Raw genomic sequence first — 60,948 nt, 5'->3', positions numbered from 1 at the left:
CACTGCATAGAAAACTGGAATTGAATAAAAATGTTGGGTTAAATCGAATTCTTTGGAAGTGGATATGTGTTTGTGGGTCTGAATAGCGAAAACAATACTCAAAGAAACGATAAAATATTTTGAGAAAGAACAATACAGAGAACGCTACAAAACCAGGTACGGAGGCCGACAAAAGAGAGTCGTTCTATTTGTGACAAGTGAGAAAGAACAAAACTAAAATTTCTATGTGAGGAAAAAAGAAAACACTCCAACCGGGTACGAATAGCGAAAACAATACTCAAAGAAACGATAAGATATTTTAAGAAAGAACAATACAGAGAACGCTACAAAACCAGGTACGGAAGCCGACAAAAGAGAGTCGTTCTATTTGTGACAAGTGAGAAAGAAAAAAAACTAAAATTTCCATGTGAGAAAAAAGAACACACTCCAACTGATTAGAATACAGAAATTACACAGTTTTGAATACTTAAAAGATTACACAGAAAAATAAACACTAAAAAAGAGACAAATGCTAAAAGAGAATAGACAAGCAAATGAAAAGAGAAGCATAGGAAGGGAAAATAACTATGTCGTTTTCAACATATATTGTGATATTGTGTTTAGATTCTTGTGTTATAAAAAAGGAATAATATAATGCAATATAATTTTTTTTTTTTATACATTATCTGTGTATAATACTGAAAATAGGATTAAATATCCAAATAGTTTAATCCTGCTTTGCATGCAACATTTACAGATTTATATTAACGCTTCATTCTTAAAACAGGAAAAAAAATAACATTGTGACACAATGTAATATTATATACTTAATCTCTAATCAAATGACAGAAAGGGCAATTCATAAAACTTGCAAATTAAAATAACTTATTTTTACAGCAAAGAGAAGAAAATAGGAAAAGAGGTTTTTTGTAAATAGTTCGACATTTTTTTTAAATCCAAAATGCTTTTTAGTAAATTTAACAATGATACATGTGTTATATGATTGATGATTTGATGATTGTTGGTTGCTAGGTGTCCAGTGGCAAATATTTCATGTAAGTTCAGGACGAGCAAATTAACAATTAATACAATAGGTCATGTTATAGGTGGTCAACCGGGATAAAGGGCGGGAAATTTGGGATGCCACTGACAAATGAGAGTATATTGGATAGGGAATGTGATTTAGCCTTGACACAAACAAATTACCGACCTCTTAATGAGTTGATGCAAGGGTTCTTAATGTGTAAAGAGCGCATCACTTTTTTATATAAGACATCAGATTCAACGTCCCCATTCTGACCGTACGTGGCTTCGAATTTAAACATCTCGCACAGCAAAACGGTAGGCTGGTTTTCGGCTAACTACTACACTCTGTTCATAGACGTTTGAGCGTAGCATAAATACAAGCGGATTCTAGTTTAAGAAAAACGGAGGCTCCAATTTTGCAAGCGTTTTTCTGCCAGTCAGAAAAAGACCTATTGATGACTATATTTCTATACACAAGTCAACCCTTGGGGTAGGCAATTATATATGTATAGGAAATATCTTTCTTTTATGTGATACGGTAAACAATATTGCATTTAAAGACGATCATACAATGTTTGCCAAAATACTGAAAAGCTGATAGGAATTAGTGGATACAAATGACCAAGAATTTCTAAATCATGTATTGCAATTAAAATGCAGAATAATTGCTGATGAAATATTAAGTGTGAATTTAACTGTGGTTGACACATTGTACCAAAGATATCAAAGGGACAATCTCATATTGTAAATCACACAAGCTCGGTCTTCACATAGAAAAATCCATTTATTCACATTAAATATACCGTGTACAGTAGAAGTGAAGTTTTCCTTTATGAGACGTATGATAGCTATAGGTCTGCCAAAAATTATTAAAAAAAAAATTAAAATTATATAAAAATTCCATCCACAAACTGCAGTGAGAAAGATATTAAATGTTTTATGGTTTTATACATATTTTTGCAGTTTGATAACAAACAAACTCTTGAAGTTCAAAAATAACATATATGTAGCTTTAACCGTACTTTGACGAATTGTGACTTGGATGGAGGGTTTTCTCATTGGCACTCATACCACATCTTCTTATATCTATTAACTTGTAACTAGTAAGTTGTAACCGAAGATATTGAACTTAATTTCGGTATGTTTTGTAAAAATCAGTTCCAAACAGTGTTTTAGGTTTAAAAGAAAATCTCCAGTAAAAGCGGTACTTACGCAAGTCAGATTTAAACCCAAAATTATTTTTTTAAGGGAGTACCCAACACTTTAACTAAAATAGATTTGGCTTGTTTAATAATCATAAAATTTTGAGAAAATATTTACTTTGACCTGTTGACAAATATATAAAAATTTCAAGAAATTTGAACAACAAAATTTACAGGAATAGTTTCATTGGATATATAGCAGTTTGAAAAACACTAATATTGATCATTGAGGAGCTTGATTTCTCTTTACTGATATTGTGTGATTAAAACGTTCATCTGATTTTTACATCGCGATGACCGTGAGGGCATTCCGATGTATTGCTATCCCCTAGATTTCCATTACGTTACTTTCGTTTTGGGCTTGTAACCGATCTATAAACATGATAAATACGCGGATATTAACGAGTGCAAAATAACATTCCTTATCGTTTGTTATAAATACATCTCTTCAATGAATACTGATAACAATATTTTTGTTTAGAACATAAATTGATAATGTGAAAATGTTTTGTCGTTAGATAAATATATATAAGTAAAAAATCATTGATATGGTAAAGCATGCGGAAGAATATCTCAAGAACATTTTGCGACAATCCCGGCAAGGACCGGTAACTCTGCATGGAAGATTGTTTTTGCGGGAAAATATGAATGCCTGCTCATATCCAATCTTTTAGAAAAATCGAATTTTTACAGAAGAATGTCCACTATGCACTTGCACTGCACTCTTATTAGAATAGTAGAATAGAATGATATACAAATGAATAAAAGTTATATATACATGTAACTGTTATATTAATATGATATATAACAACAAACCAGTGTAAACTGATTTGTATCACTACACTATAATAGTTATTACGGTGAGGTTGAATTTCCTGTCATTTATTCATCATCCACGCACGAACTTGTCTAAGAAAAAATCTGTACCTTAACCTCAGTTTCAGGTATAGAGATGTGATTTTTTTTTTCTGTTACAAGTGCTTTTGACAATCCACAAGAACTTGCGGTCTTCCGATGTTCAGTACTTCAGTACTTTGATTAAAGCAAGTAAACTAATATCTTGAATCTGATTCTTACACCATAGCCACAAGAAATTTGTTTTGCATGCACACGTATAAAATTGCGGTTTTTATCCAACGCAATCATAGGTTTGAACGTTGTGATTGCGTTGGATAAAAACCGCAATTTTTATACGTGTGCATGTAAAACAAATTTCTTGCTAGAGGGGTCTAAATACAGCACAAACAACATTTTCCAAAAGACCAAAAGAAGTGAAAAAGTATATTTCAACAAAACGCATTTGACTAACAGGTCGAACAACAAATGTTCTTAAACCCTGCTGACTGCCATTGGCGATTGCCAAATAAACGGATCACAAGGTGTAATAAATGGATCTTAACTATAAATTTAATACCAAATAGAAAACAACAAACTTGCGGCAAAGATGGTATACCGCAAACAAAGGTGCAAAGATTTTTTTGTACACCATATCCGGATTTCGACAATTAATGTCTCTTCAGTGATGTTAGGAATCGAAACGACTATTGGAAGGCCACATAATTTACCTCAATTTAGGATAGACTCTTGAGTTTTGAGGAGTCAAAATAGGATGAACGGATTATATAAACCCGAAGGCAAATATAATACTAGCCCAAACGAAAAAAATATAAACAAGTCTAAATTGAAAACAACGTTCAAACCTATGATTGCGTTGGATAAAAACCGCAATTTTTATACGTGTGCATGTAAAACAAATTTCTTGGTAGAGGGGTCTAAATACAGCACAAACAATTATGTGGTAAATTATGTGGCCTTCCAATAACCGTTTCGATTCCTAACATCACTGAAGAGACATTAATCGTCGAAATCCAGATATGGTGTACAAAAAATCTTTGCACCTTTGTTTGCGGTATACCATCTTTGCCGCAAGTTTGTTGTTTTCTGTTTGGTATTAAATTTATAGTTAAGATCCATTTATTACACCTTGTGATCCGTTTATTTGGCAATCGCCAATGGCAGTCAGCAGGGTTTAAGAACATTTGTTGTTCGACCTGTTAGTCAAATGCGTTTTGTTAAAATATACTTTTTCACTTCTTTTGGTCTTTTGGAAAATGTTGTTTGTGCTGTATTTAGACCCCTCTAACAAGAAATTTGTTTTACATGCACACGTATAAAAATTGCGGTTTTTATCCAACGCAATCATAGGTTTGAACGTTGTTTTCAATTTAGACTTGTTTATATTTTTTCGTTTGGGCTTGTATTATATTTGCCTTCGGGTTTATATGATCCGTTCATCCTATTTTGACTCCTCAAAACTCAAGAGTCTATCCCAAATTGAGGTAAATTATGTGGCCTTCCAAATACCGTTTAGATTCCTAACATCACTGAAGAGACATTAATTGTCGAAATCCGGATATGGTGTACAAAAAATCTTTGCACCTTTGTTTGCGGTATACCATCTTTGCCGCAAGTTTGTTGTTTTCTGTTTGGTATTAAATTTATAGTTAAGATCCATTTATTACACCTTGTGATCCGTTTATTTGGCAATCGCCAATGGCAGTCAGCAGGGTTTAAGAACATTTGTTGTTCGACCTGTTAGTCAAATGCGTTTTGTTAAAATATACTTTTTCACTTCTTTTTGGTCTTTTGGAAAATGTTGTTTGTGCTGTATTTAGACCCCTCTACCAAGAAATTTGTTTTACATGCACACGTATAAAAATTGCGGTTTTTATCCAACGCAATCATAGGTTTGAACGTTGTTTTCAATTTAGACTTGTTTATATTTTTTCGTTTGGGCTTGTATTATATTTGCCTTCGGGTTTATATGATCCGTTCATCCTATTTTGACTCCTCAAAACTCAAGAGTCTATCCTAAATTGAGGTAAATTATGTGGCCTTCCAATAACCGTTTCGATTCCTAACATCACTGAAGAGACATTAATTGTCGAAATCCGGATATGGTGTACAAAAAATCTTTGCACCTTTGTTTGCGGTATACCATCTTTGCCGCAAGTTTGTTGTTTTCTGTTTGGTATTAAATTTATAGTTAAGATCCATTTATTACACCTTGTGATCCGTTTATTTGGCAATCGCCAATGGCAGTCAGCAGGGTTTAAGAACATTTGTTGTTCGACCTGTTAGTCAAATGCGTTTTGTTAAAATATACTTTTTCACTTCTTTTGGTCTTTTGGAAAATGTTGTTTGTGCTGTGTATATATATATATATATAGGTTTGAACGTTGTTTTCAATTTAGACTTGTATATATATATATACAAGTCTAAATTGAAAACAATGTTCAAACCTATGATTGCGTTGAATAAAAACCGCAATTTTTATACGTGTGCATGCAAAACAAATTTCTTGGTAGAGGGGTCTAAATACAGCACAAACAACATTTTCCAAAAGACCAAATGAGTGAAAAAGTATATTTTAACAATACGCATTTGACTAGCAGGTCGAACAACTGATGTTCTTAAACCCTGCTGACTGCCATTGGCGATTGCCAAATAAACGGATCACAAGATGTAACAAAACAGATCTTATTATTAAATTATTACCAAACAGAAAACAATAAACATGCGGGAAAGATGGTATACCGCAAACATGAGGTGCAAAAATTTGTACACCATATCCGGATTTCGACAATTAATGTCTCTTCAGTGATGTTAGGAATCGAAACGGTATTTGGAAGGCCATATAATTTACCTCAATTTAGGATAGACTCTTGAATTTTGAAAGAGTCAAAATAGGATGAACGGATCATATAAACCCGAAGGCAAATATAATACAAGCCCAAATATATATATATATATATATATACAGAGAGAGAGAGAGAGGTTGTTGTCATGAAGTATGATAATTAAAAAAAAATAATATGTGATAAAGTAGAAGTACAATCTGGTTCCATTTTGAAAAAAAAAAAATCAAACAGAAGAATTTCAGAAATTTGAATCTTAAATGATTATCAACTTAATTCGTACTTTATTTGGCCTTTAATCTTTTTTTATTCGAGTGTCACTGGTTAGACATAAGTCTTTTGTAGACGAAACTAACGTATGAGGCGTACGTACTATACAATTATAAGAGAATTTGGGCTATTTTAATTCGCCTTTTCAAGATCGCAAAGAACTATTGATAATTTCATTGTTTGTAAATGAAACGAAAATAGCAATTACGCCTTTGGCCATATAACCATTTTAGGACACTGTGTTTTATCTTAATTTATATTATTCTTAGTTGACATTGTCCTACACGTTCATACAGATTTTATATTATTCTTAGTTGACATTGTCCTACACGTTCATACAGATTTTACGTCATTGAGTTTAATGAGCACGGTCACGGTAATGATACGAAATTTAAAAACAAAAATAACGATTTACTTTGCCTTTAGAAAATATTACGCATGTTTTCTCAAAATTTTACCGAATGACCGCCTACTTGCTTTATTTTTGGTAACACATCACTCTTTGGCTACGATCTAGTTTCGTGTAAAGAATAAAAATTTCGTAAAAATACAATTTCAGTTCTAAACATTCAGTCCTACTTTCCTCTATAATTATCGTGTTGAATACTGACAGCATAATTTGAAGTTCATGTCCAATTGAAAGATAATTTAATCTATTGTTTATGTAAAACAGAAATAAAAGCTTTGCTTCTGAAATTTTATAATGAGGATGGTTTTGTGATCAATGTATTGATTTTAAGAAATAAAATTGCAATTGGTTAATTTGATAGATTCATCGGCGAAAATGAAAATGACAATATTTATCTATTATAATACTACATATTATATGTATTAGTGTAATGAATTAGTGAAGATGCCGTCTTTGGCATTTACAAAATAAGTAAAACTCTACAAAGTTAAAGCTTAAGCAATGCTTGGGAGCAATTTATAGGACTATTATAAAATTGCACAAATTCAGAATCACAATAATATAGCATGAAAATAATGATGAAAAGCAACAATGAAAGATACACTGACTGAAAGTATATCGTAAATTGTAGAACTGTTAGATTAAACATTTGCAAAGATATTAAACACATCATCACAAATGTTGTCTAAGTTGCTACTCCTTTTACTGTGTTAAATTTCATTTGGTTAGTTTTTACAATACAACCCATGAAATTCATTTTTTTGGAAAAATGTGTGGTTGCCTCATTTTTTCCATGTACGTAATGTCATATTTAGGACGAAAGAAATGTTGAACTGTTGATAGACTAAGAAACCGTCTGTCCCAGATTTCTTCAGCTGAAATTACAGGGACGCATACAGTTAAAAGTTTAAACAGTTTAAGTACACTAAAGGTAAAATTCAACGTAAACACTTTCAATCATTTAGGTGTCATTTTGTTTCTGTCCTTTAAGATTAAAATTTTATATGACTCTGTTTATGTGTATTGTCTCCCTGTTTTTTTTTTTTTTTTTCCTTAGTAATTTAGCTCAGGAGATTATCGGGTTTTTATAGTCTTTTAACTAAAAATGAAATAAGTAGTTTTCTAATGTTAAAAACTCATAAATCGACTAAGACGCAATCAAACTTGAGGCAATAGCACGATCTCTAAAACAACACTACGGATACCAAATAATGAGGAGCAGAAACTGCTAAAACTTCCGAAACACCTGATTTCATCTTAAATTTTTGGACGGGTTCGTGTTGCTCAGTCCTTGATTTTCTATGTAATATTTTGTATTTGTTGTCTGTCATTTGGTCATTTTATTAATAATGCTGTCTGTTTTTATTGGACTAATAATTTTTGAATGCCCTGTTGGTATCTTCTCTTTCTTTTATTCAGCGCCATGTGGCATTGAGGTGTAAGGGCAACGTACTAGCATATAGTGTCCGGATGACTAGATGGCTGCGATCTATTACCTACCTTGCGGGTCCACCTTAGCATATAAAGGTAGTTCAATATTTACCGAATAGACCCGTCGTGTAATATCTGTAACAGTGAAACGCAATAAACATTGTGAGGGATACATCATCCCTATAATTTGATTTCTTCTCGTTTGTACAAATGTATTAGATTATTGAGTATATGTTTAGCAACACATTACACTTTGTTGCTGAGTGTATGATATTTTATGTGAATTCTGCCGAGGGTCGTAGGTTCTCTCCATCAATAAAAACTGCATGACAAGCCTACTGCATATGGCGTTTAACACCAACAATATATCAATAAATTGTATTTAAATAGGAACCTGTAATTTAGTGGTTGTCGTTGGTTACTGTCTGCCTTATTTGTTTTTCGTTTGTTTTTGGTTTTTTTTTTTGGTTTTTTTTATTTTTTTTTTTGGGGGGGGGGGGGATATTTCAGGTCATTAGTTTTCTTTTATAAATTGTTTATTATTTTTTTTGTCATGACAAGGCCTTTTATAACTTACTCTGCGGTTAGGCTTTTTCTTATTGTTAAAGGCCATATAGTGCCCTATAGGTGTTTACATCCATATCATTTAATCTCTCTGGTGGATAATTGTCTTATTAGCAATGATACCTTATATCCCTATTTTTTATAAACAGGATGGAAAAACACTGCACAAAAAGTTAAAGATTGCGAGACATGAACCTCACCAAAAATCTCGGGTGAGTTCAGGTTCCCTGGAAGGGTTCGCTTTTCCAACTCGACTAGTGACTATGCTTTTTGTATAAAAAATTGAAATCAAATACAGCTTCTTTAGCGTTACTTGCACAAAATGCATTTGTAAAGGTGTGACTTGAATTTTTACAGACTCGAGTTGTCTTCCTTTAAGCAGAATAAAATGCACCTAATAATTTGTGTAACGTTTGTTACGTAATGACATCGTGTCTAAATAAATGTCTCGTTTCTTAATTTTGATACTAAAACCAAATACTGGTCTTAGTGTTTACATTTAGAATCAAAAAGACAAATAAGGAAAGATATTTAAGATGAACAGAGAAGTAAAAAATAATGGTAATGCTCATCTAAAGTGTTCAAATAATGTTAGTAAGTTGGGTTTGAAATGGGTTTGTGAAATATAAATTCAACTAACAAGTACTGGTATTTTGGTTATTATGTAACAATAAGATGATCTTTGAAAGGTATACCATAATCTGACGAATGCAACTATAAAGTTCTGAAATAATAAAGATAATTTTGACCTCGACATGTATTTTGGTATTCCAAGTCGTTGGGAAACTGACAACTTGTCATGTTCCTTGAAACATCATTAATATATACTAGAAAACAACTGCCGTTTCACTAAGGTCTCAAAAACACAATAAACATGTGTTATCCAAGAGTGTCCAGTTAATGCCTTAATTAAAACATTAAAAGCTTTCCCTTCCAGAGCACCTAGTATCACAACCTAAAGTTATTGAATGTACTATTCTTCCTGATTTAGTGTTCATGTCACAGTTATCTACCTTCCGCATTCGTGTGTGTCGTTTTGATTTTTATTCTTATTCTCTGGATTTCAAACGGTTTTTCTTTGTAACAATCATGTTGGTGCTGGTACTCGTTAACCACTAATTTTACATCTTTGTTTTGTATTTGTTTTATTTTGCTTTGTTTTTGTTTTTTGTTTTTGTTTGTTTTTAGTTTTGTTTGTTTTTCTCTCTGTTATCAATCTGCACTGGTAATACATGTACATTTCAAAATTTTGCTGGTTTGGTCAGAATTTAATATATTATCAGCAATATTTCTCAAGTTATGTTAAGTTGAAATAGAAAAAAAAATATCATGAAACAACAGTTTAGTGCCTAGCTTCGAAGTAGTTCACTCTTAACGATAAAATTGTGGGTCACGAACGTGCATTTCCCGCGTTTCTCACTGTGTTAACACGAACATAAATTTCCCGCGTTATTCACAATTATTTATAACTTGACATTCTTCTATACAACCGCTCTAAATTATTACATTTGATAACAATAACAATGTTTTTTTGTTAAACAGTTCAAACCAAGATGCAATAGAGTGACATTTGAAATCATTTTGAAAACGGGAGTAAATTGTACCAGAATGCAGCTGTTGTAGGGTTAATCTAATTTGCCTCTAATTCATAATAACAAAGTTAAACATAATAAGCAAATTGTTACTCGTGTTGTTTATCCCGGATCACAATAGTGACTTAAGACCCGGGTGTTTGGTGTTTTGTTTTGGTTTGTATTTGACATAAGCAGAGCATTATCAATAAAACAATTTTAATGTCAAATAAATTAAATATTGAACAACAAATTTGGAAGTTATCGTCAATCTTATATAGACAAAACAATAGAAAAAACAATTAAAAACCACAAATATTTACTTTTTTAGAACTGGAACATTTGTAAAATTCATAGCCCTTTTGATGTAAATAGTTTTTTGTTGTAATTTTGCTAAAACAAAACAAAATCAATAAAAACTGTGTCTTTGTGAGATAAATTCGCCAGAAATATTACTTCATCACTTCCATTGTGACTTCAATCAATGTTTTTGAAATTAGCTTCATTTCAATTTTAATTCAAAATACATTCTAAAAGTGTATATAACAAAGGAAAATGTTTACAAAATACATAGTTTTTATGTGTTGTAATGGTCTATCTTGTTTCTGAGTTTCAACAAACATATTATCAATGTCTAATGACGGGGAAAATATAACAAAATTCCTGCTTGTGACGCAAACCGGTAAAATATCACAACTAGTTTACTTCCAATCACTCTAATTAAATCTTCGATAGTCTTGCTAAATGTTCAAATCATTTTGTAAAAATTATACGCCAAGTTAAAGCAGATATGATTTACACCAATGGTTCTCCAACTAAACATGACAACGTTCAGTTAAGATTCTCCGATTGGATTGTCGCCCTGGTAACCAAAGAAAGATTCATGGGGGTCCTCTTGTCTGCAAAAGAAAGATATGAAAAATATTAAAGTACACTTCATTAAAGCGTTTTATATATATCAGTATATGCAGAAGTAATATAACCAACAAAAAATTAAGAACACCTTATTTGTTTTTTTCCTCCACCACTATGGACAAAACTGCATAGTCTAGAGGCTTTAGTTGAATACTGTTTAATTGCAATACAGCTACTATTTTCGTTGATTACTACATATTTTGAAAATTTTATTTTTAAGGCTGAAAAATCAAATCTCTCTCCTACCCATTTCAATTTTTTTCAATGCATTTTTTAACCCTATTATTATTATTATCACTTAAGGATAATTTACTTGATTTTTATTGAAATATTTTAATAATTTTACAGCATCTATACTTAAATGTGTACAAAGGATAATACTCTTAAGTTTTCCTATTTACTAAATGGACAATGTAATAAATATCATCATTGTTTATTGCCAATTAAAAAGTAACAATATTTATTGCTAACCAATCAAATCACGGAATAAGCAACAAACGAATGATTCAAAAACCAGCTAGATCAGTTTGTCACTGATAATAAATACAGAACTCTTCATGGTTCATATAACAAACACGCGAATTTAGGTAAAATGTGTGTAGTACATTTTCTTAGGTGGAAAGTCCACTACATTTTGTCAAGTCGTTTTTTTTTTTTTTTTTTTTTTTTTTTTTTTTTTTTTTTTTTAATCATTTAACAAACACTTACATTTTGTAATTGAACGATAAAATTGAGAATGGAAATGGGGAATGTGTCAAAGAGACAACAACCCGACCATAGAGCAGACAACAGCCGAAGGCCACCAATGGGTCTTCAATGCAGCGAGAAACTCCCGCACCTGGAGGCGTCCTTCAGCTGGACCATGTATACATTTTTTAGTTGGTTCTGACAATTTAACATACAAACTTGTATGTAAGATTACATTTGTAGACAAAATCAGTTTAGAGTCATGCAAACCGAGTATTTCATGCTTGATGTTTTTTGATAGAACTAATTTTAAGGAATGATTAATGAGACGGTATCTTAAACCAGTACATCTAATGTCAAAATTTTCTTTCATCTTTTATCGAAAGTACATTATGAAATACACGTTACGAACACTTTTCATATTATTGGGACAAAATCTTCAATAATTAGATAATTAAATAATATCGAAAACTACTATACATCAGTGTGTTTTATCGCTCGATCTGTTTAAAAACTCGCCGGGGAAATTAAAACAAATAGTAATGTACACAACTGTCATTATGTGTAATGATGTTGGTTCTGATCCCAGCAATGTTATATCAACTCAAATTAATTCATTATTTAATTAGTTTGTAATTTGATACAGTATGAAGCACTGTTGAGACAAAAATACAAAACAAGATGAACAAAAAGGTGTTTTATTACTTTATGTAATAATCTCAATCTTATTTATATTTCAAATCCAACTTTATTAGATAATGAATTAATTATCTGTATGATACATGGCTGTACAGATGTCTTTTCTAAATGCGTAACTGATTGACAAATAAAATCTGCATGAGTTTATCACTATTGCAATGTCTTCGTGTACGAAAAGAAGGATTATGTAAGACTCTTACAATAAAAATTTGTGATGTCAATTCGCGGGACACGTGCTAGTGAAATAACCTTCATCATGTGTGCTTGATCCAGAAAGTTTGTTAAGCAAAACACATACAATTTTCAAGCCTTTAAAAACAAGAAGAGGTCTAAAGAAGACAACCATGTCATATTAGATAAACTTTGCCAGAGGGAGTTACAAACTATGTTTTAGCACAATTTGTTTGTGTTGTTGGGTTGTTGTCAAAATGAAGATACATGCATGCACGCAATGAGATGTATGGTATCACAAAAGACATACCAACCTATCAAAACAACAAAACCTTGAATAGACGAACAATCTGATGATTGCCACGAAAGTGTTTCGATAATATAATACAGTTTAAACGTGCATAAGTTTATACTCTTAGAAACCTCCAGGTATTGGTAGAAAATATTCAAATATTTTGATGCTACTAGTTAGTAACATGACAAGACCTTCACTCTATATAACAAATCTAATTATTGTCTCAGATGTTTGGAAGATAATATATTGTAGTTTATGCCCAGTTGATTTCTTATTCATTAAAGAGATCCGTATTTATTTCTTCCACTTACAAATAATCATATTGTGTATTTTCTTAGATATGTAAAACAATGTTCTATATGTATATAGAAAAATAACTTCGACTTTTATCGTTTAAGAAAAAATTCTGAAAAGTTTAATGACTCCTGCATTTACAATTTTTAAAATATGTTTTTTAAAACCTATTAAATTCCAATATAGTTACCCAATTTTCTTGGATTTATGGTTTGCAAGCTTTACAATCGATGGCGTTACTATTGCGCGCATTTTGGGTATTATCTTCATTTACGATTGCGCGGAATGATTTATTACACGTGCGGGTTTCATTTAGTTTTATCAATTCAGCTGTAAAATTAGAGACAGTGTTGTTCCAAGCATTAATCCTTTTTCCCGAATATTTTATCAGCTCAGTAGTCAGTACTTTGGAACTGACCTACTTGATAATAACATACCTTTCTTAAATTCTCCGTTGGTAAATTTATAAATTATTAAGAAATTAAGGTTCCAACTTCATCAGCCAAAGTTGACCTTGGGGGGATTTCAACAACAACAACAAAGGCAGAAGAGAACAGCCGACAAAGAAATTAAACAGCAACACAGAAGCAAAACATGCCTTAGTTTGAGAAATTTTAGATAACAGATCAAGTAACAACTTGACTGTCATTCTGACATTTTTTCTCTTCCAGTCAGCATCACTTCATACAAAAGGATAATGTCAGAAATGTCAAAATTGATGAAAAGTAGAACGTTTAAATACTCCAATTTAATGTATTGAAATCGTTAGGACCCTCACGAAATTAAAAGCGTGACATCAATTTGAAATTGACATGATGGAATTTGTACCTGACAATTTAAAACATGGAAATTAGTTATTTTCTTGAAATTATCGTATAATATTATTGATGTTGTAACTGATTCAATAATGTTGCGGTTTAACTTATAATTCCTTAATCAAATCATTACAATAATAACTTTAGGGTAACTACAGAACGATGAAGTGTATACAGTTGGGTGAAAATGGAATGGTTGGTCGTAAGCCTTTCTTAGGTATAATTCTGCAAATTTGAAGCAAAATGAAGATTGTAAGTGTTAGTGATCCAATTGAAAGTGTAGTTTTAGTACATGCACAGCAAAGAAAAAGAAAAATTCCAAATACAAATATATATATATATATGTGTGCTTATACCGGGTCGAGGCGCCGATGCAGTACTATATGATGCACCTTTTGGACCCTCAAAAATTGTGGCATTGTCAGTTTGTTTGCTACTTATGAGTTTGAATATCCCTTTGGTATCTTTAGCCTCTCTTTTAATGTAAACTTTCTAATATGTTCTTGTGGAAACAGCTATTCGAGTTTTAATTCAATTCTACATGGATAGTATAGATCCCCCGCTAAACAAATAAAACATAGTAGGTTTATCAAACAGTATTAAAAATAATAACTAGCAATGTCGATCGAAAGTGTTGTCTGATTAAAAAGGAATTTATACCTACGAGGTTGGACAAATAGTTATAGAATGTAAATCCAGTATATACTTATGTAATATTCAGTAGCAATGGTGAAGATAATTATGAAATGAATAAAGGAAAGAGTGATATAATGACGTTTGCTTTAATGTACGAGGCCTTCAAATCATGTCTGGGTCATTGAATACCATTTAATAGTGGCATTGGTTTTTAATATTATTATATTTCATGGTATCGGAATAAACGATAATACTTTAATATTGGTCAAAACTGAAGCGCTTGAAAATTATAATAAAATGATTGAAAAAATAGAATTCCTTTAGACAGGTAAAATTTTACAGGAGGGGTTCAATTTAAAAATAAGGAGGTGTATATTTAGGATTAAAAAATCTCCAACATACTATTGATCATCCTTGTTGTAATTAAATGAATATAATATTGACCAGTACACGAAGAAATTTGCATTTTTATCATTTCTTCATTGTTCACATCTTTTATGATTGCAACACATTTTTATGATTGTGAAACATTTTATTTTATTCAATGTGATCAAGCCAATTGCAATTGACAAGCCGCCTCAACATTGAGAATGAGCGTTAAACAATACATGTAGGGAAAAAACAACAATCTGTCAGGAATTGTTTAATATGACATATATGTACTGCTTTAATTGAATAAGATCAACAATAGGGGTCTCTTTGGCAATCATACCACATCTCCTTATTTTTATATGAATAAATGATTTGTTTTAACAACCCAATCATCTTAACACTGATCTCATGACTTTGTGTAGTTTCAAAGCTTTCGAGCAGTATTCGAATATCAAGGAATTTCATAGAGATTTTGAGAAAAAAAAAACAGGGCAAAATCTAAAAATCTCCCGCAACTAAACAAACTTAGTTAACTGCCATCACTGAATTCATATTTTCATAAATGGTGGTAAAATGTCATTATCAAAACTTTCATGTGGACTATTAAATGACTAAAATGTACAAATCCAGCATTATAATAACACACAGGTTATAAATTTGATTACTCAAAAAAGAAAAGTAAACGCTATGACAAAAAAAACCCACAAAATATAAACCATAAAACACAACATAGAACAAGTAAAGATTGAGTAAAACGAATTCCACAGAACAAGTCGGTGTGAATTCAGGTGCTCTGGATGGGTAAACAGTGTGTTTCTCTACTGTGTTTCTCCTGTATTAAACAACAAAACCCCCACCAAAAACTTGGAATGAACTTTTGTTTTGCTCCATTTTAAAAGGTGAACAGTTCTGACACTGATTAACGTCAACAATTTGTTGTGTTTTAGATTTTGATTTTGTCATTTGATAAAGGACTTTCCGTTTTGAATTTTCCTTGAAGTTCGGTATTTTTGCTATTTTACTTTTTAGTGTCAAGAGTTAACTATTTTACGTCCTGCACCTGCATTGAGCCAACTGTATGTTGGTCTATTTAAACTCACGTACATCAGGCGTACTTTGTGATAGAAACAAGGCTGTGATTGACTCGTGTTAAACTTCAAATGTTAATTTCAAATGCTATTTTTCATGTCAAATATAAAGAAATTAGTTGATGTTTGGCATAGGCCGTTTTTAAAACTATATATTCCCATCATCTCACTGTTTTTACCCAAAATCAAACGTGATTGGTCAACAGCAAACATTATAATTAATATTATTCCATCAATGAACAAATGATTCGACCCAACAACCGTATATCAAAATTAAATAACAATTTCTTCTACGCTGACTTTTTTCTAACGCAATAGAGCAGACGTCATTAGATAAAATGACGTAGTAATATATTACAAAGATTCACACTGATTAGAAACGCTTCAAGTTAAATAAATAATTCATGTGTTTCCGGAAGTTTAAATAGCAAAAATGGCTGCTGTTACAACACTTTAAACAAGTCAGCAAGGTATATTCATTACCCTTAATTAATTATAATTTTACTTCACGCGATGTTTGCTATTTTCATTGAAATCATTAAAGGAATTATTGTGATTTTTATTATGCCGGGAACATATTTGAAAGGTTCAAGCAGTGGTCTATCTACGTGCTGCACGCAAATACTACAGTGCAATGTTTTCGTTAAACACGATTTTTTATTTTTCGTATCTGGTTAAGAATTTCATCCTAACGTCAGGACGCGGGGCTGAAACAGATTATTCAACACTAGAAAATTCATAAAAAAACTATTATTTGGTTAGTTTCAAGAAAACAAAAATTTGATTAAAAATGTAGATTGACAACAAACAGAAATGTAACACGAAGCTATTGGTAGTTTGTTGAACTAATGACCAAAGATTAAATGAAATCACGTCTAAAGGGGGAAAAAAGCAATTCAACAACTTAAGAAGGTACAAAACACTTTGACTAATATAGATTTGATTCGTTTAATTTTCATAAAATTTTGACACAATATATAATTTTGACCTGTTGACAAAAAAAAAGCTCAAGAAATTTGAACCACACAATTTACAGGAATAATTTCTTTGGATATATAGCAGTTTGACCAACATTAATTTTGATCTTTGAGAAGCTTGATTTCTCTTTACTACAAGTATGTGATTAAAACGGTGGTCCAATTTTTAAAGAGTTAACTCTCTTATGTGTTCTGTTCCCACTTAAGTTTAAAAAAAGATAAAGAAAAGTATTTTTTTTAATATTAGTATAAATACTCAGCTGCGCCAAATTATATTTGTGTGTGTGTGTTTGTGCTTTTTTCAACATCAAGAGGTGATGACCATATAACTTATCATGTATGCTTTCTTAATCAATGTTGTGAAATAATAATTGCATTTTACTATAACAGTTTATAAATTTTCTAAACTTTAATTTTTAAAATTATTTCATTATATCTAACATTGATAGAGCTTTGTTGTCATAGAAAAGGGTCAATGAGGTCATTGAAATCGTAATTCATAGACGATGTAACCAAAAACATAGATAACTCAAAATGAACTGATGTGTTAAGAAAAGATTTCTCTACAGCCTTTGATAAAATCAGTCATAACCTACTAAAACACAAACTAAATAACTAGGGGATACAGAGGGATACAGCAATTGGAAACGGGGAATGCGTCAAAGAGAGAACAACCCGACCAAAGAGCAGAAAACAGTCCAAGGCCACCAATGGGTCTTCAACACAGCGAGAATTGCATACCGGTATTTGGTTATTACATCTTATAGTAACTGCAAAATCCGTCAAAACGATCTTGACACAATTGGTACTTGTGAAAACACCTGGAAATGGCCTTTCATCAGGGAAGTGTAGTGTCTTTGTCTATGTAAAAGCCCAATGTCACACAACTACAATTAACATGGCCACATCCTCGAACATATTGACAAGGCAAAATACACAACATCTTCAATAAAGTAAACGGTACACTGTGTTTCCTATGCAATAAACTTAACATCAGTCCAACCCTAGTAAAGGATCAGTCATATCATACGATTATCGCTAGATTATGTCTGTTCAGTTAAAGAAATTTACTTTACTGAAGACATAAACAGAATAGAAAAATTTCAAAGAAGGGCTGCTAAGTTGGTCACTTACAGGCAATGATACAAAACAAGTTGTATTTATGTGTTTATCGTTTAATCTTAACATAATAATGAAGTAAAATATTTAGATTGTAAATTTTATAAGATAAACATTGTTTCGTTAATATATGTAATGTGCAGTAACTAGTGTCATAAACTTCAACGCATTGCAGGCGGTCAATACAAAGTGAAAATAGAATTAAAAAAGAAGAAGAAGCGATACAATACCCAAATTAATATCAATAAGTAAAAGAGAGTTCCGGGCAAGCACCGAGAAATGATAATTAGCGCAAATTCGCTAACAACGTAGAAGTACAGAAGTGGAAAAGCAGATATTAATCATCGAAAAAAATGGGAATCTTGTTAATTATCGCATTTCAGATTTTGAAAGTAACTTGTTTTCGTAATGGTTTCATTTAATTTACCTTTGATATCAAGACTGGACAACAGATTACATCCTTAATACTCAAGAAAAGCGTTTTAGGTTTGTAAAACCAGGCAAATCAAACATCAATGTCGTCATTGTTTGACGTACATTTTTAAGTACTATACTGGAATATTTCAAACTAGGATTATAAATCGAAATACTATCTTTTATAGTACTTCGTCTGAAGAAAAGTACCAGATGAACACATTTCAAAAAACAAAAAAGCAAAACGTCAAGTATTTGGCATTCCGATCAGGAGTTACTGTGTACCTCTTGTCCCAGATTATTCATGTTAAGTTATTAATTGAAGTTTATCATTAAATTGTTTAAAAACAACACGAAACACTACTTGACAGATATTTTTCAGAGGGAGGTTTAACTAGCTATAAATGACAGTTGTTTTCTATTCGTTCCGTTGGTTGCTATATTTTTCTAAAAATACCAACATAATTTGAACATTCAAACTTACTCTTACTAATCCAAAATTTAAAGTGGCCATTTTTATTTTTCATCTTTTTCAAACCTGATATCATAGGTGTGCATGGGTCGATACCACCGCTAGTGGACTGTAAGTACCCGAGGGTATCATCAGCTCAGTAGTTTTTGTTTCGGTACTGACATGAAAGGATTGTACATTTCCCTTAAAGTGCTGATACCGTATATTTTAAGTGTAGTATTGTCAAAGAACCAGGAAATTTTTCAGAGAGAAATTTACATTACGTAATCCTTTCTTAACTTAGAAATGTAAAATAAGGTTACTCCGTGTACTAAGATATAATTTAATAAAAGTTCGTTGGCTAATTGATCATAAAAATTTAATTTGAGATTATTACAGATTCTAAATGTCTTGCTAAAGGTGAAATCTTACTGCATATAGGTATCGTATTTGCATTAAAGAGAAAGAGACCCCACGTCGAAGTCAAATATAAATTAATATAATGTCTTTTCATGTTATGTTTTGTGTTTGGTTGTTGTCACATTGACAAATACTCTCAAAGGTCAAACTATGAATAATTTATGTTAGTACTTTTCTTTGCCTCTAATTATTTGCATAATCTATAACCTTTCATCTTTACTTACAAAGATAATACAGATGTTCTAGTTACGAACAAAACATTTTTCTTTTAAAGTTTCTCGAACGAATTTTGATTTTAGCTTGAAAATTTAAATGCCGTCACCAGATCTTAGGTACTACAAATGTAGATACTTCATTGTCTTTATATTTATTATTATTGTTAGGTACATTTTCAAAACTTGTGAAAGAATCATATTTTTGTGGCATTTCAGGGAACCTGTGTTAGCATAAATTGTTTTTCGTGTAATATGATAGTATCTTTAATTTTCATCTAAACGCCTAATCAAATCTATTTTTGTGCAATTTTAATAGTTATTTCAAATATTTTACCCTACAAATCAATACAATTTTGATTTGCAACTATCCGAGAAAGCTAAATATAAAGCTTATGTGAAAGAATAAGCCTAAAACTACAAAAAATGAAAGCTACAGGAAAATGCAATTATTTACATTGAATTAATATCACCTAATTGTTAATTTATCACCTATTTAAAGCCGTATTGTACGGTATCTTCAATAAACACATGTAACATCATAACACTGGTAAGGTTTTCCAGAAGTAATTACGTTGGGATTAAGTAAGGTACCATCTTCTTTCTCTGTGAAAGGGAAAACACATCGTAATACGGATTAATGGTGCAGTTCTTAATGTTTTATATCACGCTGAGGATTTGAAATAAAAAAAGCATGGTAAAGGTTATAAAAACATTGACATTCATTATATTTACTCCTACTTTAATTTTAAACTTTTGATGTACAGAAACAGTTTTATATATTGAAAAAAAGGCAAACGAGAAGAAAAAGTTCTACCAAAAATTTTCTTCCACTCAACTCGCCACACAGACAGAGTGAGTTGTCATTTTTGCCTATTTGTTAGGCTTTTAACGCCATCATTTTTTCCATGTAATATGATGAATAATTTTACTCCTTCCTCTAGAAATAAGGAAGTGATATTGTGCAAGGTGATATATTGACAAATATATTTCAAGATTTGTTCATTCCCATGGATAAATTTAAGTATATTAAACCGAGAATTTTGAACTACTGAAAGCGAAAAATAATATAAAGTTACCAGCACATATAGTTTTGAGTTTAACTTTAAATCGTTGGAGATTAGACAACAACTCACTGGTTTCAGTCTTAAACTGTTAACCTACATTTGCCCGATTAGGCGCACAGATGGCGCCAATGGGACCTCCTAGAACCAGCTTAATTACTTGTTAAAGCGTATGTAAACGTTGTCAAGGAAACAGATTACTAGTATAATCATGGGTTCGTGTGTTCAAGTAATAATATATATGTTTATTCTTTATAAAAATGAAAACAGTACTTGATATATTTTATGCTTCCGATTATAAAATAAAATGCGTTTTGAGTTTATTCAATAGATATATACATTGTGTCTTTCATTAATTTTCCCGTTCACTCAGAATGGTGATTTAATGACTGTTATACAAACTGAACGTTTATCCATTGCAAATATTTGTTAACACTTCACTGACGACGAAGGTGAAATGCTGTACTAAATATTCATCATATGTATAAGTGTGCACCTTTCAAAATTGCAATTCAATGTTTATACCTGAGTTCTTGAAGTAACCCATCCTTACTGGTCATATAGTTACAAAACACCTATCTAAAAAGTATTGATTTAAACAAATCTTAAATAACTAAACTATCCCATATTTCATATTAGGTAAACTAACGTAAACACTTATATTTTGATACCATGCAATACTCTTGCGAAATGCAAGGGTAAAGCGAATTATTGCAAATACAAAAAAATATTCCCTTACGGTTTTGGCAATAATTAAGAAAGTAGACAGTACTACCAGTTGACATCTAACTATTTGATCAAATCAATATGTTTTGTCTCATGTGTCATGTGTCATCTGTCGACATATACTCTATGCTTACTTTAAACAAGTCTCAATTTCTAGACTATGCCTTGTTTTCTGCTAAATCACAGGTGGTAAAAAGATCTGCAACATCTAAATCATTTTGAATGTATATTTATGCGGAAGATCGCACCGAGTTAATATAAAGTGTGAAAAATCTGAATTAGATGGATTGCTGATGGTTTTGGTGTGTACATTATTTTTTTATAACATACCATAACCTCTCCTATGATGTAAGGGGACGGATATTGTCCTTTCTATAATCATTTATAAATGTAATAGGATCTTATTTCAAAACAAAGGTTGCAATTAATGTACATTTGTAAGGTATTTTCCAAATTAATATATTGGAAGCCAAGCGATGCCAATTGTAATAAATCTATATCAACAAATGTGACCCATGCCATCAAAACAGAACACAATGCAATTTCGGAAGAACAAAAATCAACCGATGGTGAAGAGATCTTTGGACTGTGTGCAGAATTACAACATAAAAATTGGAACAAAACAAAAACTATAGATATGTAAAATATATACTAATTAAAAATAACATTTTATAAATCTCGTGCGTCCGAAGCGCTGTTCTGGGTTTTCCTTCATCAAGAAAGCTCGAATCCAATCATGTTAAGATCAGTGATGAAGACCTAAACATGTCAAGAGCTGTATGACCAAAGGTGACCTATACTAGCCAAATTCGTGTAAGATCGCCTGAGGAAGTCAAACTGTGATTAAATGTATAATTAAATTCATTTTCACATTTATTGAAGACAATTAATGTAAATATCACAAAGTCAACCAACTAGATTTAGATATATCAAAATACGATTTTTTTTTCATTTTGTAACCGATAAGCCTCGGGCATTTAGCAAATCTAATTTTATATCTAAATTGCGAACATAATACCAATATATTAAAACATCTTAGTGTTCATGTCTAGTTTCCGAAACTAAAGACATATTAAGTAAAAGTCTACACAGGTAAATTTTGCTCACATGTATTTCACATGAATCTAATGTGAAATTTACGTGATATTCACCTCAAACGAGCTTATACATGAAACGCACATGCAAATTTTCATATAAATTTCATGTGAATTGAGATTCACATGAATCTCACGTGAATTTCACATAAACTTTACAAAAACAAAAAATGGTATTTTTCATGATTTTAATTAAATTTGTTAATTAAGATGTTATTCGAATGACTTTATTTCTAAAATTCATGTGAAATTTACTTGAGTTTCACATGAGATTCCCTTGAAACTCACATGAACTGATTTCACGTTAGTTTTACGTATAAGCTTGTTTGAGGTGAAATTCACGTGAATTTCACGTGAGATTCACATGAATTTAAATTCACGTAAAATTCATGAGTGAAATTTCCCTGTGTAGAGCAATCGACAAAAATCAAAAGCCAATATAACATTTAAATATAAATTTTAATATTATCAACATCATACTATACCATACCTACGAAATATTGTTCATTTCGAGGAGTATATCTTGTAGTAATATATGCTCAGTGCAAGCTGTCATATATATTTGAAAGTATTTTTTTTCTGTATACTTAAAGGCAGTACATGTTAAGATACCTTTTGTTTTGGTGATCCTAATCATTTTATATATATTTGCCTCCACAACTTTCGGTTTGGAGTTTATCTGTAAAGGGTTTTCCAAACGAATGTACCTCACATCTATTTGTTTTTGTTTTTTTGTATAAATTACGAGTCCAATACAAGTAAAAAAGATAAAAATAAACGATACGGCTTCTAATTATAGCCATCATAAAAAATGATAACATCATGCATTTTGCATCATAAAACTTTCCCCAGACCAATGCCGACAGTACAAGAACAATGTGATGTTTTATATCTACAAATGTTGCAACAGGGACCTTGATAGTTGCAGATGAGTAGCTCTAGTCGGCTTCCGTACTTTAATTAAATGGAATATACAACAATCAGGAATTCACTATCTTTAAACAAGCTGCAACACACAAGGTTGCACCATAGAATCAACAATAGATCACGATATAACAGAGATAAAAAATAACCCAATCATCGATTGTAATATAATAAAACGTCCGCTGTGGCTGGATTAATAAAATAAAAAAGAAGAGATCGTAGTGATAACACTGATGTGAATGTTATAAGTTGAAATGAAAAACAGTTGATGACCTTTTATTGTTATATCGGAATAAATTGGGTTTAGACAAGAAAACTTCTAGAAAAAAAAACCAAACGATTTGGTACCCCTGTTAACGACGAAACTCTACAAATGATATTACAATTCGTATTTATTTACTGACCGTTACCAGAAAAAAACAAACACACTTACCTTTTGAATTGTTCTGGTCAAAGAGTAAAATAATGTATTTAGCCTATTAACATTTCGGTAATGTTATAAAAGGTGTATTTGGGTTCGACGTACCTTCCATTTACAAATACCTCGATTTAAAAGGAAACAACTGTTATTATTGATAAGTCTTATTTCTGAATTGTATTAGTCTAGTGGGTAAATTTATACCAGAAGATTCAGACTTAAAAGAAGAGGAAAATACCAAGTGGATAATTAAAACTACAACAGGTTGACGAAAAACAGATAATGCCATGACCAAACAAAATTATGAACACCATCAAATACCAGGGTATTGAAGAGAATTGAGGACCCAAAACTACGAAAGAATTTGCCAAATAAAGCTAAGGTAATTTATTCTTGGAGTTGAAAAATCACACCGAAACAGCAAACTGTTTCCTCCATCGTGAGACAAATTGAAATTTAGTTTCCACTCAAAGTATAACCTTAAACTCATGACGATAACTATGGTATCAATAAGTGCAAAAGATCCGTAATTAATTGATATGTCCGACGTAGGAGGTTATTCCAGTTGTGTGTAACTTATGATGTACATTAGTCGTGCAGCCACCTAACTGCTTAATTACTTCATTTTGGTTTTTCATCAATCTATCTTCGTGTATCAAATGTATCAATTTTTCTTTTTACTCCTTAATTTTGTGATGTAACTTCTGTTTTGAAGTCTGTATGAACTAACTTTTGAGTTAAACATGTAAACACGGAAGACGGGGACTACTTTCACAACAGATGCCATGAAAATGAACAGCAAAAGAAATCAATCTGATTGAAATTCAGATAATGTGTTCACGCTTCGATTACAATGGTCCAAAAATGTTCCATTTTATTTTCTGTTTTATTGACTTTTCGGTATCATTTGGTTTTGTCGTAATAATACACACCTCCAAAATTGAAGGCAACTATTTCATTGGCTTAATCAAATTAGTAATGACCAGAACAGAAAGAAGAACGGAGTGTTTTCATATCTTTGTAAACATAATAGTACATTAAAAACATTTCAGAAAGAGATAATATTATTACATACTACTTTATGTTTCATTAGTAAATCAACTGAAAGGCCATTTTGATCTGATAAGCTCTTTGAAGACTAAAATATACATACTAAGCTATGTTCAGTATCTCAGTCAATTGTCCAACTAAGACTGCGTCAAATTTGGTATGTACAGACCATTTGCTTGCTGTCAATAAGATCTGTGCAGTAGTTATCAACTTGAACAATTGACTGCAGGCGAACTGTGTTAACAATTCTGAATTAACAATGACAAAATTTAGGGAAAATAACTTTTGAATAAGACATTACGTTTTTACGTTCGGCCTTTTAAGATGATGTTAAGATCAAACTGGAAGTGTGTGACTTAAATGCATTACTGTTTAGTAAGAAGAATGGAGACTTATTAACTGCTTGATACAATGAAGAGGTATATTTAGAATAATTCTGGTCGTGAGAAAACAAAATTTAAAAATTCTAAATCTATTGGGTGATAGCCTATTCACAAGAATGCAGAAATACTATTTGTGATGATTTTGTATCGTAATGAACACGTTCTAGTTATCATGATTTACAAATAAAAGAACGTTTTCAATTACAATCGACATCTTTGTAAAATAATCTTGTGTCTGTATCTTTTATACTCTCCCTTTTGTAACTTCCGGTTCTGTTTGTAATTTACTACCACGATTAAAAAACAGTGCAGTATAATTAAAAACGAAAAGCGATTCCATTGTTAAAAAATAAAGATTGTTTAGGGTATTGAATAACAAGAATATTCTACTAGTATGATTTCAGAAAAAAAATAGTTTATTAGTGAAAGCTTTTATTATAATAGGCGGACTTTAACTGTGATTTGTAAATGGATCGATCTATATTAAAGTGTCTTTATACTGTTTGATATAATTCAATATAAAAGTACAAAGTGAATGTAATCATTTAAGTGCTAATTTCACGAGTTATTCCATCATATAGTGTAAAACTAACGGAAAATGTTTTCTCAAATCGAATACTAGTACCCGAAAATTTTGTAAACAAATGCCAAAATAAACAACTTTTACTAAAGCTCAAAACAAGCCTTGGATTTCTGAACTGATATGAACTTACGTAATATCATATTACATAAGTGTGTAGAAACATTTTGGGAACGGAAATGACATCATCAGAAACCCATTAAGAGTGAGGCTGATAAATAGATTGTGTTGTGGGCGACTTATCTACAAAATAATTTAGCTTACTTTACCTTCTGTACTCTTAAAAGTTTTGTTCATGAATTGGAAGTGCATTTCACCTTTGTTAAAAACATAAATGTTATCAATAATACCGTTTGATATTGTTAAGCACGTTTTGAGAATTTTTACCTTACAATGCTCTTCTTGTTTGATTTGGCATTCAAATTTTTTATTCGTGCACCACTGGTGAGTCTCATGTAATCGAAACGCGCGTCTGTCTACCAAATTAAAAGCCTATTATCGTTGATGAGTGTTTTATCTAAACTGACTATTTTTAACATAATAATGGTTCTAGTGTATTATATTTCTACTATATTAATTTGTTGATGATGAGTAGTCAGTTTTTTTTTCTCGAGATTTAGAAAATAAAAGTAATAAGTTTATTCGTAAGCAATGGGCCCAAATGAGTCAATGGTAATCTTTAATTAGCGCAAATGTATGATAGCCAAATTGTCAAGGAACTGTTAATGATATCATCAATGGTTAATTGTTCTAATTGAATTTACACAAAGATATTATTAAAAGAATTTGAATTGCCGGTATTTCTCCTGTGTTACTATAAAATAAGATCCAATTGCTGAAAGACCCCTCCCAAGTTGATTGAAATCTTACCTTTATTCCTTTTGTATCAACCATAACAATGGGTGTTAATTAGTATACCTAATCGAGCAATCGCCTTCAGGGTGTATCTTATAATCTCCCTTACCTGTACAATTTACAAGAGATATCTCTGAATTTTTATTTCAAACATTTGCACGTGTTACTTTCAATTGAAGTCCTGTAAACAAGGTCAAGGTCTTATTTATCAGTAAGATCTCCCTTTAAGGTTATTTTTAGAAATTAAAAGAAAGAAAATATAAGTGACGGTTTCGAAATTGAAAAAAAAGAGTGTCAAATTACGGAGAAAAGGTCACGTAGACAACCGAGGCAAACACACTTGAAGGCAATCCCGAATTTAAGGACAAATACGAGATGGACCAATTGAACTTTCAGGACAAAGGCAAACCTGTGGATTGATTACAATAACTTGCACACTATAAGTTTTCCCATAGGGTTTACATGTTTCATCCTTAAAAACAGTCTATGTCATTACGGGGATAACGTGGGTATGATTCAACGATATCTTATCAGTGCTACATGAACATGAAATACTTGCTAAATACATACAAAGGGATGCTTCCGGGCCTTATCCAGATCAATCAAAGTACATGTTTGTAAAACTCGAAAAAAAAAATTTTGATTTTAATTAGTTTTTTTTTTAGAACTGCTCAAAATCAATTTGCCAGGTTTCCAGTTAACAAAGATAGTTTCAAAAAAGAGATTACTTCCCTTTGATAACTTCTATCGGAAAGTTATATGAGCATTTTCAAAATAAGAACCTTCCTGGAATATATTTCACTTGTTTTTTTTTTTGCTTCTTAAAGTTTGGAAAAAATATACTAGAAATCACATATGGGTTAGCTTATACTTTACAGGGAAATTGTAATATTGTATCTGGCTTACTATTTCTAATGTTCATCGATATAACATTTACTTTCAATCGGAAATAAGATAAGGGATGAAATACAATGTTTTTCCTAATTGTTTTTCAGGCATCTAGTATTTCTTTTCATTTCAGTTAATTATCCATTTTTTTCAGGTAAAAACGAATTAGACGTAGAAGAACGTGTGGTTTTGCCTTTATTAAAGTTTTCCTTTGTTTTCATTTAACCCGCGATTTCTTCAAATATGATAACAACTCGTGACAATATTTGTTATATGCTACCTATTTGATATTTATTGAATGTTTCACTGCAACTTTATTAATCAAGAATATTAAGTAACCTTGAGACCGTTATAAAAGAATACTCCTGTGCAATTACACGAGGATCTTGATGGGGAGAGGGGTTTCCATTTCCTTTTAAAATAAGAAATTGACAATTTTTCTCTATTCTTAAAAAAAAATGCCCTTCATTCTCTATTCTTTATATTTAAACGGCCTAGTATCTTATATTCTTTATAAATATTATAACTGAAAGGTAGAACACGAGTGTTTGGATCGGTGAAGATCTTATACAATATATGAAATTGAAATATCGATAAAAATAGGTATCATATTAAGGTGAATATTTTTGTTTGTTGAAGATATTCTCCCTATATATTCAATAACTAATATAAAGAGATACTTTATTTAATCTATTAATTAAGTAAATAGCTAATAGCAAAGTACATGTAGTTTCAATTTACAAAACAATTATGTATTTGGAATTATCATTTGTTGATAGTTGTCACAATAGTTTAAAGAGTCTCAATATCTAGCATGTACAATATTGTTAACATACACATCATGCAAAAGGATTGTTCCTGTAATCATTAAACGAATATTTATGTTTCTAGGTTGAACGCTTGTGTTGGATTAAAGCGTACTCGTATGCCTAGATGAATAATTAATGTAGAATTACAAAGGATGTTTAACCACTGTCTTTAAAACTGATAAAAACATGTTTGATTTGTTTAATTATACACAAGGTCGTCTATACCTTATGTAAGACTCAAACAGTGTTTCGAATGATTTAAACCTTTAGTAAATTTACAGAAAATAACTGCACCAATGATATTTTATGTCAGCACTGGTGCGCTGACTAAAATGGTAACCATGGTCGTCCAAATTATGCATGCTATGCAGAAAATAAGATATAGTTTGTGCAGTTCAAAATCTGCAGTATATATGCTGCTATCATAATTATACAAATGAGGAGATGTGGTATGATTGTCCATAGAAATTCGAAACTATCAAAGGCCAAATGACAAGGATGTAAAAAGTTACAAACCACAATACGTCAAAATGGCCCATATCGTAATCTATAAAAGGCCCTAAATACCAAAATGTGAAACAATACAACAGGAAAAAAAAACGGCCTGATCAAGCTTAAAACATTCAATGAAAGTAATTATATGACAGGCGGCAACAAATTCCAACCATGCTCAAGACGTAGGCCCCTGAATTAGGACAGACAAAAGCAGAATATGGTTGGAGAAATCATATTTGTGGCTGCTGAACCATAATTCTTTAACATGGGACTATGGTGTAACAGCACAATATAGATGTTAGAACAAAGCTGTAAAAAAAATTGCATGTCTGGCTATTTCGGATATTGAATTTCAAATTTCTTATATGAATCATAAAGTTCAAATTTTTATTTTGTAAGGATCCTTCTTATTTTTGCTTAGAATAGAAATGATATAATGAAACATCTTTATGAAGCTACTTATTCAAATGAGGGTTAAACGAGAAACTTTAGTATAAAACCAAAGAGTCAGTATAGCTGAAATTAAATTATTCAAATTATTGTCTCTGTTGTTACACAACAAATATTTCCTCTTGATGGAGAATATAGTCACGAAAATGGTGTTGTTCATTTTTATTTTAAATTTGTGTTTATTATTTTGAAATTGTCTTTCTTTGTACGAGTTGACCCTGCTTATTGTCATTTCTATCTTAGTCACTATAAATAGATCGTAAACGTCGTAAACGTTCTTCTAGACAAGATCTCTATATATTTACATGTAGAATGTAAGAGTTGTGTTTCTTTTAAGACCACATTTCCCTAATTTCTAAAATTAGAGGGGCCACGGTGGCCGAGTGGTCTAAGTAGTTACTACTGTAATCACTAGCCAGTCAACACTGAGGTTGTGAGTTCGAACCCCGTTCGTGCGGGTGCACTCGACTCCAATCTTAATTGACTAGGATTGTCAGTTTTCCTATCGAAGGTCGGTGGTTTTTTTCCGGGCACTCCGGCTTCCTCCACCAATAAAAACTGGTCGCCACGAAATAGCCCAAAAGCGGTGCTTAAAAGTGGCGTTAAAACACCAAAAATCAAATCAAATCTAAAATTAGATAGTGAGCAAATTAAAACATCATCACTGTTAAGGAACATTTTAATTTTGTTCAGCAAGTACTGTATTAATTTAAATTTAAATCTAGAACTAAGACAACAAAGAGATTTGCAGATTTTTTGTGATGTATTTTTCAAGAGACATTGTCTCACATTAATAAAAGACTTTCGGACAACACTAATAATTAATAAATCAAAAAGCTCACATATTACAAACAATTTCTAGATATCGCCTGTATCCCTGCACTATTAAAGTTCATTAAGCGTCTTCGTGATCGTCATTATGCAGGATAAACTAGAAATAATGTTTGTTCCGTAGGTACTTAATCACAATTCCCTAATGACAGCAGTGCTGATTTTCAATTATAAGAATTTAATTTGCCGAATAATTCGTGCAATATAGCATCATATTTTTTCAACCGCTCGCTCAACATGGAGAGTAAGTGAAGATACCCCTAAACGCACGAATGACGTTATCTAAAACGAAAGATTTTGACGGAAATGCAACGAACTCGAAAGTAGTCTAACATCTCGTGGCAAATATTTCATGCATACTCAGGACTACCAAACATAGATTGCTAAATCGACAGTAAAATGCAGATAAGCTGTGAGATTTAAACAGCGTTCGCTACAATTTATTTGCAAATTGAAAATCTGAGAACTTTACAATTAAGATTTGGTTCCACTTAATTAACTGTTATTTAATAGAAATTTAGGATTTCCTTATTACTTTTAACATTTTATATTCCTTTTTTTATATTATTGTAATGATATTCCTATTTAAAGATATGGAATCTATTTATTATCTGCTAATGGTAGTATATTAGATTATACTCGTATGAAAAGATGGTATTAATTACCATGGATTTTCTGTTTTAAAACAAGAATTATATGCAGTTGACTATATATTTACACATAGGAAATAGATAAGAATCTTATTTAACTCTAGCAGGTTTTGTAATATATTTACATTTAGACATATAATTAAATCAGTATTAGAAATTCGCTAAAGAGGTACAAAGGGACTTGACCTTATAAAAACGACGATACGGCGAACAATCAAGCGGGCTTTAAGGTACCTTTTAAAACAGTTGATAAGACGTGTATTTAAAGTCTTTATCACAATATAAATATTGTTAATCATATTTGTTTCTACAGAGAGAAAACTAAGGTGAAGGACATATTATATAAACTTAAGGATTTTCTCGCTGTGTTTTTAATTCTTATTCGTACGTCACGTAAATTTTTTCTTCAAAAAGAAAATTATAAAAGTCTTGAATATTTTTTCAAATGTGCATTAGGTCTGAAAATCATAGTTTTATCAGAACAATAATGACAATAGTTTATATACATGTTTACATATATACGGTATTGCTTGGAATAACAGTTTCAAAAGTTAAGTGTCCAATTTGCTTAAGAAAGTTACAAATCTGTTCAAAAATTGTGGTTATTGTCATTAATCGGTCCGTTACAGCCACACTCTATTATCGGCTATCGATATCGCAGATACAATAGGATATGTCTTCTTGATTGCGGCTAAAACAATTGTTTAGCTAGTGTGTGAAGCAGATTTGTGTGTATCTTTCTTATTGCCATTGCAATACAATGGATTTCTGTATCGCGTGTGCAACAAATTTTATCTGTGTTGCCTACTGCATGTTCAGTACTTATAGCCGGTAATTGGATGTGTAGCTAAATTGGGTTCAGACATTTCATATCTCAGGATTTATAGAGTGACATACACTTATAATAAAAAGAAAAATCATGCAAACGGTATTCAAACCTATGTGTTTGTATGCATTTAATTAGGGTCATCACTAGCCGACTATACGGTATGGGTTTTATTCATTGTTGAAGGCCGTACGGTTGCCTATAATTGCTTATATCCACTTCATTTGAACTGGGGTGGATATTTGTCTCATTACCAATCATTCCACATCTCCTTATCGATATACTATAAATTTTTTCCTTTCTTTTATAATAGTGTTTGTTATTTTTTGGTAATTGTTGTAAAATGATAGCCAATCCGACTCTTTTGAAATTGATCCTTTTGAAAATGAAATGAACTTAAACATAAAAGCGTTGAATCACTATTTTATCAACTGTCCGGCTGTTCATTCTTTTTGGTTCTTTTACAATAAATGGTAAAGGGTCATATCTTAGCTCATTTAAATCATCTATTTTGTGTTTTTATTTGTACAAATGGGAATAATACATGTATCAACTTTCAAACTATGAAGTTTTTTTCCGGTTCATCGAGAGATCACACAACCAGTTCACATTATTCCTTGCACTTATACCTCCTTTAATGAATCTCTTAAAAATCTTGAGTAATATATTTGTATTTGAGTAAAATATATATATATATATATATATATATTGCAATAAAGTTATATTAGATATAAATCTCTTTATATGGGTTTTAGATAAGCACTAGATTATATGTGTTTAATTTACAACCAATAAGGCGAACGTTGTGAAACGATTATGTTTATATTCAATGTGTGAATAGTGAATATAATCAGTTATATGTATTCTTTAGTTATTTCAATTTTTAAATGTTCTATCTTCATGTACATTAATTCGAATATAAACAATAATTTATTGGAAAATTTAGATGCATACAAAGATATTGTGGGGAATTCCTGCATCAAAGTTACTCGAACATAGTTTATATACTTAAATTAAGCAGAACATCAATTATTTAGTGTTTGATTAGAACCGTGCTTTAATAAGTTAAATTTCCTTTAATAAGCAACGGTGTAAAGAAACGTAATATGTTTCAAGTCTATTATGAAATAGAACATATACGTGTTGTATGACTGTATACAAAAAAAAATCTTATTATCTGTCCACTTGTTTCTCCTAACATTCCGAATACCATATTAATTTTTACTGCAAGGCAGTTCTATTGAAACAAATTGATTTTTGAATTTTCTTTCACTATTGAAAATCAGAATCTAATTGATCATTTATAGAATTCGATATCAAGACTTACCTTTTTTCACCTGAAGTCATGAGCCATCGTAAAAAGGTCTGTGCTAACTTCATTTCTCTTAATCTGTTTACTGAATGATCTTTATTATTTTGGTAATATGGGACATCTATCTCTGCAGGAGCAGTGTTCCTATCCATTGTATATTGTTTATATGAATCTGGACTGTTTTCTATATATTTGTCAGACATCGTCCGTTTCCCAGCAAAATGAAATCCATTACATCTACATAAATTTCCGCCGAGACCCAAGTTGCATTTTTGTGCACAAAAGTTTTCCAGAAATCCAGCGTGAACGAAACTTGATATCACTAAAACTAAACAAACTGTTTTCATAACTGTTGAAATAATATTTGTCATCTTTACTAAATAAAAGTCCACTCGCTAAATAAGTAAAACTTCCCTACTGATATTTATTTAAAGTTATTTATTTATGTCCAAAAGTTTTAACTCGGATTTTTATATCAGTCACCCCGATTGAACCGCTAATACCCAAGAACTGATAAGTTTCAACAATAAATCTTTCTTTTATCACGACAACTGAGATATGAAGTCTTTCTTTTTTACCACCTATCTTTTACCTAAGCTTCTGCTTTTTATTGGATAAATTTATCGATACACACCTTTCCGACGTCAGGGTCTTACTCAAATGTCATTTCATAAATGAATTCTACGGATTAAATACTAGCAGAGAATCTACTCATGGATTTTACTGGTTGGAGGATTTAAATCAGTGAATATTGAAAATCCGTCCCACGTTCTGTTCAATCGGATATGATATATTTCACCAAATATGGCTTGCCATAAGGAAAAGATTGCATCTTAATTAGACACACAATTAATTAATTTCAATATTACTCTGTGCTCGTGCATGCGTCAGTGGTTTATTCACTTGTTCAATAGACGGCGTCGTATTTGTTAATATTTTGGCAGTTAATACAATTGATGAACCGGAGACAGCTTAGTTAGTAGTATCTAACTCTTTTAACCAGTAATTTCCGGGATTCAGTCAAACAAATTAATTTAATTTGGCTTTTGGGATGTGTTGCTGTAGCCGTAACGAATCTATGTGGATTACTCTTGGAGTCTGACGAAAATGTTTTGCTATGTTATGATATAAATCTAATAAATAAAAAGTGTTTAGAGGTTAACTGCAAACCACTAAGGTGGAGAATACAGATTAAGTTTTAACGTAATCACAACCTATTTCGCAATGAAATTACAGATATATTAAATATTTTTTTAAGATTAAATCATGACAGATCTCATGCTGGCGTATTCTCAATTTCGAAATCATTTGATTAAAACGGTGTAGGACACCAATCCTTCAAATAAAATTGAGAATGGAAACGGTGAATGTGTCAAAGAGACAACAACCCGACCAAAGAGCAGAAAACAGCACAAGGCCACCAATGGGTTATCAACACAGCAAGAAAATCCCGCACCGGAAGCGGGCTTCAGCTGGCCCCTTGACAATAATGTAAACCATGGATTCTTCACTCCAGTTAAAACGCTAGAAATGAAACGAAACTCTTCCTTAAGCCCTTTAAATTTTAAATCATTGGAAGGTTTTAGATAACAAACCTTCCTTGCTCAGTCTTAACAAAGTAGATTTTGAGTTGAAAGTTCTAATTAATCTATCTTGATTAAAGGCAGCGAATAACAACAACAGCAGCAAAAACAACAACGACAACAACACCAACAAAAACAACAACAATAAAAATAACAACGACAACAACAACGACAACAACAACAACGACAACAACAACGACAAAAACAACGACAAAAACGACAACAACAACGACAACAACAACAACAATGACAACAGCAACGACAAAAACAACAACAACAATAACAACGACAACGACAAAAACAACAACAAAAACAACAACAACAAAAACAACAACGACAACAACAACAATAAAAACAAAAACTATATCTTGGACGATTTCATCCTTCGGAAAAAAAAGTTTGAAAGACCAATTCCGTAAAACCCAAATCAATAGTACGTGTATTTAAGCCAAACCATTTTTTCTTTTGTTTATGCACGAAGAAAACCAGTTGATAATTTTTTTATGATCAACGTGTGATTCGTTTATATAGATCTCATTTCTTCATTTGTCAAATCAGTTATAATGTCAAAGTGTGTTGCTTTCCTCTGAGTTTGCTATTGTGACCTCACGAAAAAGTCGACCGTGTACGATGACGTCACACAATACTTGTCAATGGAAAAGACAGATAAAGTTTGTCTACATATCGTCTATTTAAAAGCATTTAAGAAACAGATTCCGCCACCGAATCAAGTGCAATACGATATTTTCCACTCTCGATGGTTAATTTCTTTAAATATTTAAAACGCTCGACAAGCTTCGTGTTTTGCATTCGAGAATTTAATCGTCTCGATTGTAGAAATATCGTATTACACTAGATGTTGTGTTAGAATATGTATGCTACAGGCTCCGCTAGTGTTATAATACTTTAGGTTTGTCGCAAGGTACCGTAACCATTCAACCGTCTCGCCGGTCTCGTGGTAGCGTGTTTGTTTCCAGTTCAAGAAGTCGAAAGTTCAATCCCAGGTAGAACCAAAAATTTAGAAATTAGTATATTTGTTACTTCACCACTTAGCACGCAGAATTTAGAATTAAATGCAGAGAATAGTCGACAAGGAGTAAAAAAATGTGTCTGGAATTGGTTACATATCTACGATGAATTTTACCTTGTGAACTAATACTCTTCCCGAATTATTTGCCCTATACATACGTTTTCTGCGAAGTTATCGAACATATATTTCTATGTGACACTTGGTTGTCTAAATGTTTGTAAATTATAAATGTTTTTTACACGCTTCAATGTGATTGTTTGGCTAAATTATGACAGTACATGTTTAATTTCTTTGCCAGATCTATTTTATTGATATTACTCCATGGTTTTCTTCTACAATTCACAGTTGTGGCGTGATCGTCAGTTTGCAAAGTATTCCGCCCAAACCGGTGATTGTGGCTGTCATAAATTTTGCAGAGAGTTGAGGGTTTTTTCGCTCCGTGTTGAAAGCCTCACTGTAACTTTGGGATTAAGAACAGTAATAAAAGCGCCGTTCCTTTGCTTTTTCTGTTATTTGCTGTGCATATACTGATTTTGTGTCATGAATGGATACCTCATATCCTTTCTTTTCTATTAGACCATTAAAAAATCCAGCTCAGCTTGTCGGCGTAGTATAAAGCAGGGTTCATATCCTCATTACAATGTTCCTGTCCTAAATAAGCATAGTATTATTTGCAACTGGAAGTTAAATAGCTAACCGTTCATCTATTGATATTGGTTACACAAACATCTTGTATGTATACATTTTTTTTATATTTATTAAGTAAGGGACTGCACCTCGAACTGAATGCGATTTCTAAACACGTTAGAAGTTTTCTTATTTTTTTTCTTCTGAATATTAAACATGTAACTTATCATTCAAATCTAAATTTATTAAGTGCATGTTTTTTCACGAAAAAAAGTTACAATACGTTGAAAATTTTCTCTTTGAATGCTTAACGTTTTCCTAAGCTATATGCTTTTAAGGTCAGTTCTTACACTATCTTATTGATATTCATCTTATCAACTTCGACCGTCAAATGTCTTTTTTCGATGATATTGGTTTAGTCCTTTTTAGTAACTGAAAATTCTCTGGTATCTATCAATATGCTTTTAGCCAACATATATAATTGTTTATAATGAATAAAGATTGATAACACATTCAAAATCAACTGACTTTACTAACAATTTGGTGGTAACGCTGCTGCTAGAATATAAGTCTTGACGGTGTCATTTGTCCAGTAATTAGACACTGTGTTTGTAGTGTTCATAAAATTTGCATTATTTTATGGTGCTAAAATGGATGATTTTGACGGGTTTTTTTTTTCGGCCCTTTAATTTTTTTTTTCAATTTCTATTATTATTATTTTTTCTTATCTTTATCCTTTTAGTTTTTATAATCTCGTCTTTCAAAACGTTTGGTCACAGGTGCACGTGGTAACGTTTATTCCCGAAACACGTGTTGCATGTATGAACTAGTGTTATTTTTGTTACGGGAAATATAATTGAATATCTTACGGGTTATAATATTTCATTAAGCGTGATGGGGGGTAGTAGCACAAATACCACTTTCTCAAAATACAATTACGCATTGGAAGGTGCATAGGCGTAGATATGTCGTTGTCATGAGAGCACAGTTGAATAATAAATAGCATCGACTCCAAAGTTTAATACGTGCATTGACATTTCATTGATAACAACTTTTGTTTTTACTAATAGTAATAGCTGTTTTTGTATAAGAGTTCAAAACACAAATTTAAAAAGGTGTAAGGTTAAAAGGATCGATGGGGGATTTTGCGGCAACAAACCTACATAAATACATAGTATATGGGTAGAAAACGTTTACTGATCAAATGACACATTCTTACTCAGTTTATACCTTTCACGACCGGTTGATTTGTCCACTCACGACAGTTAATTTTAAATATTAAAAAACTCGGCAAGCCTCGCGTTTTAAATACGACCATTTAACTTTCTCGAGTGGAGAAATATCGTATCACAATCAATGCAGTGGTAAATTTATGTTTGTCTCTTTAAAATTGCAGTGCCGATTCAAAAATTTGAGGAGGAAGTCTTCGAAAAGTTCCGACAGTCCGAATGTCCTCAAATGTCTTATTGCTTGTTCAGCGTAAACACGACAGCCCGATATTCTTTTATAAAATATTTTTGCACCTTTTTCTTTCTATTCTCAATTCGTCTTTTGTGTGTTTTCTGTACGATGTAACAATTGGTGTTAGAGTTTTTATGAATTCAATCAGCTATATTAACAATTGTTTTGGGGAAAATACCCCCCCCCCCCCAAAAAAAAAAGCTATAGCGGGATGTAAGATCTACTGTATATAGATTGTATTCCGTTCAAATGTAAACTGTGAAAGATTATGCGTTCACAAATTTATTCCTTGAATGCTACAATACTTCATATGCCGACAAAATACAGATAGGATATATTAGTATTAAAGCAATAGTGTCTGATTAAAATTAAGTGTATGGTGATATTTAGTGTATTTAAAATGCAGTAAAAAGTAAAATAACAAAAATACCGAAATCCAAGGAAATCCTTTATTAAATGGCTAAATCAAAAGCTCAATCACATCAAACGAATGGAAAACAACTGTCATATTCCCGACATGGTACACGTTTGAAACTGCTTGCAGAAAACAAAAGATTGAGCAACACGAACCGAACTTAAATCCTGACGTAAACTCATCTGCTCCGGAAGAGTAAATTGTTTCTATTCCCCTAGCGGCACCCATCGTGTTACTCATCGCAAATAAAAATACGGTGATAAGTCACATTCGGTAATGTTACAATCCAGGCAAAATGATAAAATGGAATTTATGCTTTTTATGCAAATTAATTCATTATAGATACCACTACAGGCTTACAATTTTAAACGCCATACGCCCGTTTCGTCTACAAAAGACTCATCAGTGACGATCAAATCAACAAAGTTTAAAAGGCAAAATAAATGACGAAGCTGAAGAGAATTGAGGAACCAAATTCCGAACTGTTTTGCCAAATACAGCTAAGGTAGTCCATTCCTGGTGTAGAAAATCTTATTTTGAAACATTCATGATTTGGTAAACAGTTAATTTGTAATCATGCCCCCTATCTATGATAATTTACGTGAGCGAGTAAGTGTTATCGTAAAAGTACCAGTTTCATAGCAGTTATCGATCCCTAACAGGATTTCCTTTAATATAACTTTTTTTTTATATAAATGCATTTAACTGTTCACAGTTTTGATTTCAAAATGTATGTTTAATGAAAAAAACCTTATAGGAATCCTTTAAAAATTTGGCTGGATCATTGCCTCTGTATTGAGGAATTGAATTCACAATTTATTTTAGAAGCATCTTTGCTGTATCAGAATCACTATGGTCCCTATATTAGCCTTTAGTTATATTCGTATTCAGCAATGATATACGTTTTGAATTTCCTCCCACTTCTAATAGTACATAAGGATGCTCACGTGCTGTATCAGAATCACTATGGTCCCTATGTTAGCCTGTAGTTATATTCGTATTCAACAATGATATACGTTTTGAATTTCCTCACACTTCTAATAGTACATAAGGATGCACACGTGCTTATCTTTTCCTCATACTTCTTATGGTACATTAGGATGACCACGTGCTTATTTCTGCGATTAAGTGGACAGTTTATTGTTAGGAGGAAATAAGATCTCTCTGAAATGATATAAAAAAGCAATTAGTTTTACAGAGTTAAGTTATAGTTTACAATATTCCATTTCTCTTGAAATATATCCCAAAATAAGCATCCTGCGATTTGTGATAATGCATGCAACAAGAGTGAAAATAGTAAATTTCCTTTTTTTTATAGGAAATAGGGAGATAAGGTATGGTTGCCACATTGGCAACTATCAACCAGAGACCAAATGACGTAGATGTTAGCATCTATAGATCAGCATATGGTCTTCAACAAAACCCATACTGCATAGCAAGCTATAAAAAAATATCAATAGGCCCTAAATGACAAAACGTAAAACAATTCGAATGAGAAAACCAAAGGTCTGTTTAAAGTACAGGAAAACAAACGAAAAACAAACATGATGTACAGCAACAAACGACAACTACTGATTGCAGGCTTATGACTTGGGTCAGGCACATACAGAAGGTTGCGAGGATAAACATGTTTGCAGGCACCAAAAAAACTTCCCCTAACCTGGGACATTGGTGTAGCAGCACAACTTGATAGCAAACAAAAAAATAGTTAAAAAGGGCTTGAACTCATCAGATCGATACAAATCACTAAAACAAGTAACAAAAACACTGAAGACATTAAGTAGTAGTACCGATCTAAGGATACTCGTATTTTGCATTGTTTAAAATGATATTGTACAGGTTTATTTATTCATTTAATTTATGGAGCTGAAGATTAATTTCGAATATATAATATCGATAGCTCGCAGAAAGGCAGTTTATAGTTAGAACTAACCATTTATTTATCTGATCCAAAAATACATCATAGAAAAAGCGAATACATGAAGAAATGACGAGACTAAACAAGAATCAACATTGCAGTCTATATGTGATTAGACATTTATTTTTACAAAGGTTTGAAATCAATTTAAAAAAATAATCAAACCCTCTTTTCCTCATTTATAAAATATGCTAATATAAATACAACTAGAACACACCCGCGAAATCGCGGGCATTTAGAGCGTGGTTGAAAGTATGTAAACTGTAGTAGGATGAAATTTTGTAAAAGATTTTATGACTGGAGAATTTCAGGAAAGGTATCAAAAGTCATAGGTACTGCGACAGGGCAATATTTTCTAGCCCGCTCCCTTTTTTCCAAAGTCCGTTATTTTTTTGTTTTCTGTTAATTTCAATTATTTTCGCGTTTTCTGTATACTATGAACATACATAATTGTTTATCATAAATAAAGTGAATTTGCTATTTACTATCAATTCCAACTTTATCATTCACGGCGTTCACTGATACATCATATAGAAAGTCTCTATATTTTATAGTAGTATGATCATAGTATACATGCAGATAAACGCGAAAATAATTGTCCTGTCCCCGAGTACTTATGAAAAAATTATGTGTAATTTTAAAACAGTCCTAAAACGGAAGTCTTGTCTATGACTTCAAAGTCCGTCCGATGACGGAAACAATATCCGAACGCCTTTATTTTCGTTTTTCTCCCAAAATAATCCAAACTGAATAATCATTAGAATAGATGACAAATGCGACTATGCATGGTACCTATAGGACACAGATGCATGATGATTAATCTATTGTGGAAGGAAGAGAAGCGACACACAAAACGAGGTCTTCTCATTTAATAGTATAGATAGACCCTGTCAGAGGGAAAAACACTAAACAACTAAATATTTTAAAACTCCTCTTTACCTCTAACCCCCCCCCCCAGGAGTGAACTCAGGTGCACCGAAATGGTAAGCATTTCCTGTTCCAATAGAGACTTTATTTCTAAGTAAAAATTGACGATAAGTTACAGTCGTTGATTTCATAAATGAGGGAAAGAGGTCAGTGTTGTAGCTATATCTGAGGTCATACATGAATGAGGGAAAGAGGTCAGAGTTGTAGCTTATCTGAGGTCATATGTGGCACCGATATCCATTTACGGTAAACCAAGTTATGAGTGCGCCCTTTTAACTTTTAAGAAAAGGACTTTAATAGTAGGTGCTTTGGAAATTACATTATTTTCAATGTACGTTTCAAATTACAGATGCTAGTTTTGAAATTATTGAAAAAACTAAGGTTCCAACTCCGTCGGGCAAAGTTAACCTTAAGGCGATTTGGTTATTCTTTTTATATCCCTTATGGTGATATACTATATCGTACCTCCTTAAGCATGTTAAGTATTTATACATCAATGGTTCGGTATTTTCAGACTTGAGTTTTCCCGATGAAGTCCAATCTTTAAAAGCATTTTGTGCGCATCAAATTTATGTTTAAGAATTTATTACCTTTGGACATATTACTATTTTAAACACAAAGACAGTCTACAAATTTCATTTGTTTTTAATTTTTTTTTGACTTACTTATTTGTTGAAAGTTAGATACTCGAATAAAAGTTGTAGTACAAATAGTCAAAACAACAGAAATGCAATAAAATTTGTTTTGACTTTCCTTTTAATCAGCAACCAAATACTCACGGACTTGATAGGAAAGGCAATCCTTCATGAAACATCGTATCACTTGGGTGATATATTAGGTATACAGGTACTTGAAGGATTTTTGCATAAAGATCAGTGGAATATAGATTCATACATATTTAGGACGAGAACAAATCAACGATACATCAAATATGTTTTGTTCTGTAATGATGCAAGTCTGGGAATTCGAACTTCAAATGGGAAAAGACAAATGTTTGCTTTTTAAAAATCCATCCATGAACTCCCAATTAAGTTGTTACGTATTTGCCTCAATGTGCAAAGTGCGTCACATCCTCATCCGATAGCAGGCATACAATACACGTCCCCTTAACAACTGGATGTGGATGCGTGTGTATACATCCTGCATAGCTAAATAGACACCTCGTCAGTTTTGTTTTAATAATATTAGAATAAAGCATACATGCAATCACGTACATTGATTCTAAATGAGTTTTGACAAAGTCTCCTGTTCAGTAGAAATTCAATCTCTGCACGTTAAATAAACTCTAATTGTTCTTTGACGTATTTTTCTTAGTTAGATACCACCGAGGCAATTGGCTGTGTATGATACATATGGATGGTCTGCGAGAAGACAAAATTGGCAAAAATTTCAAATTTTATTATTCAATGGTACACGAATGTACGAGTGTACATGTATATGCCTAGTGATTTTGGTTTTTTTTTTTTTTATAATATTTTTTTTCACTGACAGCAATTTTTATGAATGCAAAGATATTTCATGATTTTATTGTTAGTCATATGAAATTCGAGATTTGAAATCAATTCGATTAAATATTTTTTGCCTCATTTTGTATTTACGAAATTGCATATATACAGATAAAAACCATAAATTGAATGCATTAAGGTGGGAGAGTTGGCGTCGAAAATAGTTTAACCCACCAGTTTACGTTAAAGTTTCTATTACAAGACATGACAAAGATATTCGATATTTATTTGTTCTAGATTTATCTTACGAATTAAATAAATTAAATTGGCTCTTAATTTAATACATTTGACATTGATATTTCCTATTATTGATATTTGCACGATATTGTTTGGCATATTCAACCAAGTGTATTGTATGTTCGATGCATAAACAACTAGTAAATGGGATAACTTATGTATATATGAATGGTTCTAGTTTCCAATATGCTTCCTTGGTATTTTCGACAAGACACCAAATATGTTTATTTACTCGCAGCCAGCAACTATTTTACAAATACATATATTTTATATTGATATTTTTAGTTACACTTATTGATATTGATTTCAAAAAATATTTTTAATAAAAAAAAAAATAACAGTTTATTCTTCCAGTATTAGTGAACAAAAGTCAGTTTATCACAGTTAGCGTCACGTTAAAGTTAGTTCCGCGTCCGACCACCACGCGCAACCAACACTTCTGCACCTCTTCGGCATAGAAGCAATCAATTTTTTTGTGGTATTGTTTATCATTCCTGTTTTAACTTTTGGCGAGGTTTATCGAGAGTATAAGACGGAGATTGGTGCTGGCGAAAACGTTTATTCAGCTGGTCCCATATGTCATCAATCAGATTCAAATCCGACCATTTGATAGGCCATGGTAGCAAAAATTATGTCGTTCTGCTCAAATTAGTCATTGTTAAAGCGCTGTGTGTGGCGTAGCGGTGTCCTGAATGAATACCTCTCACTGTTGGTCAATGACTTGCATAATGTCAGGTTGGAGAATTTCGTCTCTGTACCGTTTTTTCAGGTCCTCTGTGCACAAGTGGCAAAGAACCGAATCTAATGAAAATATATTTAAGGTGAAACTTACCTTTAAATGATAAATGATAAAATTGACCATTTAAACATTTGTAGAAATTTAATCAATTGTAGAAATTGCAAATTAGAAAAACAAAAGGGGACTATGCGTTTTTTTTAAACAGTATAGTTGTATAAAAATATTATCCAGTTTTCCAGCTTCAATCTTTTTGGTTGAAAGGCAAATATAAAAAAGAAGATGTGGTATGATTGGCAATGAGACAAATCTCCTCAAGAGACCAAATGACACAGAAGTTAACAACTATAGGTCACCGTACGGCCTTCAACAATGAGCAAAGCCCATACCACACAGTCAGCTATAAAAGGCCCCGAAATGACAATGTAAAACAATTCAAACGAGAAAACTAACGGCCTAATTTATGTACAAAAAAAGAACGAAAAACAAATATGTAACACATAAACAAACGACAACCACTGAATTACAGGCTCTTGACTTGGGACAGGCACATACATACAGAATGTGGCGGGGTTAATCATGTTAGCGGGATCCCAACCCTCCCCCTAACCTGAGACAGTGGTGTAACAGTACAACATAAGAACGAACTATAAAAATTGAATGAAATTTGTTTATATTACTGTGTACGTAACAATTAATTTTTGGGCCCTCTTTTTTGTCCTCTTTTAAGACATGTCGAATTACATAAAAATCAAAGACAATTATTTACAATTTAAAAACAGATTGTATGATAAAACAATATATTTACATAGTTGGAAAATATAAAAATTATTTGTACTCGCTATGAAACCGGAAAAGTTCGGCGAGCCTCGCTTTTTGTCTTATATTTATTTATTAAGCTCGTACAAATAAATTGAAAATATTCAGACAATGAACATAGATTATATGCTTATCTAATTTCGACGTTTCGCCTTAAATTTTTCTGAACTTTACAGGAAACCTTTTTTACATTGTAATGTTCCTTAACTGAAATAGAATACATTAAGCTGTATTACACGCCTTCAAAGTATCTACTCATTCATACTCAATCTACTGCTGATATCTTATACGCAATGTGTATCATTTCGGAAATTTGTCGAATCATAACTACATACAAGACTCCCGAAGGAATTCAAATATGCTTTGATCGTAATACATTGTTCTTAATTATTTACAAATATACTCACTGTTGTAGTCAGTAAGTCTTTTCTATTTCAGACTCTAATTTCCCTAATTCTTAATTGTTTGTCTGCACTTTGTATTAAAGCGACAAACTCTATTTCAATTTTCAGATTCGTTTTAGATAAGTTACACAGAATGAATAAAACGAACAAATTAAAAACTTTTGTTAAACTCAGGTGCTCCGGAGGGGTAAAAAGAAATATTACTGGCTTTGAAATCAGTTGATCCATGTGTAGCAGTAACACTTAACTCATTGACAGACGTTGATTCACTCTGTTTAGAAACCAAACCATCTTGTTTATTTTCAGTTCCCAAATTTTCTGTTTTACACGGTTTAAAGTTTCTTAGGTCTTGCGATTTTCGCAGGTATTTTTTTACCTTTATTTGTAAGATTAATTGAGATTTGAACATCGGTAAACTACTGTTGCCTCTATTTCATACCTAGACATATTGGATATTTGAACATCGGCATACTAGTACTTCTACTGATGAGGGTAAATCTAGAAAAGCGCTTCGGAAGCATGAATTTAATAAAGTTTCATTTACTAGCACTGGGTCGCTACCACTGTTGGAGGATTGTTAGACCCTGAAGATATTATCTAATCGATAATCAGTGCTTCGGAACTGAAATGATTTTTAACAAACTTCTTTTAAATTCTACCTTGATAAATCATTTTTTTAAAGAAACTAAGGTTCCAACTCCCTTAGACAAAGTTGACCTTTAATTTAGATGAATATGGTACGTTTTTTTTTTGGTTGAGTCCCTTTTTATCATATAGTTTTTCACGTGTGTAGGTTTTATACATCCGGGGCTTTCAAATGTCTTCGTTTGAGCGTTCATGATGAAGGTAAATCCAGACAAGCGCTTCGAACACACGTATCAAAAAAAATTTTATTTTCATTTCCTTTTTATTTGGTCTCATGAGAAGACATGCATTGCTTTTACTTATAGTCTGTGCTTACTTTTTATTTCTTACATGTAATGCATAAGTAAATCTACCAAATGACTGATGAGTGTGACTGATGAGTTTAAGTCTAAAGCGGCCATTTTTAATTTAGTTTCATATGAAACACAACAAATTAATTTAGTCACAACCATTATAAGTCTACGAGTATTTAAATCGTTTTTCGTATATTTTTCTTGCGGGTTATCCAGAACTACAAACGCGTTTTGATTGCAATACTACAAGTACTGTTAAGTCACGTTTTCCATTTTCCCCACATCGTGAAATTTGTTGTCTTGTTACGTTTGGAGAACGTGTTTTATATAATAGACACTATGGAAACTAACTGTGTTTGATAACATATTTGAACAATTGGAGGACAATCGACATTCCTATGGGAACCAATTGTGCTTCTCTTCTTGTCGACTTGTTTATTCGTATGAGGCAGACTTCATACAGAAGCTTCTCGGGAAGAACCAAAGGAAGATAGATTATCATTAAATTCACGATCCGTTATATAGATGATGTCTACTCACTAAATATTTCGAGTTCTGGTGCCAATATTGAACCCATATATCCCACCGAACTTGAAATAAAGAATACAACAGCCACATTTAAAAGTCTCATATGTTGACTAACATGTAGAAATTGGCAATATAGGTAAGTTGAAAACAAAACTTTACGACAAAAGAGACGATGTTAGGTTTCCGATTGTGAACTTTTAATTCTCTATGCAGCAACTCAAGCTGAACGTGTATATTGAATATATATCACACAGTTGATACGATATTCCACAGCTTGTGTTTCCTATAATGAATTCCTGAATAGAGGTTTGCTGTAAAATATTAAGTTGAGATCATCCTATCGAAAAGTTCACGGTCGCCATCCTAGTTTGGTTGATCGTTTTGACATTTCTGTTACAGATGGCGACGGATATGTTCAAATTATCGTAAACACGATTTCGTGCTCTATTCTTCAATTGCGAGATCACGGAATGAGACTTATCTCGAATTTGTACTTTACTTGGGCAACAAGACTACACGTGTAGCAGTGTCTGCTTTTGAATCCGGACCACCTGAGATCACCTTAGTTTTTGTTTGGATTCATGTAGCCTAGTTTTTATTTTTCTATGTATTTTTGTAGATTGTTGCCTGTTTTTCATTTTTTTTTTGCTTTGGATTTGTCGGTCTCTCTTCAACTTTTGATTTTGAAAGTTCCTTTGATATCGTCCGCCTTTTATTTTAAAGCCATTGTCAATTTTATGGGAATTTCAATAATCATGAAAACGAAATTAAGTGGGTTTTTTTCTAGTTTGATTTGGGTTTCAACTTTCAACTAAAAAAGTTTGACACTCTAATTTTGGAATCAGGAGGTTAAATAATTACTTTAACAACGTTTTTAAAAAGTCGATCAAGTCGGACAAAAGGGTATGGAAAAACTTAGAAAAGAACCGAGAGGTTACATTTGGTATATTTACACAACAATAAAAGTATAAAAGCAAGCAATCTAGCCTAACAACGTTTCAAACACTCACATCAAATGACGCAATGGTTTCACTATGTAGCCAACAACAAGACATCACTTATACCATGGCATACTTCTATGTGCATTCCAACACCCAACACTCCAGTAAAGACTTTCGGTATCTATGTGTTTACAAAAAGAGGACAGGTAAACGTTCTAAAATTATCCAAATATAGATAAATTTAGCTGTCAGACGTCATAAAATAAACTAAACCTTATGTATGACGTAGTAAAATTCAATACACATTTATTTCAACCCTATACAAATAAGTAATGGTATTTTCATTCATGAATATGCTCTATTTCTAATCAAAACCAGGTAGTAACGGTTATAGACCTAGGAACATGTTATCTTGCACCCGCTGTGTAAATTTCCGCCATTGACACTTTAGTAAGATAAACACATATTTCCTATGAACAGCGGAATCATTGTGGGATTTGTAAGGATATAAGTTTATCTCAGTTTGATCGTCAACATCAACCATGTATAATGTTTGACCTTAGAGATTTCAAACATTAAAAAACATGACTATATTTTTGGAAATAGTATATTGATATCTTTTTTTATAATTGTTGATTTAATGTTCCTTTTATTTATATAACTCCTTAAGTATTAAAGTACAAGTATTTACTGTGATTTCAAAGTTTTCGGTTTGATCATTCCCGATTAAGGTAATTCAAGAATATCCTTTCGGACACATCAAACTTATGAAGTGTTATTGTTTATTTAATACTGTTTTTATTGATAGCCAAATGACTGTAATATATTGTTTTTAAGGTGGATCGTCGATATATATTAAATCAGATAGAAATTTCTTATACTTTGCCAAAATGTAGATTTTTCCATGCTTTTTTCCAAAATATAAGAAAAAATATGGATCACCGTGCTAGTTTTCAAGCTACAAATCGTGATAGATTGCTTTTTGCATATATTATTCATGGAAAAACACTTTTTAGTGAATAAAAAGAAATCTATGAGATAGAATTTTGAAATAAAATATGAGAAGAAAGGGTTTATAATATGTTTAAAACAATAAAATGGTATCGCCGAACTCTTGTTTTGCTAGAAGTAAAAAAAAGATGAATTCTTTAACATTCCTTTATAAGAAAATAATCTATTAGAGTTAGCTCCGCTTAAATGGCTAAGTTGAAAAAATGATTCGAACAAAAGTAAATATTTGGTATATTTTAAATCATTCTTCATGATGCAATAAATCACTTACTTTTCATTATTCAAATAAACAGTCTAACCAATTAATTACCAATCTGTCTCAAAATTGCTGATTTAAGCAAAGAACTAGACCGATTGTGTACCTCAATTTTACAATTCAAGATGGCGGTATACAGTTAATCTACCTTAATGTGAATCAAAAGGAAAGGAAACTGTTTCACTCAAACTAGCTCAGACATCTTGATCGTCGCTTTTCGTGCAATACATTTTCATTAAAATAATTGATTTTCAAAAAGCTTAACTGTTTCACAATTAAAGAGTACTGAACAGACGTAAATATGTTTCATTTCAAACTAGCTGCTAACCTACTTTCGATCATATCAATTCGTCAGGTAAACGGATTTTGATTCAATAAACTAACTTTTGATAAACATATAGTTTTCATAGATGCTTTAACATTTTGACAGTAAATAAATTTAATAGTATCTAATGTCATTTATTTTGATTTCATTCATTTTCATTTAGAGTTTATCAAACGAAAAACACTTAAGGATGTTCGCTCCTCTGTTTCAAAATAACAAGCTTTTTAAAAGACTGTAAAACAAATTGATGGTATATGAATAAAGAAACTTAAAAAGCAGGGGAAAAATGAAAGGTCCGTGTCCATGTACATGTATTTATAATATAATCAATTAAACATTTGGCGGGAAATGATTTCCTCTAGATTTTTCATACATTTAACATTGGCACCTTTTTTCTCCAAAAATTATAAAAAATTAACTAGTATTTTTTAAGATTTTCAAAAATAGCTTTTCAAACTAAATGTAACACAATTATGAAAAGTAAGTAGGGAGAGTTGGCAAAATTTGTATTGGCACTACATGGATAAAACTAGAGGATTTCGAAAATCTGACAAAAAGTCAAAAAAACAAGAGAGGCGAACATCCTTAAGTGGACACGAAATGTTAACCTCATTATCGGAAATAGTTTGATAGTTCTTAAAGTATCAGGGTATTCGTCTGATCTGTAAATTAACCGATTGTGTCCTTTTCCCTAACGTGAGTATAGATTTGCATGATGGACGATGCATGCAGGAAACAATCGTCCGGTCTAGCTACGTTAATAACTCATGCCATTCTGTCATTTTTAAAAGTCTTTTATTTGTATATTCAAAATTGATTAACGTGTTTTGAACATCAGTAAACTTTCCGTTGTCTCTTATTTACAATATACAACTTTCACAAAAGCTAATTTTAGTGTGTAAATTGACGTTGTTTATAATATTATCTCTTTACAACTTAGGTTGAAATGTTAATATTTTATTTGAGTTTAGAACCTCAATCAAAAGAAGACTATCGTAATAAAACATGGTGAAAACTTTCTATGATTAACAATCTATTTACAAAGGATACCGGAAATGGTAGTGGGTCAGTAAAAGCAACAATTCTTTTAAAAAAAAAGCATATCGGTAGGTGTTTAACTGCATGGTATGCCTCAACTTTCCAGGCCTGTCTATGTTACGTGAATGTAGAAAATGAAATCGTTTGTTTAACTAACTTAAATGATTATCTTTGTGTTACTACCAGGGAGTCATCGTTATACGGTTTGGAATTCTGTTCAGACTTATATAATTCAGTTTCCTTTTTGTTTCCTCTATATGGCTTATTTTCTACCAGCTAACATCCGAATTACGAACCATATTGTGTGTAGTTTGTATGATGCATTTCTGTCTTTTCGTCGTCTTCGTTTTGGTGATGGTCTGTTCACCTTATGAATTTTCAATGTTCTCTTTGTGTTTTCTGCCTCTTATTGATTATTACATGTCCTTTTGCAAGACTGAAAGAGATCTGATGTATTCTAAATTTTACATCAAAACACATTTTTGTCTGTTTGAATTTTCTACACTTTACAATGAAAATCACGTACAAAGACGAAAAATCTTGTTCTGAATAAAACAAAATAGTAAATATATTGAAATTTGATAAACCAGAGCTGCAATATTACGCTATGCTCAATTGTATTTTGATTGTCTGCAAGATAGAGTGAACGTTTTTGTAACAAAAAACTGTAAAAGAAGACTATTTTTAAAAAATTTCCTCATAAACTTCTGGAAACAAGTATTATTAAACGAGAGTGTAAACTTGGACTAGTTGAAAAATATTTTATTAACACCTATTCTAAAATAGATTTTCCGTTTATAAATTTACAAATTATTAATAAACTTAGGTTTCAACTACCTTAGGCAAAATTGACCTCATATAAATTTTGCTATTATGTTTCTGTCCTTTTTTGGTCATATAGCTCTTCAACTGTTTCGGTTGTTATACATTCTTGGCTTTCAAATATCCTACTTTCAGCGTTGAAGACGACGATAATTCCAGAAAAAGCGCTTCGGACGCATAAGATTTATAGACAGTTGTTTAATTTGTTATCAATCATATATGTGGCTGCATGCAGTGTTTTGGTCATTGATGGGCAAACATTGAGTCGAAACACCATCTTAGTCTTATGACAACCTTCATTAAGATTACATAAATATGTCAAATTTAAGAATAATTCAAAATAAAGATCCCTCAATTACGTCTTGCGTTTGATTCGTCAAGCATACGAACTTTCATCGAAGTGTAAGAAATCTCTATTATAAAGAGTATGTGCATGACAAAGAATATAAGAATCAAATTATTTCTCCATTATAAGCAAGTAGGTAAAAGAGAGGCGAAAATGATAAAATATGTTTTAAACAAGATAAGATGCATTTGCAGAAAGAAGATAGGTTAAAAAGGAACACGCAAGACAATTGGCCAAAGAAATATCCACTTCAAATACAAACGGTGGGTATCCTTGTGGTAATTTTTTCTCTCTTCCTAATGTCACTCTTGGACGATTACATGTTCTCTGTAAAAACACTTTTAATATTTAAACTATTTTGAAAACATTTTGCTAATGATTTGAATGAAAGCAGAATTACAATATAAGCCAATAATTTTATTCTAAAACTTTACCATCGCAGAGATAAGCGGAACATATGACATGTGCAGAAAAAAGTTAATTTCGGTGAAAATACCTACAACCTTTTTTGATAAGTGAAGTGTGAAAAGTCATAACAAACCAGAAATGAAGGTCACATGACAATTTCGAAGGGCACTTATTTGGATTTTTTCTCTCCAGAAGATTGTATGCATGATGTGAACACTTTGAGAAGATCACTCTAAAATTGACTTTAAAAGTCAAACTTTCAATAAGTGATTATTATAGTAAATGGTTTTCCCTATTGAATTCTCATAATCTGTATATTTGTTACTAAATAAGATAGATTTACTACAAAGGAATACTATACTAAAACGCGACAAGGAATTGTTCAGACTGACATTTTCGTCCGTTTCATTAAAATTGTTTAAACATATTTTATTTGCATTTATATGCAAAAGACATGGCACCCAAGTTTATAAAACTTTCATTTTAATTAATGAAATATGCACTTGTAAAGAGCCATTATCATAACAATTCAAGATTACACGAAAGACATTTTAACTTCTTACTAAAACTAGTAGTTACGAAAACACATCAACTTGAACAAAATTATTTGTTGAAGTTTGTGTTGTTCAGTCTTTAGTTTTCTATGTAGTGTTTCAGGTGTATAAAACTTTCATAAATTATTTCCATAGGTAAAATAAAAATTGCAATGGTGTTAAACTCTGACAATTTATTTTTATCTCATGCACGATACAAGGAGCTAAAGATCATGTCTGTGCTTTCCCTCTTTCCTACGTTTCATGTATTTAGGAACCATTCTTATATAAATGAAAGATTACGGGAGAGATAAGTATATCGGATTGTTTCCAGGTGCAGACATTAATATTTTTCTTTAATAACGTAACCGATGACATTGATATTGATCAATACCACAGAAGATGAATGAACTTAGTGCCTATAATTGCTTACATCCACTTTATTTGAACTTTGGTGGATAGTTGTCTCATTGGCAATCATACCTCATCTCCTTATTTTTATATCAGTGTCTATATATGTAAGGGGATTATCGTTATAACAGTGTTGTCTATCCTTTGTCATACAAAAGTAGTTTCAATTTCATAATTTCACATTCGGTCAAGTGTCAGGGTTAGAAAAGTTATATGATCGATGGTTTATGAACTTGGTGATGTCAAAGGTTGATAAAAGAGTCAATTGCCAATCGGATATAGCGTGATGCCTAATCACTTGATGTAATATATTAACATATTTTATAGGCGTAACACGACGGGTGTCACCAAACAGTTGAAGAGCTATATAACCAAAAAGGGCTTAGAAATAATTGCCGTGATTCAATATATGCTTATTCTATTTTAGCTCCTTATGGTATTCATTTACTTGATATACATTCATTCATTCATTGTTTTTAATCTTTTGTACCATACAGTTAGCAGTGCTGGTGGTTTTTTATACATTTTGTCCAACTAACATGTTGTTTTCGCAGTATGGACATCCACATGTCTATTCTTCTTTGTTTCTTTTCCTTCTTAATTTTGTAATCAGGAATATGGCAGGTTTTTGTCACTTGGTCCGTTGATTGATAGCGTTTGCTGTTGTCAGTTTGTTTTTAAGAACTTTCATTTTTAATTTGCCTTGGAGTTCAGTATTTTGATATACTTTTTTAGCACTTTTAAGTTTTCATGCTCTCCGTAAGAACTCAATCACTTCTTGATGATTTGAAAAAATTGTGCTAAATTGATGTAACATAAAGTAGAGAAACAACATTAGAAAATAATTTCATTCTTAAAATGACAATCCTGGGCACTAGATTTCTACAGAAAAAAAGTAATTTCGGGGGAATTACCCACAAAAGCTAGTTCATATGAAAAACAAATATTGGCAATAATGATAAACTCTGACAATCTTATTTTAATTTCATACTCAAGAAGCTGAATATCATGTCTATGTTTTCCTTTGATTGATAGCGTTTGATTTTGTTAGTGTTTATTGACTTCCCTTTTTGAATTTTCCTTGGAGTTCGGTATTTTCGTTATACTATTTTCCTCCTTCTTGCAATTCATATATTTTGGAAACCTGTTTATAGAAATGAAAGATTGTAATATATAAGTATACGTCATAGTTTTCATGTGCAGTCAATTATATGTTTTATGAAACGTGACTGTATAAATACTACTTAACACGAGTGATGTAAGTACTTATGCACATGTATGTAAGGGGATTATCCTAATGCATTGACGTAGTATTATATTTGCTGATTCTATTTTAGTTCCTAATTCCTGTTTCTTTACTGTTATTTGTGTATCAGTTTTCCTGGATTGAGGAAAAAAGTATTTTCGTTGATATTTATGAATTCTTGGATTTGCCTACAGTCTTTGGAAAATTTATACTTCCTTGAACTTTTAAATCTATGTTCAACTACACCCACGAAATGCACGAAAATTGGTATCCTACGAATAGTAATGAATCCAAATAAGATGATATTCTTTCATTCGATTTTGTTGAATTTAGAGGGATTTTTGTATTGTCCAGTTTTTGTTTGTATCTCTAGTTATTCTTTAAATGCATGTTTGTAGTTTTGTGCCGTATTGACGTAAAAAAATATTCAAACTTTTATTCACCTTATGATAAGACAAATTAGTTTTTTTTTTTGTTTTGTGCATTTTTCTAATGCGTTTTTGTGTACGAATTAGTTTAATATATATTTAGGGTCTTCTTCATTCCTTTTAGGTTTGTATTAAACATGTAACAAAATCACTCAACAGATCAGGCAGAACTGCTTTCAAAAGCATTAAGAACTCATGGATTCATGAGTTATTAGTTTCATCTTATATCTTTTCTTATCATACATAACTAACGAATATATCAGAATTACTTTTGTGCATGGAATGTGCTTTAGAAGGTAATGGAAGCCGAGAAAGGGCAACGATTATTTGAAATAAAAAGGTGAATGTAACAAACAAGAAAATTTACCGTCATATTGGAGAGGTGAGATACTACAAATTTTGATTATCTCAGTTTGTTAGATGGTGGTAATGTTTGTTGTTTTTTTATGTAGGTTCATGTAAATTTTGATATCTAAACATCTAAACAAAGCATAGCACAATTGATTAAATAAATATGAAAATAAAAAGATGTTATGAATTCCAATGATACAAGTCTCCTGCAGAAACCAACATGGCGTAGAAATAAGCAACTGTATGTCACCTTACGGCCTTCAATAATGAGTAAAACCTATATAGCAATATATAAAAGGCCCCAAAATGGTCATTCAATTGTGAGTTTCGATGTATAAGTCTTTAACGTATTTCCCATTCAGAGCACCTTGTTTTTAAGGCAAAAAAAACCCAGAATTTAGCATTTTATGATTTATATCGTATACGTGTGCATTTTTAGATGTCATTAATATGTCTAACAGACACAGAATAATTATATACAAATGCAAAACAAAATTTCCTTCCTATTTATGTATCTATGTATTAAATGCAGGCTTGTTTCAGTCTAGGTTCAATTTTTTTTGAAAGTTTGTTTTTTTAAATGTTTTATTATCTCCCTAATGTCTTCCTAATTATTGTATAGAACAGGCACTGAAGGAAGATATATTGATTTAACCTATTAAATATAGCGCCTTTTATCATATTTGGATCGTAGATAATAGGAAGCAATCGGGATAGATACATGTACTTTAGAAAAAAGACAAATTTGGAGTCATGAATGCAATTTATGTGTAAAAACCCATCAGAGATACGAAATGTTATTTTAAAGATGAAAATTATGTGATTTAATCTGATAAAAACGACGGTTTTTTTTTATTTTACAAATACCAAATATTTTGAGATTACTCAGACACCTTAACTCTATCAAAGCAAGTTCAGTATTTGTTGTCGTTTTTATTATAGCGATAACATAGTAAGGTAAGCTATTTTTTATTTTATTTGCTGAAAGCTTCTTATAAGAGCTATCTTATAGTTTATTTCAGCATAATTCTGACAGATTGTATCATTTTATGAAGATCTGTAGCTTGGAAGCAAGTTTGTTGCAAAGTATAAAAAAATATTTCATTTTGATTTATACCCCAATTCTATCTAAAATTCTATCAAATATATATACTAGTTTAAAAACTCATCAAAGATACCAGGATCATGATTTTGTACACAAGACGCGCTTTTCGTCAACATTAGACTTTGTAGTACAAGATGTGTATGGATGTTTTTTTAAAAAATCCGTTTCTACACTTATTGAAAGCGTGTGTATAAACTTCTGAGCCCTGTTCATATATTTTGTTATATAAAGATTATAATACGTGGTAAGATTTCCAGTGAAACAACCACCCCTAAACACCAAAGGACAAAGATGAGAACAATTCAGACGCATAAAATTTATAACTCGTTGTTTTCATTTTTTTACATGCTCTCATTCCCTAGATGTAACAGTCAAGTCATCGTTTGCAACTGAACTATAGTTGAACATATAATAAACAAGTTGCATGTCTAATAACATTGCACTAACTACCTAGGAGAAATCGTTTCGACTATTAAAAAATCATTCAATTATCAGATTTTGGCTTTGTAAATAAAATGGTGATACTGTAAATTAATAATCAATGTTTGATTCAACAACACCCAAATAAGGTCAGAAATAGTATCATTTACTCTTGGTACTTGTGTTATTACTTTTGGCACGCCATCCTTTCATTTGACCACTCTATTAATGAACTAAATATAGGATTCATTTGGACATAAACTTTGTGAATGAAATTTGTACAAACATTTTTCTGATTTCCCAAGGCACTACGTAGACCTACGGGCACCTTGATTATGACTATATCGTTATAAGATTAGAAACACAATAAAATGTTATAAATATTTTGGAAAGGAGTGTGAAAAGGGTGAGGTGCCAAATGTATGAAAGGAAAAGTCTGCATAGGGTAAGGTTCTTATATGAATGAAAATCTTACAAACAGACAAAACCATTTGCCCATGCTGTCATCGTCATTAATATAACGTAAAGCGAATAATAAACAGGCTTTTAGTTTCGTTTTAGTTTGATTACAGTTAAATTCAGAAAATATGCGAGATTAATAATTGCGATTTCAGGAAAATATGCATACAGTTATATATATCAGATATCAGAATGCGGGTTCTTATTATTGCGATTCTCACCCATTCGTTTTTAAACGTCGAAATAAATTCTGAATTTACAGTACGTGTTTTGTTTTTTCATTGATTTATTTTTTTGCTTTTTTTGTCATCTGTTATATTATACTGAGATTTTTATGACACATTGTATGAGGGTGTGAATGGGGTTAACAGAATAGAGAATAACGGGCAAAAAAATAAAGAATAGAGAAAAATGGGTAAAAAAAAATATAGAATAGAGAATAATGGGCTGCTAAAATACATAGAATATCTGCAAAAATAAAGAATTGGGTAAAAATATACTGATTACAGAAAAGAACAATGTCCAGAATACAGTTATCAAGTAATTACAGAATAGCCATTATTTTTTTAAAGATAAGGAATGATGAGCGAAAAAATTTAAGAATACAGAAATGAAGGACCCTCAACTATACCATCTTGTATTATCCTCGCAATTATAAGACATGTTACAAACAAATAATAAAAGCATGGCATGCAAAAATACATCATTTAGTTTTAAAGTAACATATATGTTTTTGCCATCATTGAATTGCTATAATGGTAAGCAAGACATTGTATTTTTTTTATAGTATGTATCATTTCTACCAGTTGCCTTGATATATGCTTGTTGTTTAACGTAGATAGACACTTTTAAAAATAAATTTGAACTCAACATCAATGCTGGCGGCAGTCTTTGATTTGTTGGTTTGTTTCCAAATTAGTAGCAAATGTTTTAAATTATTTAAAAACGCAGACAAACTCTGAACTCCTAATTATTTTCTAAAACAGTTTTTAGTGTCTTTTCGACTGATAAACGTCTTATGTCTCCTTGGTATCTTCCAAACGGTGATAAAATCTATCAAAGTCTAAAAATAACAACGGATATTTATAATTGAATAGGTAAGAATGAGTTGAGGTGAATACACATTTCATTTGTATATTTTGAAAAAGCTACACTGTTTTGAGAGAATCCATTGTCTTAGATATGTAAAAGTATTGTTAAAAATGTCTACAAAGTGATTTTTTGTTCGGTTTTATATATTTTGCCATAAACTTTGAGAAATTTCAGTAAGGAATAACCTGTTAAAGGAGCACAGAAAGTATCTAGATGAATACCAACCACTTCGCGGTAAAATCTATCTAAAACAAAGGTTTATATATATGGCCAAGGGAATGGCTGTTGTTACTGCAGACATAGAGCGAAATTTATTAGTTTCAATTTGTTATTTAGGGAACTTTGTTGTGTTTCGTGGCAGCTCTAAGTTTAGTTATTGTTGACACGTGTAAATCGGGTAGTACGCTCTTATGGTTAGTGGAAGGTTTATGTATTCAATGAATGTTCTTAGTGTTAATTAATCCTACACGGAGAATAAACTGAAATAAGAAGTTCACGATTATACTTCCTGCAACTGATAGGAATTTTAAATTCATTTTTCATTGTTAAGCACAAAAAGTATTTTATATTGTACCTCATGTACATCTTTACTTACTCGGAATTTTATTTTCATTATATGATGTCATAGACACAGAAATCTAACACTAACAAGTTTGCTCGTGACCATTTCCGTTAGATAGAAGTGTGGGAGTAATAAGATATCTTGATGAGATGACTAAGTAACCGACGCTATTTGTCGCCATCTATCCTTTTTCGTTTTTATTCAACATCGATTAAATTGTTAATTGAGGAGCATGCGACTGTGTGTTTACAATAGATCAAACCTTTCCCGTCATTATGATATCGCTTACGATTGCTTAAGTCGATCTCTAGAACGATCTTATAACATATGTTGATTTTGACAGGTCCTGAGGGGCATCTAATGATCATTGTTTTCGTGTTGATAAGGAGCAAGTAAAATAAATCATTTATGTATTGTGCATTACGAATTGTTGAAGGGCATGCTGTAAGGGTTTTTAATTAAATTACTGTTCTCTTATTACGAGTGAAAAATTGAAAAACAAATGGAATAAGAAAAAAATGTGAATAAATGGCCAACTTGAGGTTAACACAATACAAGAAACATATTTTGCTAGCAATCAGCAAAATGTACAAATTAAAGAAATCTATTGAAAATGTTGAAATTTACAAATTAATTACAACCTTATTATTTACATCATGGTATGCAATCCACTTGTACTAATGATTTATTTGTTCTATCTAATAACTAAGTTATTTATTTCAAATTTCGACGTTCTGAAATTGAGGTTTACTCGCAATGTTGCAATAAATTAAGACAGCAATACAACCAGAATGTCAAGGACATTACTAACAAATAACATTGTATACATCAAAGACTAGTGTTATTGTTCCTGCAAATCTATTCATGTAATTATCTATAGTAAATGACAGTTTTGGTGATTCTTCTAGTAAAAGTAAAATCACAAAAATACTGAACTCCGAGGAAAATTCAAAAAGGAAAGTCCCCAGTCAAATGGCAAAATCAAAAGTTCGAACACATCAAACGAATAGACATCCGGAGTCCATATTATTAATATATTAATATAATATAATACATTTGAGAAATTTCAGTAAGGAATAACCTGTAAATTAAGGCAACAGTAGTATACCGTTGTTCGAAATTCATAAATCGATTGAGAAAAAAACAAATCCGGGTTACATACTAAAACTGAGGGAAACACATCAAATATAAGAGGAAAACTACGACACAACAGAAACACAACATTAAAATGTAACACACACAGAAACTAACTATAATATACCAATGGCCATTATCTTGACTTGGTACAGGAGCACAAAAAGTATCTAGATTAATACCAACCACTTCACGGTAAAATCTATCTAAAACAAAGGTTTATATATATGGCCAAGGGAATGGCTGTTGTAACTGCAGACATAGAACGAAATGTATAAGTTTCAATTTGTTATTTAAGTAATTTTGTTGTGTTTCGTGGCAGCTCTAAGCTTAGTTGTTGTTGACGCGTGTAAATCTGGTAGTACGCTCTTATGGTTAGTGGAAGGTTTGTGTATTTTGATTATATAAGTTATTTATTTCTAATTTCGACGTTCTGAAATTGAGGTTTACTCGCAATGTTGCAATAGATTAAGACAGCAATACAACCAGAATGTCAAGGACACTTCTAACAAATAACATTGTATACATCAAAGACTAGTTTTATTGTTCCTGCAAATCTATTCATGTAATTACCGTTTAGCGGGTTATTTTCGCGGGGTGTTTATTTTCGCTTATTTTGGCGGGTAAAGGGAAATCGCGAAATTAAATCCGCGAAAATTTATGCATATGTTCGGTACTTTCTAATAGCTAAAGCTTTTTGTAAACTATCTATTGTTTCCCGTTCGTCGGATCAATAATGATTTATGTTAATTTAAACAACATAAATGTAAAAGGCCATAGTTCACTGGTTGTCAGGTGTTAATTAGTTAATTGATAACATAATAAAATAATTAAAATTATAAGAGTGTAAGGTACTTTGTCAGATATTTTATCCTTATTAATTAGTGTCAAATTAAAAAAAAAGAGTTGCAAGTCTAATTAGTACATCAAAGGTCCGGTCAATTTCTTAACTCATCAAACGTAACACTTACAAGAAGTTTGTACACCTATGACAACTATTAAAGTACCGGTATTCTATTGAATAACTGTATCAAAATATAATCAATAAATAAGACTTCGTGCAGGTAAAACAATCATTCAATCATAAAAATTGACACTTGTTTTTACAACTTTTTAACTGCAACCATTTTAGTATCCGCCAAAATATTTAATTGGGACTAAAAAATCCGCTAAAATAAAAACCGCCAAAAATTTTCGTATACTTTTTGCCCCTAGATCGCGAAGTTTACACCCGCGAAAATAACCCGCTATACGGTATCTATAGTAAATGATAGTTTTGATGATTCTTCTAGTAAAAAGTAAAATCACAAAAATACTGAACTCCGAGGAAAATTCAAAAAGGAAAGTCCCCAATCAAATGGCAAAATCAAAAGTTCAAACACATCAAACGAACGGACATCCGGAGTCCATATTATTAATTTATTAATATAATATAATACATTTTAGAAATTTCAGTAAGGAATAACCTGTAAATTAAGGCAACAGTAGTATACCGCTGTTCGAAATTCATAAATCGATTGAGAAAAAGACAAATCCGGGTTACAAACTAAAACTGAGGGAAACACATCAAATATAAGAGGAAAACTACGACACAACAGAAACACAACATTAAAATGTAACACACACAGAAACGAACTACAATATACCAATGGCCATTTTCCTGACTTGGTACAGGAGCACAGAAAGTATCTAGATGAATACCAACCACTTCGCGGTAAAATCTATCTAAAACAAAGGTTTATATATATGGCCAAGGGAATGGCTGTTATTACTGCAGACAGAACGAAATTTATAAGTTTCAATTTGTTATTTAAGTAATTTTGTTGTGTTTCGTGGCAGCTCTAAGTTTAGTTGTTGTTGAC

At 31.4% G+C, this 60,948-nt stretch overlaps 1 long non-coding RNA gene across 1 annotated transcript; it reads right to left on the bottom strand.

The window, feature by feature from the left end:
- Positions 1-10,352: 10,352 nt before the first annotated feature.
- LOC127729554 (uncharacterized) lies at positions 10,353-25,228 on the bottom strand. The gene is made up of 2 exons (XR_007994697.1): positions 25,095-25,228; positions 10,353-11,049 (listed from the first exon to the last, which is right to left on the bottom strand). It is a non-coding gene; the product is annotated as an uncharacterized LOC127729554 (long non-coding RNA).
- Between the last annotated feature and the right edge of the window lie 35,720 nt (positions 25,229-60,948).

Source organism: Mytilus californianus, unplaced genomic scaffold (assembly GCF_021869535.1).
Source record: "Mytilus californianus isolate M0D057914Y unplaced genomic scaffold, xbMytCali1.0.p SCAF_2, whole genome shotgun sequence".
In the NCBI taxonomy this organism is placed as follows: Eukaryota; Metazoa; Mollusca; class Bivalvia; order Mytilida; family Mytilidae; genus Mytilus; species Mytilus californianus.
Note: the sequence above shows the minus strand (reverse complement) of the source record. Positions and strands in the feature narration are given on the sequence as shown.